The 72,089-nt window shown below is 39.1% G+C and overlaps 2 protein-coding genes and 1 pseudogene across 4 annotated transcripts in view; all 3 read right to left on the bottom strand.

Moving 5' to 3' along the window:
* Positions 1-548: 548 nt before the first annotated feature.
* LOC146449179 (uncharacterized) lies at positions 549-44,161 on the bottom strand (annotated as a pseudogene). Its single transcript, XR_014860717.1, has 18 exons — positions 43,992-44,161; positions 43,250-43,608; positions 39,659-39,823; positions 38,250-38,360; positions 38,040-38,164; positions 37,123-37,219; positions 36,301-36,519; positions 19,979-20,355; positions 19,043-19,210; positions 16,951-17,061; positions 16,656-16,772; positions 15,719-15,809; positions 12,696-13,070; positions 11,980-12,102; positions 11,358-11,480; positions 10,667-10,789; positions 9,210-9,344; positions 549-1,059 (listed from the first exon to the last, which is right to left on the bottom strand). The product of XR_014860717.1 is annotated as an uncharacterized LOC146449179 (transcript).
* LOC146449180 (uncharacterized) lies at positions 28,542-35,468 on the bottom strand. 2 transcript variants are annotated; one of them, XM_085101938.1, is made up of 9 exons: positions 35,007-35,468; positions 34,832-34,906; positions 34,667-34,738; positions 34,485-34,550; positions 34,229-34,285; positions 34,007-34,060; positions 33,870-33,911; positions 29,585-33,508; positions 28,542-29,489 (listed from the first exon to the last, which is right to left on the bottom strand). In XM_085101938.1, exons 1-9 carry the CDS (start codon positions 35,163-35,165, stop codon positions 28,740-28,742), a joined length of 5,199 nt encoding a protein of 1,732 aa, XP_084958064.1. In that variant the 5' UTR covers positions 35,166-35,468; the 3' UTR covers positions 28,542-28,739. The 2 variants fall into 2 exon arrangements, with proteins under 2 accessions (XP_084958064.1, XP_084958065.1); XM_085101939.1 differs by lacking the exons at positions 34,485-34,550; positions 34,667-34,738; positions 34,832-34,906; positions 35,007-35,468 and having other exon boundaries at positions 34,225-34,266.
* A 22,469-nt stretch (positions 44,162-66,630) lies between the features above and the next one.
* LOC146449181 (uromodulin-like) overlaps positions 66,631-72,089 on the bottom strand; it is a gene marked incomplete at its 5' end in the record, with an annotated part of 18,677 nt that continues 13,218 nt past the window's right edge. Inside the window, one exon of the mRNA XM_085101937.1 lies at positions 66,631-67,075. Coding sequence (XP_084958063.1) covers positions 66,714-67,075 — 362 coding nt within the window. The remainder of the gene's footprint in view (positions 67,076-72,089) is intronic.

Here is a 72,089-nt window from a genome sequence, read left to right on the forward strand (position 1 = left end):
AGGTACTAGCATCAGTGATATTTAAGCCTGATGAGATACGTTTCAACTGGCAAACCACTCAAAGCAATGGTATTGTCCTAGTTCATAAAAGGATTAAAACTACAAACGCTGAGAGACAACACTGCGACTATTCCACGTGGGTTTTGGTACATTGTTATACCATGATATTCCGAAAGTGTAAGCGCTTAATAAGCCTCAAGCTCAAGGCACCGGAAACAAAAAATATTCAGTAGGTGTCCTTAGCTGGTTTCATGGTAGTTTCCACTTGAAAACTGGCCTTAAAAGTGCAAATATACCTACAGCGCAAGCAAATTATTTTCAATCAAAATTCCAGTATAAGATTTTCTTGGCTCTCGGCTCTCTTGAAAGTGGAAGCATTATAGTTAAAGTAACTGATTAACATAACGTTTTCATTCTCTTCAATGCAACTAAACTCGAATTTAAGATAAGTGCAATTAGTGTTCACCTTCTAAATATAATAACCAAGAATGTTTTTTTTAAGAATTCCAGACTCGAATAATTTTCCGACAAAAAAAAAATAATTAAATTGAAATGTTAGTGAAATGTTGTTGGACTGACAGTCCCGAGATTAAAAAAACTCAAACGTGCACTTATGGTCTTGATCAGTTAAAAAAAATCATCCATATAAAATAACGTTAACAGTAAGGTTTGCTGAAAATGGAACAGTGTCAGTTCTTCTCTAGTCACTACCACAGAAGCGGAGAGAACAGAGAGGTGAACCTGTAAGGTAATACACGTAGAAAGAACCGCAGTTCCTCACTTGGATGGTAGTTGACCAATAGCAGCAATAACCAACCCAATTAAAACACACCGTTCTGCTAACTTGACCATCAGCAACATTAGGGTGCCCTCCTCTTAACCATCCTGTTGCAGAAGTGCCACACCTATTAATGGGTGGGCATGAAGAAGCCATTCGTTTTCCTGCAGCTCCCTCAAACCGATACCATCCATGAGTCATTCTCCGGTCACAATAACTGTAGTAACTGCTGTAAGTTATCTTTCTGGTACTACTGTTCAGAATGTAATAGCTTTGGCATTCTAAATAGAAACAGTAATAACAGTAACATAGTGATAGTCATAACAAATCAGACTACAACAAGTTTCAATTTGCTTTCTTATCACAAATCCTTATTGCTAGTGGATAATGTTTCTAAGCATTAAAATTATAATAGCTATAATAAACACTACAGCTCGTAATGCATTACGCTGCTAGGGAATATAGGGGCGTAGCTACCATACACACAGATGCGTACGCACCTATACCTGAATTCGTACCAACTGCAGTTCGCTGAATTTAGCAAGACAAATTAAGTTGTCAACCCCGGGTATTAAAACAATAACACATAATTGTACCGTACGCAATGACGCACAAGTCACGGTTGATATAACATCTCCCAGAAATGTCACCGCTTTGTGGGTGCCAGGTACAAAGGGTTTATTTATTCTTTTGAAATTCTAAATATTTATACACATAAGGAGTTTGACAATGGTGAGGTCCTCGTTGATTTTGCAAATGTTAAGAAAAGGCAATTGTGTCTTTGCCTGTAAAACATCTCATAACAATTTTTTCGTTTTCTATTTCTCAGTGCGCGAGCGGGCGGGATTTTGTAAATCATGTAATCTGATCTGTTCCGGAAGGGGAGCGGAATTTTTCGATCTCGTCCACGAACCCGCTACAAATATATGCAAACATTTGCTGAAAACGGCACCTGCTGAAGAATTGTCCTCTCAAGTTAAATATGGAACAAAAATCTCAGAGGAAGGGATGGCATCCTCTTCTCCTCGCCCGAGGCTTAAAATTAAGTCGCAGTATTGTTAACAATTAAGTGTTCAATTGGAGTGATGAGCTGCCATAGTAGCGTGAGTAGTTCGAACACAAAATGTTAAAAAATAAGACAAGGGGCGGGTGAGAGGAAAATATTATCAAAATTCAATCTACTCTACCTACATCATTCTTCCTTACATTTCACTATATCTGTAGATTTGTTTGTACGTTGGCAAATTTTTAGAGAAAGGAACTCACACAACTTTATCTTTGCTTTGAATTTCAAGTAACATTGTTAGTTAGCAGCGACGGCTTCGAATCAATAAGCCAGTGTGACGAAACAACTGTAACTCGATATTCACTTCGCTGATGCCGTGATCCTGGCCAGGCACTTACGCGTTCAGGGCGCTTTTAGAAAAGTACTGCTTGTGGGCTACGACTACTCTGGGACTGTAAAAGAGATCTGAGAGCCCTCCTCAAAAAAAAAAAAAATCGACGTTCAAGTATTAGCGTCAGTTTTTGGTTTTTACAGTAATGCAGATCCTGGAACGTCGATTTTTTGCGAAAAAAAAAATCTATCCATAACCACCATCCCCACAATTAAAAATATAAAATTTGTAACTTTGAGGGTATCAGTGTAGTGAATAGGCCTTATCACAGTTTTCGACGCCATTTTGACGAGCAGGCAAACATGCTTGAAATAACAGTGTTTGTATGGAAATCCGAAGTTAAATAATTTTTATAAAACATCTCTTCTGAAAAATGTATGAATTGGAAACTTTTGGCACTAGGAAAAAGGCTTTAAGAAAACAAATTGGAGGGGGGTAGCTGTGCCAGGAAGCGTCCAGATTACATTTGCCTGTAAAGCGAACCAGCCGTGAACTCAGTTCAGTGCTACTAAAAATAGTTCGCGGGAAAAAAATACAGGGAAATTTATGGAAAGTTCAAAACACGACTGGACGCTTTCCGGCACTGCTACATCCCTCCAATTTTTTTTTCTTAAAATCCTTTTCCTAATGCCAAAAGTTTCCAATTCATGAATCTTTCAGAAGCGGTGTTTTATGAAAGTTATTTGACATCGGATTTCCATACAAACACTGTTATTTCAAGCCTGTTTGCCTACTCGTCAGAATGGCGTCGAAAAGCGTGATAAGGCCTATTCCCCACCGACCAACCCGACCTCCCCCACCCCCATCCCCCCTGGCGATAAGCGTCAATTGTGGTTATTGTTTACTTTTCTAAACCGGTTTTCTCGTTGTTCCTGCCAGTTTCTTTCAATTTCCGAGAAGATAGGAATCTTGCCAGCCTTGGTCTGTCTGGGAAAGTAAAGAATAACCTCAATATTATTGACTCTTATAGCTAGGGGGGAGGGGGGAGGTCGGGTTGGTGGAGATTTCACAACTCAAATATACAGATTTCATATTTTTAGTTGTGAGGATGGTTGTTATGGATGTCTTTTTTTTTTTTTTTTTCGCGAAAAAATCGACGTTCCAGGGCCTGTATAACTGTTAGTTAAAAAACGAAATGACACTAATTAGGGTGCGTTCGATTGGGAAATCCGGATTTAGATTTTCATTCCGCATCAAAGGAACCGACGAATCCACTCTGGACAAGGATTCGTCGGTTCCTTTGATGCGGCGTGAAAATCTAAATCCGGATTTCCCAATCGAACGCGCCCTAATACTTGATTTTTTTTTTTTTTTTTTTTCACGCGAAAAAAAAAAAAAAAAGCTGGCAAGACGGGCTCTCGCATCTCGTTTACAGTCTTTTAGCTTGACAAAGTTTTCATCACCAGGGTAGTCGTAGCTTGGCCCACAAGGAGTACTTTGCACTGTTTACAGGATTCGCGCAGGATTCCATACCGAAATGCCTGGCCAGGATCACCTGCGCGTTACCCACATCAGCGAAGCGAATGTTCAGTGTCACATTGGTTTATTGATTTGAGCCGTCGCTGCTAAAAACCAACACTCAAAACAACACGGAAGGAACAAAGTCACACGTTTTTCTCCATTTTACTGATCGACTGCTTCAGTTAAGAAGATAAAGGAGCTGTAAAGTTTGATTTGCACTACTTTTTCCTGGGACATCGAAATGGTATGCAAATTTGTTGCACATGTTTCGTAGGCTAATTGACCGGAATAAATATATTATTTTAGAGCAGAATAGGAAAGAAATCTGGGATCGAAAAACATTGAATGGCTGTCTTCAGTCAGTCTGATTAGTTTAAATAGGGACCAATATGTGATGTTTGGAAACATTCACGGGCTCCAGATGTCAAGTGTTTGTGAATCGGTTCTGATCTCATAATTCGTGAAGTGAATTGCGAGCCTCAAGTATATTTGCACGCATATTCGATCCTCCTTGAGTGGGAAAGAGTTTGAATCAGAGCTTGAAACTTGGAACAAATAAAGTTCTTTTCTTCGTCTTTCGAGATATGAGATTTAATTTAGAGAAAATCACATACCAGAAATATTTTTTATTTTAATGAAAATAGGCATTAGTTTCAAGGCCATTTTGAGTAGCGTACACAAATCTGCATGCTTTAGAAAGCAGCCAGCGAGTTTGGAATGTTTATCGTATTAATTTTCTCGTGAGATGGTTGGTCTAGGTTTGTGTAAAGTTTCAAGTTCATTGAGTTATTTTACACCGTGAACGGGGCTTCGTCCTTTGACCTAAATTTTCGCGGTTTTCATCGGCCCGTGACCGCACCTAGGCCGCATTTCAAACTCTTGCAATTTTCTCAAAAAATAAAATACCTTGAAACTTTGAAATATGATTTTCGAAAATAGTTAATCCAAGGGTATCTTCAGGCAAAACATAAGAAATTCGACCAAGTGGTCGCTGAAATGCAGTTTTCGATTCTTACAGGCAGCCGCTCTTAAACTACCTAGAGCAATCACCACGTGCATTTTAGAAAACTATACGATAATAATAATAACAACAGATGTTATAAGAACATGTTTGCTCCGATTCCGTCTAATTTTGTTGATCCGCTGTTTTCAAAATTCAAACCAGTGGCAAAGCAATATAATCCAAATATAAATAAATTAGTGGATCCGATGTTTTTTTAATTACTGCGACAAAATGATAAAAAATGAATTAAGAAAAAATGCTTTGACAGGAAAAATGTTTAACAATGGGCCATGTGATCATTATTCAAGTTGATCATGATTATTCTTAATTAAAATTGTACTTTTAATAGGCAAGACTATCCATGGAATTGAAATGCATTCAACTTTATTCAGCCTGGGAGATGGGAGGGGACTGACTTTGAATATTCATAACACTTTTTATATGAAAGCAAACTTCGACCAACGTTGTGACGTTTTCATAAACGTATCTGATTATCCAATGAAAAAATTTGGTTGACATTTTAGATGTTCAAGTGGCATGATTTTTCCATGGCTACAAGACTTTGAGAACCATGTTTATCGACTTTTGGATTTTTTATCTCCTGTCGAAAATAATTTTTCTTTTTTTACCTTTTAATTTTATACTACTTTAACATGTCTCCATTGTGTTTGATGAATCGTTTGATGAAAGGTTTTGGAGAGCTTAGGAAATCCATGATGGTAGTCGTGATAAATGAACGACGTAATTCACACGTTGTATGACATCGTCATCGCATTCTGCGGACACCAAAGGAAACAGTTTTTGGATGTACTTATATCCTCCGTGTTTTATTGCATCGAGCGGAATCGGGAGTTAAGCAATGCACAGGTATGACGCAAGGACGTCACTGGTCACAATATTGATGATAATGAACTTTGTAATAGCACATAATCGCTCTCTCTTCTTATCTGAAGGACTTCAAAAATATTGTCGTAAACACTGAGCGTAAACTAAGAAGAAAAAAATCTTGTTGTGAACAAGTCATGAAAGTGAGTGTTACATTCGTCATTTGCCTTAAGTTATCACAAAATCTAACTAACAGTTCTGGAGTACTACCTGTGTGTTTCATGTTCTTTTCGCTGGGTGGCATCCGTGAGTGTCAGTCACGTATACCTTTGTTGAAAATTAGAGGATGCGTCCAAAAAACAATTAGCAAATTGAGGAAAGTACACGAATTTTTCAGAAGAAGGCTCTCATCCGTTTTGTATGAAATAATGTAAATACAACACAGCAAAGTGTTTTTATCCACTGCACATTTAGATTATTACAAACCATCTTTTTGTTTCGCTAAATTCCAGCCAAATAGGACGGCGGATATACAACGGGCTGGTCTTCCGGGAGAAACTGACGTCCCTCTATCTTCAATCTTCAATCAACACATTCTCGTTACTTGAAGGATATCCGTTGACATTATGTTTTCTTTGCATTTAAAGTGCCCCTAACCCTTCAATTTCTTTTCTTTTGGTAGATTTCTATATCTTTCAAGAACTCATTTTCGAAAAAAATTTTGAGAAATATTGAATCCTTTTATTTTTACGAGCGCTAGAAGTGAAGGCAGTCTTGTCGATATTTTCACCTATCGTTCGCATTAGTCCCCCACTCGGCCAAATATTGAGCGTGACGTAAGAAAAGGACATCGTGCAAAAATATCCGAAGATTCGCGGTAATGTTTCAATTGTAAACAGAGAAAATGGTTGGAAAATGTGTGGTTTTTGGATGCAGCAACTCTCGAAATGTAGAGAAAGGAATCAGCATGCATAAGATTGCTTCTGAATCCTTCTGGTGTCCTTTTCTTACGTCACAGCTAAGAAAGTGTCAAATATCGGACGCTTCTCATTGGCTCGTTCCTAATGAGCCCACGAGACAAAAATTTTTCCAGCGGGACTTAAAGCGCGCAGAAATTTAAAAATTTCAGTAACTTTTAGCGCTCGTAAAATAAAAAGGATTCAATGTTTCTAAAAAAAATTTTCGAAAATGAGTTCTTCACAGATATGGAAATCTACCAAAAGAAAACAAATTGAAGGGTAAGGGGCACTTTAAAATTAGAACCCAAAAATCCGGGAATTGGAAGTATGAAATAGTCCAAGAGGAGAATTCAGACCGCGAGACCACAAAAAAGATTGCCCAACTTGGCTAAATTCTTAAAATGCCAACCTAAAGCCGAACGGCAGCGAGATATAATCTGCCAAGTAAAAATGGTTGATGCATGGTGTAATCCGATTATAGTTTCACCATATTAAATGCGATAGTAGAGATAAACTGTATAAAAACCGACGGGTATACTGCAATGAGAGTATGCAATCAATCGCCAGGAATTCAAATGAAAACGGTGTGGGGGCCAACAGTTGGTGTATCAAGATATTTTGACATAGCTCGGAGCACTTCACAGATATGATGTATACAAATTAGTAAAACCAAACACAACTTGTTCTAAAGAACTATACAACGTGACGGAGATGAGCAATAGATTTTTGTCAGATGAATTTTCGATGGCTGACATCTATGCAACGAAATCATAATGTGATCTTGTGTTATACCACTGACGGATGTTATTTCACTAAAGAATGTCTAGTTTGGAAAAGTCATCTTTCGAAAACAAGAGCTTTCATGTTGCCCACTCGCCTCCAAATCGTGTGCTGGCCGTTTCTTTTTAAAGACTTACGCAATTTGAATATTCCATATATTAATTCCTTCATTTTGAGAGGGAAGTAGGACGGGTAAGATAGACGCTATCCTATTCCAGATACCTACAAGTTTAACAGGTTCGTAATAAATTCTTGATGGACTTTATGAAACTAACAAATTTCGCCAAGTTCCTCTATCCTATTTTCTTTATTACTGTGTGCTACTTCGTATGGTGGAGATATAGCGGGCAGTGGGTCGTTTTTCGTTTAGAAAAACACAAACGGAAGATGAAAGTAAACGTGCCAGACTGAAAAGACCTTCCAATGCATACCAAAGAATTACAAATTATTGATCATTCACCTTTCTTAAAAACATCTGAACGAAACAGCATTTTAGCAGGTGGATGGCAGGAAAACTTGTACGGAACGGGAATAAATCACGAAAAAGACCGGAGAAGAAGAAGAAGAGGATTACTTCTCATGCACCCCACCAATTGGGCTTTTTTTGCAGTGTTCCAGTATGTAAAGACCTTTTTAATGGCCGATTTTTAACTATACACAGTAAAAGGTTTTACGGGAGAGTCGTGCTGGTACGACGCCGACGACGCAAGGTCAGAGCCGGGATAAAATTGTACCCAGGTGGCCTTACGACTTTGATTGAAAGATAAATATATGAAGAACAGATGTGTATTTTGTCTTTTGAGGAATCTAGATAGACCCCCCTCCTCAAAGACAGGCACACCCAACAATCTCACACTTGCAAAACCGTGCTATGAGTTACACGTTTATTAAAGGTTTCACTCAATAGACTCAACTTGTGTGGGCCCTTATGATTGAGAGTTGTGTGTTGAGCCAATGCTTTGGGAATATTTTAAATGTTTTGTACATTGCCTGCACTTCTTTCATTCTTCGAAGCATTTTGCCTCCTAAACAACTAATTAAATTCTCGAAACTATCATTCCACCATTCAGTTCAACCATAATTTACTTGTTCATGTAGTTTGTCCATATTTACACTGGGGATAAAGACTTTTCTTATTTCTGTTTTTTCTTTATCATTATGAATATTATGATCATAATTCGTGGGAACACCGAAACGCTGTCTTAAATATGATTCTACCTGTAATTTAAATCATCAAATTATTATTTTAACCTGCATAATCCTTTCTTTGTTAACTGTCAACAAAAACAAGAGCTTAGAATCAGCACGTTCGGATTAAGTTTATTAGTTATGCAGTCACAGAATATCTGCGTGTTTTAGCTGCCCTTTTTATAATAAATAATTAACAACTATTGACCGAAGTGGAGTTGCTTAGTCGCAGTTATTTATCACTGGCCTCCGACGCTGAGGTGAATAGTTGTATTACTATATACTAAAACAGTGCGATAATATGGCACGAAAGTGCTGAGTTTTATATCATTGATTCTTGTCAACCATTCAATTTTTCGTACGATATATTTGCATTTGTAACCAAAAGCCTTTTCAAAAGTTTCATCCATAAATTTGGGCCTAAAAGGATCAAGCTTTACTTGTAAAAACTGCCAACCAAATTTTGCCGCCTTGTTTGTGTTAGCGGGAACAGCTTCTTCGTTTATTTGTGAAATTTCTTCGTTTGTTACCGTAAGAGACCGCGAAACCATTTTTCTCGTAATATACGCGACGTTCACGAGCTTTTTGGAGGTGAATAGCACGTTCCAGTAGCCAAACAGAGCGCATCGATGCACTATCCACTGTTTTAGTTTATAGTAATATATAATATCTCTGGTAGTACAGGAGAAACTCAATGCATAATGAAAACGGGTAACGGGACCTCTCATCTCCACGTTGCTCTTGAACTTCGTGTGTGGGTTTGTTTTTTTGCAGAATTCAAGTATATCAATCAATTATATCAGATCTTTGTGACTCACCTGACGCAGAGTGACTGCAGTTTTTCCCATTCCCTACCAAAGGATGGTTGCACGAACAATTGTAAGATCCCAAGGTATTCGTACATGAACTAAAATTGTGGCAGTCGTGAAAGCCGCTAGCACACTCGTCGATATCTGCGGAAAAAATAATTAAATCAAGACGCTCATTACTGACATATAATCAAGTGCCTTTTGGGCAGCGTTTACACGATGCCGGTCGAGACCGTTACCGAAACCGGGTCGCCGGTTGAAATTTCACTTCTGCGCGAAGATTCAAAATGGGGAACCTCGCATGGAGTACAGCACTGGTTTAAAATAAGTTATGGTAGCGGGTACTTTCAACAGGAGTTCTACTTCGTTGTCAGTCTATGCGTCCATGTGAATTGTGCGCTAATTTTCGCCACGTTGACCACAAGTCACCAAAGCGTGATATAAGAGTTTGTATGGCGTTAACATGAAATCAAAAATAGACAACAATATTCTCACAAAACCCCAAAAAACATAATTAAATCTGAAAAAGCTTACCCGGTGTGTGTTTTGCTGTGTTTGCAAGGCTTCTCGGTGCTTCCAAACGCTGTTTTGAGCGGTTTATCTCTCAGCGGCTGGTCCACGTGCACCACTGTATTATGTTAAGGAAAAGTTGGAAACTTGAAGTCGAGTTTGAATGTAATTTGACCCGTCATTTGAGGTTTTCGAAGTGCTCTCCTCAAATGACGGGTCAAATTACATTCAAATTGGACTTCAAGTTTCCAGCCTTTCATTAACATAATACAGTGATGCACGTGGACCAGCCGCTGAGAGATAAATTGCTCAAAACGGCGTTTGGAAGCACTGAAAAGCCCTGAAAACACAGCAAAACACACAGGGTAAGCTATTTCAGACTTGATTATATTTTGTGTGGGAACTGATTGTTGTCTAACTTTCGATTTCATGTTAACGCCATACAAACTCTTATATCACGCTTTGGCGACTTGCGAGTTGACAAAAAGAAAAAGACGGCGTAATTATCGAGCCCAGATCCCCTTCCTCAATAATGAGTGCCTGGGAACGAGATCGGGATAACGTAAGCACTTGAAAACAGTGAGATTGGCACCGTGTAAACGCTTTGAAACCGTATTGTTTTCCATGCGATTTTAAGGGCAGGAAACCGTGAAGATTTGAAACCGCGTTCATGTAAACTCTGCCTTACTTTAGCCTTTGTTATAGTTTAGTCATCTTACTTTTGAGGAAACACGTGAATAACAGTATATGTAGCAAAGAAAGAAATAAAGTAGTTAATAAACAATTCAATGTAGCTTTCTGAAATTTGCTCCCAGATTAGCTTATAACCGCCACCAAGGCTCTGGTTAAGTGTTTACGGGCCTGCTTACAGGCCATTTTGTCTTGAAGTTTTCGTTTAGCGAGAGATTAAGAAAGGTTGGATTATGGAAATGCAAACAATACTACTCCCTACTTACCGGTACAAGTTTTTCCGTCGCCCAAATATCCAGAATTAGATGCACAGGTGTGCGATCCATAGGTGTTATTGCACACGGCGTTGACATTACAGCTGTGAGAGTTGGTAGAACACTCATCGATATCTAAGATGAGAAAGAAATGTAATGGGAAAAATTCTTAATGATTATACTTAATCTATATTGAATTTGCGCTCTCGTTTAATTGTTCTAAAATTCGTCTGCTTGTTTTGCACTATTACATTTTTGTTATTCTGTCACTGTTGCTGCTTTTATTGTCGCTGTCGCTGTTTCTGCTGCTGTTGTTGTTTGGGCAATAAAACACCTATTTAATGTATGAAAAGTTCGCGTAATTTTTGGATGACCCTGTTAACTTCAAAATTACTTGTCCCCGAAAACATTTGTCACTATGCACAATTTTATGCAGCATATTTTATTCTGCTCTTTGGACAATTTAAACGAAGCACCTGAAAAATAAATAAAATAAAATACGCGTGCAAACCTGATATACAAACCATCTTTTCTTCAATTTCTTGTGCACTATGAAGCGAGGATACTTTGAGTTGCCTTAATTTAAGAGGCTCCTGCTTAAGTACATATTCCTCACGCTATTTTTACACCCATGAACGGAGGTTCAATTATAAAATGAAATGAAATACCCAAAATGAGTAAAGCGCAGATTAAAGTAGCTTACCAGTGCAAATCTTTCCATCGCCTGAATATCCAGCTTTACATGCACATGTGTACGATCCGTCGGTATTACTGCACGAAGCATTAACACCACAGTTGTAAGAGTTGATGACACATTCATCTATATCTATGAAAGTGTAATGAGAGAAAACGTTGCATATGAAAACTGTCGTAAGCTGCACCAGACAAGTTCTTTAATTTCTATATGGAAAAGTCTCTAAAGGCCTGTTTTTTTTCTCGCCTCTTTTTGTTCTTGCTGTTGATTCACTCAATTGGATTATTAACATATAAAAAAACTCAGAATTTCTAGTGGTCCATGTCACTTGCACACAAAATGATCTGGAATAACATTAGTCTACGTGTACGACTCAATGTTAGAATTGTGTGCTATAAAATATGACTGATACAACTTCCACGCTTTCACTGCACATCTTTTTGTTTATATGATCATCCTCTTGATCGCCATCAAAACTCGGTTATAATTATTTTAAACCTTGTCCTCGTTATTTTACTGACGTATTTGTCATCTTCTCGGTGAAAACATTTTCACCATTCTAGTTCCATGTGGATGTGAACGACCATATAAGATTTTACAATTTTCTGTGCCATCATTATCAATTTATTACCATTGCAAATCTTGCCATTTCCTGTATAGCCGGATTTACAACCACAGGTATACGAGCCCTTGGTGTTTTGACAAGCAGCATTGGGGTCACAATCAAAGGAGTTTGTAGCACATTCGTCTAGGTCTGGAAAGATATAACAAAAGACAACAACATTAACCTCCATGCAGACAGGTGGGGGTAGAATCTGCCTCGGCCTACTTTCAGGGTTTATAACTTTCTTTTTTTTATTTTGTGCAAACGAAACAAAACTTCATGACCTTTTCTGTTCTAGCAATTCACAGGGAAATATATGGAATGGAAGGCCAGAGTTCACTGAATGTTTGGTTTTGTGAACAGAGTTGATAACGTAATTTGATACTAACGTCTACTGTTAGTCCTTTGTCAGAGCGGATAAAGGCATTGTGGGTTGTATGCTGCTTATATTGCGTGAGCGGTTGGGCTACGCTATAAAGTCAATGAACAAAATTAAAAAAATATGTGACATCTGATATGATCCGCGACGTCAATTATTCGCCGATAAATGGCTGATTTCTCCTTCTTAACGTTAACTCCTTTAATGCAAATCATTAACACTCTGAGAAATGCTCATTTGAGGCAATTATTCGTTCCCAGATGGATGTTTTGTTTTACCTATCTAAAGTTTTAAATGACGCTAACAAATATGTCTCCACGATGCTACTTAGAAGAAAGGCCTAATAAAGTCGTTCTCCCTGTACCTGTAAAACAAGTAAAGTTGTTGCAATTATTGCATGGTACATCATTCCAAGTATAACCATGCTTTGCACCCAAAGTGTGCACACAGTCTTCATTTCTCCAGTTATTTGGTTGTCTCGGCGCCCAGAACCTAAAGCTGCTCACTTCTTTGTTGGTCCAAACAAACGATCCATCAACACTTCTGTCATTCAAACCAATCCAACTTCGTTCGCCGTTATTGCGATGCTGGATGTAGACATTTTCCTCTTGATTGTGAACGGTCACTAGATCTGAGTGCATTGTTGAACAGTTTGATTCAGCGGCCAGCCATGAGGCGCATGTGCGGCTTGTGAAGTAGCAGTAACCACCAAAGTAACTCCAGCCTGGTCGGCATATGTCTGTATGAACAGAGGACATAAAAAAATATATATATATATATTTAGTGGTAATTTTTCCTTAGGAATTTTTTTTTTGTTACCAGGCAACCAATTCTGTTATGATTCAGCCGTGTTAGTTATTAATTACGTTGGCTAGTCATTAATAATTTGAAATAGTGTGATTTTAAAGTTTTAGACAAACAACCAAACTCGTCCTCCTCGGTTAATGCATAGCTTATGACGTACTCTCTAAGGGAGTGGTTGTATTATGTGTTATGGCACTGCTGGGATGCGGGTCCGGGGAGTGCAAATGCAGGGACTATAACGGTATCCGAAGAGGTAACAAAAATGTGCGTCATCTTAAATGGTGCTCAAAACTGAACTTAATATAAAAAAAAACCTCTGCAAATTAGAAATCCTGCACATTCAACGTGCAGAATGTTATCTGCTTAATTACTTTGCTGCTTTTTGATGAGTTTCCGGCAGACATTAAAAACACAGATGGCATTGAAAGAAATGTGATGGTATATTTCCAGCCTGGTAAATGAATGAATGGCCATGGCCTTAGCTCCCACGAGTCTCCTGTAGCTCAGTGGTAGAGCATCCGAACTAGTAATCGCAAGAGAGGATGAAGGTAAGAGAGGTAATCCCCCATATAGGTCCTACTCCCATCGTAATCCCTCTGAAGTTATTTTTAGATCTCCTGCGAGATCCAGTGTCCCAAGAGGGTTAGGTGATAGCCAATCATATATCCTGAATTTTACCCGCGTTGACAGCTGAGCCGATTCCCACGCAATGCTACGCGTCTTTCGCGAATTGATCTAAAAACAAAATGGCGGAACATGCATACAGGAAGCGGCGCCTGCATATGTTTTGTGGACGAATGCGTGTTTAAAGTGGCTGTATTTGGACAACGCAGATTGGAAAAGAATCGCTCCGCATGATTTGTTTGATAGCCCAGCTGTGCAGAAATTATGCAAGAATATTACAATACAATTAGCTGGCGAAAATTTAAGCCGTGATTGAACAGGCAAATACAAACATCTAAACCTAGGTACGAATTTTGACATTTTTATCGCAGTGAGTATAAAATCCCTTAGCTTCAGTCAGTCAAATCTACCTTCTTTTTACTTTCTAATCACGTATGTAGTTAAGAGATTCGTCGGAAGAAACGCGAGAAACAAATCTTTTTTCATGCAAGAGTGTTACATTTAGCTGTCGAAACATTGAAAGCCGCGATGGAACAGACGAGTAGAAACATCACAACCTCCGGCACGAATATTGATATTTTTATCTCAGTGAGTTCAAAATCCGATTGGTCATTGAAATCTACATTCCATTAGCTTTCTAATTGTACGTGTAGTTAAGAGATTCGTTGGAACATACGCGAGAAACAAATCTTTTTTCATGCAAGAGTGTTACATTTTAATAGCTGTCGAAACAGTGAAAGCCGCGATTGCACAGACGAGTATAAGCATCACAACCTCGGCACGAATTTTGATATTTTTATCGCAGTGAGTACAAAATTTCTTCAGTCATTGAAATTTACGTTCTATTTTCTTTTTAATCACGTATGTAGTTAGGAGATTCGTTGGAGGAAACGCGAGAAACAAATCTTTTTTTCATGCAAGAGTGTTACATTTAGCTGTCAAAACATTGAAACCCGCGATTGAACAGACGAGTATAAACATCACAACCTTGGCACGAATTTTGATATTTTTATCTCACTGAGGGCAAATCCCTTTGGTCATTGAAATCTACATTCCATTAGCTCTCTAATCACGCATGTAGCCAAGAGATTTTTTAAAAGAAAGGCGAGAAACAAATCTTGGCTTTATTTTTGCAAGAGTGTTACATTATATTTGAATTAAGGCCGCGATTGAACAGACGAGCATAAACATCACAACCGCGGCACGAAAAATTTTGATATTTTTGTCACAGTGAGTTTAAAGTCTATTCAAACATTCAAATCTACATTCTATTAGCTTTCAAATCACGTTTATTACTAAGAGATTCGTTGCAAGTAACGCGAGAAACAATTTCTTTTATGAAAGTGTATGATTGTGATTAGCCGTTGTAGAATTAACAACGGTGAAAGACACGTAACGCGCGAGGTAACATTATCCGCGAAAAATTCGATACCCTCTAAAAATAACTTCAGAGGGATCATGATGGGGATAGGGCCTATATGGGGGATTACCTCTCTTACCTTCATCCTCTCTTGGTAATCGGAAGGTCTTAGGTTCGACTCCTGATAGGAGCACTCGGATTTCTTTTTTCCGAGTATGCCTGCGTCACTTTCTAGAATAATCATCATTCTCACAGATGGCATTGTTGGTTAAAAGTTGTTGTCTCGGCCTTTATTACAATATATATCGTGGTGATGGAAACAAGTAGTTACCAAATTTAACCAAAATAGTTCTAATAAAGAAACATCTACGGAAAACCTTGAAAAAATCAGAGAACACCCTAACAGAATTCCACCTCCACCCCGCCACTCTATACCGTCCTAAAACAAGAGTATTAAAATATACATATTTACATTGGTTTGCCCAATTTGGTTATAAATCCAATCTTAAGGTTTCACTTATTTATTAATCTGTATATTTGTACATTGCTCGTTTCCATTGATTTTTTTCTGTGAACAAAAAGTTTTTTTGTACTCTTACCTGACAGGACAGTGTATGATATAGAGAGCGGGTCATACTTTGACACATACAATTCCTTTACACATACTCGAGCTCCTGTGGTGTTGATATACTGTAAAATAAGACAAACTCATATGAAATGTTCTATGCTTTTCTTGTTTGCTTCATAAACTTTGCCTCGCCTTTTTTATCACAACCTTGAACCTGCGTAATTTGTGCGACTAAAACTTAGAGATTTATGATCGTTCGTAATTGAGCGAATTAAAGAAAATTGTCTAAAATATAATTGGTGCTACGGATGCAGTTTAAACAAACCAGAAAAACAAATAACGTTATTTAGAGAGGTAAACCCGAGCTCTTTGAATGGTACATTATTTAGATAGTTGACTCACAGATTGCTATACTGTTTTTCAACACAGAGTTACTTTTGTATTTCAAAAAGTGTCTCATTGAGTTTATGACCTCGATCGAATCTTTATCCAACACGCCGCGTGAGCATTCTTGCGCTGTTAACAAATTGATAATTAAATTTTATAGCAATGGCAATTCTACTTGATTGTCCATTGGTGTCCGGAAGCGGCAACATATACCGCTGCAAAAGCTTGAAATGTTGATTATCATTAAAACCTAGAAAACTCACGTTACATTGTAAAATGTGTTCATGAATCATAAACCTCCATGGTAAATTCTCCCCATTTTTAAATGGATTTCTAACAGCTACAATCGTGGGCAAATCTCGTTAAGGAATCTGAACGCGGCCCACCAAAAACAATAATTTACTATTCCTCCCCTCGAATTTCTACAAGTTACTTCTTCCTCGCTTGGAAGGGTACGTTTTACTACTAATAATTAATATTTGTATGGCGCAAATTAACATGGGCATATTGTCCACGATTGTAGTGATATCTCTCACAGGTGAGGTGAACATATCTAGTATAGATTGAAGCGGCTGACCTACCTCCACCCAAACTGTTATGGAATTGTGCATAGGATCTTGATTTCCACCACTTGAGGAATGGTTTCATGAAACAAAAACGCTCGGAGCATTTTGATATACTTTAGTGAAGTGTATGTCCTATGAAAAAGTCGTAGTGGTTAGAACAGGATTACATTAACTCTCAAACTAATTAATATAATTCGCTTTGAAATTGGCGATCCTGCGGATTTCAAGGATATATACGTCCAAAAAGAAAACATACCCTTTTCTCTCCAGCAAAACATTGCAGTTTAAACTAAAAAAGAATTGCACTGACCTTGCAGAAGGCATTATTGAAATCAGCAGGAGGAGGCTGAGAGTTTGCAAAATAAACTGAACTGTGTTCCGAGAAGAGAGGCTTGTGAAGAGAGGAAAAAGCCAACCAGCTCTAGAGAAAATAAGTGAGATAAAATCTTATGAAATGTAGGTAACACTATCATGTCACTGGGCGCGTGACATTACCATATACAATGGCAGTTAAAGTGAAGGCTGACCTAATGTTAGACTTAAGAGAAGTAGACCATAGCTGATTAGGTTTTCAAAATGGTGTTTGTACAAATGGGAGAATTCAAGAAAGCTTAATATGTTTACGCCACATCACGTAGATATAATATTTTCTATTTAAGGTGGCTGGTACCAGTTTTCAGCTTTTTGACAGTTTATGACTTTGATAGAATAGGACAAAAAGATAAACCAAGGCCATTGTAACACTTTAAATTATAGGGTTGAATTACTTGATTTATAGTTGACCAAAATTAAGGGTTATTTCGGCACTGGCGGTTCCCATGGCAAAGTTTTAAAAGGATTATTCAGACCTACTGTTTAGCTTGCGGCACTAATAACTAAAAAAAAATTAAATTTGTGACCCCCTGATTTTTTTTAGTAATAGCTTTTGGCATTTGAAAAGGAAAATACACAATGATTTTAAAAAAATTCTACGGAACGGATTTTTTGTAAATTGGAAAAAAAGACAATTTTACGCCGTGAAAATTTCCTTCCGTAGAATTTTTTAATTTTTTTCTGATGTTTCCTCTCAATAATAATATCATATTGAAACAATAAAAAGAGGGGGACACCGGACTTGTTTTTATGTAAAAGCCTTCGTGAGTTTAGTAATTCTCACGCGCGTCTTCGCGCTTTCAAAATCTGGATACTATAAGATCAACAGTTGCTCATGATCAGTTCTGACTACCACTGACTGTTGCGTGCAGCTACTCTTTGGAGAATTTCGGAGTCAGTTGATCTGCCGTTTTCAGTTTTTTACTGCTCAGAAGATTACTTAGTGGCCGTTACAGCCTCCTGGACTCACCTTGAAGGATTTCCTCACAACGTCTGGCTAGATTAGCCATTTTTTTTTTTTTTTTGCCAAATCAGGCATCAAGCGAAAGTTTGAAATGGACCAAACTGCTTGCAGAACACGTGTCAGTGGGTGTTTCAGAATATTGAGATTACAAGACTTCTAAATTGTGCAATGCAGAGCTTCTATATTTGACATTTTCTCGGGCATTTGTCCTTATCTTTTGCGGTTGTTTTCGTCGAAGTGTATAACGATGGCAGCCAACATTCTCTTCGTCCGCGTGACTCGCGGGGTTCTCGTTGATAAAGTTGTCAGTGGATTAGGCAGGATGGCAAGCAGTGTCAGTTACAAATGTTATGTAAAGTTTGTGAAGGTCGTCGTAAGAGTGGCCGTTGAGCACAAAAAATACAAACTATAGAATGTCGCCAAGACGATCAAGCGAGATAATTTGTGGTAGTATGTCGGTTCTCCATTTTATAAAAATTTTGCGAGTCCTTGAAGCTCCGTCACGATCGATCACAGTTCTGCCTTTCAAACTTAACATTGAACACCAGAAACAATTTGTCTTGAACATAAGGAATTAACTGAGGTCGTACTAGTAGATACAGTCTCGGATATACGCGAAATTCGTTTAAAACAGGATAAAAGTAACCTAGCAAGAAAAAAGCCACGCGCCGCCATATTTGTTTTGATTTTTAGTCTCTCTTTCTCGCGTGTCTTTCGCGCGTGACGCACGATAGTCAGACCTGCTCCCCGCGCGAGGAACCTGGTACCAGCTACCTTAAAATGATGCATGGAAAATTTTGAAAAGTCCACATAAAGTAATTAACTGATAATTCAGTTTGTGTACATTTTTGGACGCGTTTCAGCTTATTAAAGTGTTAATATTGTGTTCTTGAAAGGGGTTTTCCAGGTAATCTTATGAAAACTCAATAAAAAAGACCTTTGACTGAAACCAATTTTCTTCTTACCCTCTGTGCAGCCGGTAAGGATGTCGTATGTGGCACATATGAATTGGGTTATATCAAAACATAAAAGCAGGGCAAAACAACAGAAATTTGTATGTGCTTACCACGTAAATATCTTCATGAGAGCCTGCGTAATTTTGCAGTTCCCTCAGACATATTTTCAGTGAAGATTGGGAGAGGTCCTCCAACCAAACACTGGCAGCATCCGTTTTCAGTCTAGCATGGTGGTGTGCCGCGGAAACAAAAACTGAAGGTTTCTTTGAAAACTTACCCTGTAGATTAGAGGAAATAAAAAAAAGGTAGAAAAATAATTATGCGGCTTAGTTGTACCGATGCTACCTTAGCGCAAAAGACGTCTATAGATTTAAGTGCATCGTATGAATATAAAAAAATGAATGTAATTCCGAGTAAAAGCATTGTGTCAATGATACGGACAACAAATGCAAGGAAACGTTGGTGAACATAATTGTTATATTTCGATTTGATACTATATCACCTGCAGACTAAGGTAACAACAAGTAGCTGTGATTTAAGTACTGAAAGATGGTAAATTAGCAATTTAAAACATGCAAATGAAAATACAAAACAAGACGTTAATGTCAGGAGAATAGGCATAGTTCTCTGCTAGCTTTTAAACCATTGTTAAAATATGGTGCTGAAAGCTTGATATGGTAGGCTTCATGGTATAGTAGTAAATTCCAATTATTCAGAAATCAACATTAGCCCATCCAAGATGGTTGCCACCGGAAATCATGAAAAAATTAACACGATCAATTAACGTTGTGGACCTAAAAGCAAACATCTTTGGGCGAACTATCTATCTTCCAAGTGTCACTGTCGTAACTTTAATAAGGCGGGCGAGGAATCCGCCCAGACCCTCCCTCCGCCTCTGAAAACAAAGAAAAGGCAAGTCTAGATATGGTTAAATGCGCACTTCTGTACCGAGGAAAAAACTTGAAAACAGCGACCTCCCACCCCTACCCCCTTACTTTGGCAAGGAAAACAAAAACTAAAAGAAACGAAACAAACAATTCACTTACCGAGGGAAAATTCACAGTCTCACAAGTTGTCCCAGTCCACCACTGTGATATGCGCACCTCTCCACTGACACCACCAACTGGAGCTCCCTGATAACCCATCCAGTCAACGGTTACGTTAGCACTAGATTTGCGTTCGTTGAAACCGGCTGCCATCACACAGGCAGTGAATTGATGGTAATTTACGTGTTCAACCCAAGAAACTGTGGCATCATGGACAAAGGACTTGTCACTGGTGTCAATGTGATTGACAGTAATCTGCACATCAATGGGTTTGTCAGGATAGAAAATGTAAGGTTGGAAACGGATTACTTCACAATGGGAGTACCCCAGTGATGGAATGTGTGGCATGTGACGACGACCGCGTTGAAATGGAAATCCTGATATGATGATGCAAAACGTGAATCAACATAAGTGACTAAAAACAAAATGTTGTTATAGTACAAAAATATATATAAGACCAAATGACTGGAGTAGTAGGTTATGTTGGAAATTAACCTGGTTAGTGGATCCCCTTGGATCCCCTTGGATCCCCTTGGATCCCCTTAATTAATATTCCTAAGCGTCGAGTCCATGACGTCATCTATTGTTATAACCTAGGGAAAAAATGCGTTCCTCCATACTAATCAAGTGTCGAGGTTTACTAATGAGCGTCACTCTTGCACAAAGGAAACAATAGACATGCCCAGGCTTGCCCGCTCTATTCCCACCCTGATTGGATAGTCAAGACTCTATTGTTAGAGTTAATAAAAACAGCGCAAAATTTGAAAGCGTTATCATTCAACTAGAGTAAAGATTATTTTATCGCTGCTATATTTCGCAAGGATGGTTCCAAACGTTCAAGTCGAATCGACCCCTAAACCTCTCCTGACAGTAGACGAAGTGGAACAAATTCAAAGGCAGAAGGTAGCAAGTCTTGTTGGTCATGTGTTCCAGCTAACGTATGCCGCCTTGCTAGACGCAATGATTCAAGAAGAAAAAATAAATCGCTGTAACGGTTGCGCTATTCACCACCCAAGTCAAAGACAGCACTCCTGCCTGATGATGGATAGCGAAGATGCTTGGTTTTATTTCCGAGATGATGTGGTCGAAAACATTGATCTGAATCTCGTCCTAAAAACCGCCGAGAGTGTATGCAGTGCGCTTGGTTTTAAGCTGGGAAAGTCGTGGGAAACATACGTGACCGAGCTGCCCAAGTTCCCTTGGACCAGCATCTATCTTACTTCGTTGGAACTCGAAGGATTCGGTGAAATCGTTCAACCGAAACAGCTGCAGGATCGCATTCTGTATGCCATTTACTACGGTCCCAGTGGATTGAAATGGAAAGATTGCAGTGGTATGGAAATGGACAGCCAAGTTGAAGCACAATGCCCTGAAACCATTGTCAGAAAACAAGAAGAACCAATGAACATTGATTTCGTAATTAACGAAATGCAAAACAAGCTGTTTGTTTAAAACAATAAAGTGTGTTTATGAATTGCTTTTAAGTCAGTGTGTGCTTGACTCTATTGTAGTTAACATGACTCTAGAGGGTTCTTCGCTTCGAATCCAATTTGATCGCTACCGTTTATTAGCAAAACATATAAATATTCTTCCAAGTGAAATAGGTTTACTTAGAGAGGAATTTTGTAATCTACCGGGCTCTATGCTTAATAAGTTAAAGGCTCTCCATTCAGAAGTCTTTTCCGACGTTAATTGGGGAAGGTTGCTTATGTTTTTAAGTTTTACGGAACAAGTGGGTTTGACCGAGGAAGAATGGGAACGACTGTTTGATTTTCTCCTTCCCATTCTTATCCAGATAGAAGAGAATAACTATATAAGTGAACCTCGCTATAGGAACAGTCATTAGAGGTTCAACCTTCGCAGTAGTCACTAGTAATGGGTTGCTGGTCATCTTCACCCTCTCTGGTATTAGAGCGCATTTTCAACCGTATTCGTTGCGTATTGGCCTGTTGCGGGGGTCAAGTGATTGTTCAAAACTCCGAGTTTTGCGATGGAGAAAACACTGGCCAGCGTATATCTCGACCCAAGTCAACCCGCAAGTTTCGGTGGTTTAGATGCTGTGTACCGAGCGGTAAAGGAAAAAGGAAAGAATAAGATTTCTCGGAAACAAGTTCAAGATTGGTTGAGTCAGCAAGATGTTTACACGCTTCATAAACCTGCGCGAAGACACTACAAGAGAAGTCGCGTCATTGTTCCAGGTATTGATGCACAATTTCAAGCAGATCTGGTCGATGTTCAAAATTTAAGCAGATACAACAAGGGATATAAATACCTACTGACGTGTATAGACATCTTTAGCAAGTACGCTTGGGTGGTGCCTTTAAAGACAAAACAAGGCCAAGAACTAGTCAAAGCTTTTCAGATGATTTTATCTACTGGTCGTAAGCCAAACAAGCTTCAAACGGATCAGGGTACTGAATTTCTAAACCGGCTGTTTCAAAACTTTCTTCGCGAGAAGAACATTGACTTTTTTACTGTCAATTCTGGGCTAAAAGCGTCAGTGGTGGAGCGTTTCAACCGTACATTTAAGAACAAGATGTACAAGTACTTCACAGCTAAAAACACTCTTACTTACATCGATGTGTTACCTAAGTTGGTAAAGTCTTACAATAACACCTACCATCGTAGCATCAAGATGAAACCTAGTCAGGTGACTAAAGCCAATGAAGCAAAAGTGTGGGATACTTTGTACGGCAATGATGTTGACAAGCGTGTGCGATTTAAACTTCAAGTGGGAGATCGCGTTAGGATCAGCAAAGTGAAGCGAATGTTTGAAAAGTCTTACCTCCCTAATTTTACAGAGGAGATTTTTACGGTCTACAAACGAATGGTGCGGCAAGTACCCGTTTATAAACTAAAAGACGACGCAGGTGAAATCTTGGATGGAACATTTTACGAAAAGGAATTACAAAAAGTCCTTAAGAACGATGATGTCTACCGAGTTGAAAAAGTTTTGCGTAAGCGAAAACGCAAAGGAATGATAGAATACTTTGTGAAATGGAAAGGGTACCCAGACAAGTTTAACAGCTGGGTTAATGAAAGTGATATCTCGAAATTGTAATGTAAAGGCTTTTTGTTTGATGAATAAAAGAAAAACTGAAAATGTATGTTTGGTTGTTGCGTGATCTCTTTTAAATTAAGAATACCCCAAGTAGAAAATTCATTTCAACCCAAGACACGATGGAGGGAACACAGTTTTATCTCCATCTTCCTAGCAATAGTAGTCTCGATAAATTTCCAAAGAATACCTTATCCGAGTATAGAGTAGGTTTGTCTCAAACCATCATTTTATCGGGTGACTGGGAAGTGGCTTTAACCGACATTCATTATCCACACAGCTGGAATAACGTTCAAGGCGATTTCCGGAATAGATTTTATCTCCGAAATCCAAAACTACATGGTTTGTGGGAGGTACTAATGATTCCATCGGGACATTATTCGTCTATCACCGGTGTTATAGCTAAGATGAACGAAGTGGTCGGTCAGGATGAACGCTTCAAAGACGATGTGCGATTTTCCGTCGATACTTTGAATGAAAAGTGACCGTTTACTTACAAAACGGCGCCGAAATATATTTTTCTGACATCGGGCATATGCTCGGGTTTTCTTCCAATACTCCAATTTCAAGCACTTCCATCGCCGAGAGAGAAGCCGATTTGGAACAAGGGTTTCACGATCTTTATGTTTACAGTGATATTGTTCAAGCACAACTCGTCGGAGATGCACTGGTACCTTTGCTTCGAATTGTCCCAGTGCAAGGTAATGACGGTCAACGCGTCAGTAGGTCGTTTGAGCGACCGCACTACTTACCTGTCAGCAGAAGAGAGTTTGAAACGATCGAAGTCAATATAAAGCGCGACACAGGAGAATCGGTGCCATTTGAGCTTGGGAAAGTGTTGCTTACACTTCATTTTCGTCAGAGCAGAACAGCGAACTTTTAAACGCGATGAAGAAACTTTACTCTCCAAATCATAAATTGTACGAAGAATACTATATAAACCAAGCTAAGCAAAAAGGAGGAAATCTACCGGCTTTTCATGGATCCAGATTTCAGCAAGGATATGGCTTAGGTTCCATATTCAAAGGGCTGTTTCGCTGGGCAATGCCTCATTTACAACAAGGTGCTAAAATGCTCGGCAAAAAGGCATTACAAACAGGAGTCCAAGTGGCTCAAGATGTTCTGAATGGAGATCATGTGAAAACCGCAGTCAGCAAACGGGCAAAACAAGCTCTCGGTGACATGACTTCCCAGAATTCATCGCAGTCAGGGAGGGGTCGGAAAGCTACAAAAAGGAAAGCGCCAAGAACAAAAATCAGTTCACCTCCAGGCAAGAGAGCGAAAACATCTCCGCAGCAAAAGAAGAAACCCGAAGAGAAGTATTCACTCTTAAAGTAAAATGGCCTTTGTTCACCACGAGTCAAAAGAGTGTACTAAATCAGAACTGGATTTGTTTAGCATCCCTTCAACACAAACGTCTATCAGCAAAGGTCAATGGATTGAGTATCACCCTCTCAGCAACATCACCGACACTGGTCCTATCGAATTTAACGTATCCGGAAGCGGAGAAGAATATCTGGATTTGGCACGAACACAACTGTATGTGAAGGCTAAGATCACCAAACCAAACGGTGCCAATTTGGATCCAAACACAGAAGTAGGACCTGTGAACCTCTTTTTGCATTCCCTGTTTTCTCAAGTGGACGTATCCCTAAACGAACGACTGATCTCCCCCTCCACCAACACTTACCCATACCGCGCTATGCTTGAAACGCTGCTGAGTTATGGAGAAGAAGCCAAGACAAGTCAATTGTCAATGTCATTGTTTTACAAAGATACCCCAGGCAAGATGGATTCCGTAAATCCAGTGGCTGACGATGCTGATGCAAACCTAGGGTTGAAAGCTCGCTATGCTTTTACAAAGAGCAGCAACACGGTGGATATGATGGGTCCCATACACAGCGATCTTTTCTTCCAAGAACGGTTATTACTGAATGGAGTTAATCTAAGAATCAGGCTCAACAGAACCAAGAATGCTTTCTGTCTGGTTTCGTCTGCTGTTAATCCTCAGTTTAAGGTGATTATTACACAGGCCATCCTATATGTAAGGAAAGTGAAGGTAGCACCCGCCATCAGTCTAGGACATGCGGCCGCATTGAAACAAGCAACCGCCAAGTATCCGATTCGTCGAATTGAGTGCAAAGTCCTATCTATTCCTAGAGGGTTCCCTACTTTCACCCCGGATAACATCTTTTTGGGTCAAATTCCTAAACGTATAGTGTTGGGATTAGTGGATACAGAAGCTTACAACGGGAGTTACGCTACCAATCCCTTCGACTTCAAGCACCACAACTTAACCCAAGTAGGAGTGTACGTTGATGGCGAGCAAATCCCTCGTAAACCTCTGTTTCTGACATTTGACGAGGCTGGTGGTCAGAATTTCATAGCCGGCTTTCAGAGCCTTTTCTCCGGTATTGGAAAGCTTTCCCAGGATACAGGCAATCAGGTGACAAGAAGCGATTACGGTCAGGGCTACACCTTATTTGCATTTGATTTGACACCAGATCACTGTCCGGGAGAACATTTTGAGCTTATAAAACAAGGTAACCTGCGAGTAGAACTTCATTTTGCTCAGCCGCTCGCCAATACAGTAAACCTCATCATCTACGCGGAATTTCAAAACGTGATTGAAATCGACGCAAACCGAAACGTTCTGTACGATTACACAAACTAGCTAACATGGACACCGTTCAGCTGACGCTCATTTTGAGAAAAGATAAATATACCAGAGGTGTGTTTCAAGGAGTCTACCCTTCAGACAAACTACCGACCAGTGTTTCATCTTACCCAGCCCTGTTCATTGCCAATGTAGATACCAGTGACAAGCCTGGATCGCACTGGATTGCATTTTATTTCACCAAGGACCGAGAGGGAGAATATTTTGACTCTTACGGATTGCTTCCAAGCAGTTATTCAAGAAGATTTACAAACTTTTTGGACAATAATTCTAACAGCTGGATTTTTAATACTGTGATATTGCAAAGCGTAAACTCGAAAGTTTGCGGTCATTACTGTTTGTATTTTGCCTTATTTCGCTCTAGACATGTTAACATGAGCACGATTGTACATCGTTTTTCAAGTAATAAAAATCGAAATGATTTTCTTGTAAAACGGTTCATTGAGAAACATTTCCCTCTAAGTCGTCCGAAATATCGCACTGATGTAAAGAAACAAAGAGCAATAGCACAACGCAATAAACACACCATGTAATTTCTTTTCAACGTATTTTATTGAGTGATCAAAATAAAGATTACAATTTGAAAGATAAAATTCAAGTGTTCTTTTTTTATTGTCTATAGTCGCAACCAGCGCACAGCCTGGGGGCGCGGACTCTCAACTCTTCGCCTTTTCTTTATCGTGGGAGATACCGTCACAGGTGGGGTAGGCAGCCAACGGGAAGGACTCTCAGGGGTCTCTTCTCTCACTCTTGCCTTAAACTCTCGAATAGCACTCTGCCTCTGGGGATTACGCACTAGATTTTCTGGTACATTCATTCGCGCCAGTCCCCTCGCAAACACCGACCACCCTACTGGTGAGAATCCTTTACGGTGACGCAGCATATCGTTGACTAAATCCACCACGTGAGAGCCGTTTTTTATCGGTTTGTTTTCGTACAACAATTCGCCTTTATCGTTCCAGTCCAACACATCTCGATTTTCTTTAATTTTGTCCAACAATTGACGCGCTCCGTTCTTGTAAATTTTGGGTACACTTTTCATCACTTCTTGTTCCACGGCTGTTGTAATCTGAGATTTTTCAGGGGAAGGTATCTCTACCTGTTTCTCACTTTCCTCTGGTTTGGGGGTTTCTGTGGGTTTGACGGTTGTCAGCTTGACGTGAAGAGGTTGCCCTTTTCGCTGATCATAATAAGTCAAATAGCGCTGCAACACTTGATTATAAAGCTTCGCCTTTGCTTCATCATCTAATTCCTTGCTAGATAAAATATCGCTCATTTCATTGTCTAAGGTTCTCAGAGTTTGTGTCAAGGGTGGTGTTAAAATCTGCTGCCGTTGTTGTAATCGTTCCAGTGTATTCTCAGGCACGAGAACCATACGCCGAGTATGATTCATTTTAGGTAAGGATTGAACTCAGTACACGAAGCACGGGCGGTAACAATACACTGAAAAAATTTCCTCCGTGTTGAACCAAAAGTTTCTTTTTCTTATGGAGCGGTGTACTTTTTTCGGCTAAAGCGATCAGAGATTTCTTGTGAGTTAAAAGCTTTTTCTTGGTTGGTTTACTGACAGGCACTGTTCCTTTGAGAACGTTAAAAACACACTCACAAATGGTTCTCACTAAAGCGTCGTCGGCTGCTTTCAAAATGGCTTTACGTTGAACTGGAGTACACTTTACCAGGAGCTTCAGAAAGTCGTGGTTCTTTCTCAGTCGCTGGGCCATGCTCAACTGAAGAAATTTCATGTGGTTCACTCCTTTTATCCCTTTCTGACATAGGCGCATTGCGTCTCCCCAGGGAAGATGTTACTGCGCAACCGGAAGTCGCTTGGTGTTTCCGGTTTAAGATCACATAATAAATAACAATAAGGCCGTTTCGTTGCGTCTTGAAACGCCTCTTGCATGTGTTTGACATGGCCAGGAAACATTTGCTTCGCCAAATGATTGACTTGACTGCTATCTCTCGGAGACTTGAACAGTACCAAGTAATGACAATTCAAACTCATATCTCTCAGCTCTTTTCCACGGTGAAAAATGTTTTGCAAAATAAAGATAACACTGAGGTTTCGATGATGACAGCCTTTAGTAAACAAACTGGTTATTCTCTGGTCGTTACTCAATTCGTGCATCAAATCGTCAATAACCACTAAATTCCGAATAGAGGGATTAATCATGGATTCTAAATTATCAGATACTCCTTCCACGAACGTAATGTTTGCAATAGTTTTAAGCATTTCATCATAAGCGGGCTGCCAAATGCCATAACACCAGATGATATTTTCAGGAGCACCTTCAATCATGTCTTCGCCCGATTCTAGTAAACGTTTAACAAACTGACTTTTTCCACAACAAGTCGGTCCTGCAACAAGCGCGGGGAAAGGATGTTTCCATCTCGGGTCCATGATCACAACTGATTAACTGATTTGTGCGTACTCTCATTTATAGAAAAAATTGTTTTGGGTTCACCCTCTTTGTCACACACACGAATCGCATTGGTATTTTGTAATTTTGCAAATTGAAGCCAATATTTTCGTTCTATTTCCGATAACTCGTGGACTTGAGTTAAATGATTTGCTAATCGAACTAAAAATTTAGAATGACATCCCGGTATGGGGCAATGTTTACATTTTAGTTTCTTCATGCTGACAGGACGAATGTTAGATACCAACTGAGTAAAACTATTTGCGACACGAAATTTATTGTTGATTTTCAAGGGCAGATCGGGCAGAAAGGGCAGAAAGGGCATCTTTTTAGCCCTGTGTTTTTTCCCCTGGGCGCGCGTGGAGATCTCGCGTGTAAGTCGTGCGCGTCGAGTCAGGAAACAAGCCACGATTAAATTCAACCAATGATTTATTTACAAACTAATTTCCTATGTACAAACATCCGTGAAACGCTACGCAAAAATACTATTTACAACTAGAGGCGATCTTATATAAATATTTCGGAAAACTATTTTGAGAGTAATATAAATTCAAACTTGAGAAAACGAAAATTATTTACAAAATCAATTTTTTTTACAAACTTGAAAACTTAAATATCGAGTGGAGTAGTGCTAACTCCATCTGCGAGAATTTTACGTTTCGGGTAAAAATACGAAAATGCATCTCTGACCTGGGTATAAGTGTACATAGTATTATTTACCACACGAAAACCTCGATTCACCCCAGCACTATTTTGTTTTGTAAGTAAGACATTAAGGTATTTATCTTTGTTAATGTCATTACATTTCTTATTGACACCCTTACAACTAAACTTATCTTTGGCCCCAAAACAGTAGTAGGTTTTGGAACATAAACCCACGATTCCTTGTCCCTCCCACTCAACTTTAAAAAGACCTGGCTTTCTCTTATCATAGGCCTTATGCTCCGCAGTGTCGGTACGGGGAAACCAGTTACATTTATCAGCTTCGAACTCTGCTTTCAATCCTGGTTTGATCAAAGACTCTACGCTATCCCCTGAAATGGCAATATACGCTGAATCCGTATCCATTTCACACATTTGGAAATCTGCACGATCGAGATACTTGTCTAAAAAATCATAATAAAATTGTAACATGCGTAACTTGGCATATTGATAAACGAAAAAACCGACTTGAATGGGTAGATTTAACTTAATTGTCTTCTTACAGGACTCTACTTCATAAGTATCTTCAGTGATGTTTTCTAGTTTACGAAAAAGGTGGGTGTTCACTTTTCGGCTGGCCTCAGCGTCACTGCAATACTCCACGTTTCTGTGTTTCAGTTGGTTGGTGATCGTCTTACCATAGCCTGAATTCCCAACCTGAGAGATAAACAAAGATATAAGTTTTTCCTATACGTGAAAATGTATATTGTTCCCACCCCTTTATGAATGAAAGAATGAAACAAAAAACTTACCAATTTCATCGTATCTGCAATGATGGCCTTCCTAGGATCGGCATCCCCAGCTCTCCTCGCGTCTGACACCGCATCCCCAAACGGTTTAAAGCAGGGCTCAGGGGTGAATTCAACCACTTGGTAGACTTTCGTGACCTCTAAACCATGTTCCAGATACCACTTGAGGAGGGGTGTGGCCAGCAGGATCTTTTCTCCTTTCATGCTCCCAATCAAACTGCGACGGGGTTGAGCCATGATGTTGTGCTCCTCGGCGTACGCTTTCATAAATTCACCAATATCATCGCGGCTGATTTCTGTGTTCTTGAAGATCGGGCACATTTCACTAAACTTTTCCTTTAAGTGATCTGGTACACGAATATCTACTTCCACGCACCCGAACAAACGCTCATTTCGCACCTCGCTCAATATTCGCTCGGGACTCATGATCTTGACTTGGTCCAAGGTTCTTCTCACTTCGGTGGCAATGAATCGCCGTAGTTCTCGGTTGGTTCTCTTCATTTCTCTCCACTGACATTCATACATTTCCACCACGTTGTACCCTTTGCTGCGTATATACTCCGTGTTGGCTCTCGTTTCTTCTCTGATCTCAGCCATAGGTTTCTTGCGTTTCTCGTTAAACTCTTTTCCGCGGTTGAGAGCGCAGTCATGACCGTGCCAATAACACCCCTGAAACTGGTACACAGTTTGTGACTCAACATTGAAACCGTCGACGGGAAGTTTACGATCCCCAATGCGCTTCTCTGTATTGTTTAACTGATGTCGGATGTGAATTCCCTCTTTGTGCGCCACCCATTCCAACCATTCAATAGCCATGCGTACAGAACTTTTCGGTTTGAACTCATTGTCCGCCAGGCGTCTCGTATAACTTCCCGTGGGCATATCTTGCATGAGCGCCCAGAGGTACAAAGCGTTCGCGTCATACCCCACGATCTTCTCACACAGCTTAGCAGCCTCGCCTTCCTCTGCTTCTCTGATCTTTGTTTTGTCGGCTTCATGATATCGGTGGAAAATAATACTTGGGCCACCTGTGTTGTTGTCTTTGATCAGATGGTAGAGATCACTGTTCGCTTGATCGAAGAGACTGAAGTAAGTTTGAGGTGAAAGATAAGAGAAGAGGTACTTGAGGGTTAAACCAGGGACAGAAATGCCATCTTTAAACATATCGATCTTTCTCTCCTGCCAGAACTGACTCATTTTCTCTGCAGCCTCGAGGAAAGGAACGACATCCAAATTATTGTACCAGATCAAGAACTCTTGAAAGGTGGACATTTCATTGTCTTCCCATACTTGCTGGCAGTACTCATATTCTTCTTCTGTAATGTTTTGGTTCTTCAGACTTGAGTAGAAAGCTTCATGGGGAGGTAGTGATGTTTCTTCTAGCTTGTCCAGTCCATCGACCCACTCGTACGGGAAGAAACCTTTAGTTTGCTCGCACTCGTACGCTTTCAGGAACTGATCATAGCTAAAGCCCGGCGCGACATAGTTCGAAATGTCCAGAAATTTTAAGGAGTTTGTCTTGAGACACATATGGTTGCTGTTTCTTTTGACAGTGAACTTGATGGGTTGAGACTCAATGAGGTAGGGAAATACAAATTCTTTCACAGCGTTGAGATCGTACTTGCCAGAGTTGAAGCCTAGCACGGGCAGTTCTTGTAAGTATGCGTTCAGTTTTTCAGCTAGCTCTGTTAAGACTTTGTTGTCGCTAGTCTGCTCTTGACCAAACAACACATCTTCGTACTGGGCTAGCTCATCTCGCTGTTGTCTCCTCTCTTGTCTCCTCTCAGTATCCAACTCAACGTTCAGTCTTCTGTAAAAGGAAGGGTCGTTTTCTGTTACCTCATCATTGAGAAACGCGCGATCTTCCTCATTCTCCGGTTCGATTTCTTCCTCGTCGTCATCGTCATCACTTGCCATCAAATCGATATCTCTTTCGTTGTCACTTAATTCTTCATCATTATCTTCCCCTTCTTCACTTTCAGCTTGCTGACTACCCTCCTGGATATCAACAAGTATTTGCGCTAATCGGTCTTCTGTTGAGTCATCGCGGTTAGGTACTTGCTTCAGTGCTTCAAACACAGGTGCAAACTGTTCACGGAGAATAGAAGAACTTTTCAGGCTTATCTTGGTGAGGTACTGCATAAATTCTGTAATAAACACGTTTGGATCACCGCTAGTCACGAAACATTTCGGTGCTTGGTAACCAGGCACATTACTGCACACACTCACACTGAGGGGAACATGGGCCGATTGCCAGTTCAATTTTTCTGTGTTCTTCAGTTCTTGCGCTTTTTCCTTGTCAAAAAAGCACTCAAAATCAAACGTGGCGCGGTAAGGAAAATAGCGGGCTTCTTCTGGGACAAGAATTCCTTCGTCTTCGAGCTCCTCAAAGATGGTTTTGGGTACATGGTACGCTCCGCCAGGATACTTGAGGTGGACTTTACCGTCACAGGTTTTCTCATGACGCTGACATTTCCACATATCTTTCCAGTACTTGCCACATCTTGAACAGCAGAAGGACTTTGAGTACCGGGCGAGATCTTTAATATACGAGAAATGGTTCTCATAGAGGTTGAGGTACAGAGTACAAGCGTAATGACGGTGAGAGCGGCGAACCAATGTGGCGGTGATGTCGGACTTGTCTTCAGTTTCTTCCTGTTCTTCACCGTGGGTCTGTGTGGGGGCGAGACTGTATACTTGAATGTTCACCTCGTATACTTTCTCTAACTGGTCTAGTTCAGACAACTTCACCCCATGGAACTTTTTCTTTGAGAGGCCAGCGTCTCGGTACTGTTGGTAATAGTGTTTCGTATCCCGCTCCAAATTCTTGGTGTGACAGCCATTATGAAGTGCTAGGCAGCGGAAAAAACACAGATTGTCTTCGTAGGGTTTGCCCGACTGTGCATTGGTTTCTAGCGCGTCAATTCCTCGGTTTTCGGTGATATAACCGGGAAGATATTTTCCTCGTCCGATGGGATGATCGCGGATTTTCGTGATGAACCAAGTGATGTTTGTCACAAGATCCACGACCCATTTACTGTTAGGTCGCTGCTGGCGTATCCACTCCAAGTAATCGATTTCCGCTATCTGCTGATATAGGCGATCTAAATCGTCTGGACTTGAAATCAGGAACGGCTGCTCCAACACTAAGTTGTTATTGGCAGACGGGTGGTGATACTGGAGAGCGCCAGTTTCTGTATTACGGAGGATAAAACCAAAAGCGAAATTCACTTTAAAGACGGTCGTCTGATCTGCAAAGATGCGGTTCAGCTGTTCGCGGAGGCTTGAAGGACTGATCGTCGACAAGCGAAAATTATACCAGTCTTGTAAACGGTTTTGGCGGCTAAATCGGGTCCGGATTTGCGGCCAGTGCTGTCGGTACATTTGGGCGACGTTTTCCTCACTACTAGGAACAAGGTTTGAAGGAATCAGCGGTGGATCTTCTTGCCAGCTAGTCCCAACAGCAGCAGCAGCAGCAGTTGACGCTTGAGGAGTGGATTGAGGAGTGGTTGATGGTTCTGAAGCGGTACTTGCTTGGTCCGACCTCTTAGATTTTTTCGTGGCTGGTGCATCTGTGGTTTTAGATGCGGAACGTTTACGGGTTGTAGCGGTGGTGGTGGGTTGTTGATGCGCGGTGCGAATATGAGCATTGTAAGGTGCGAGGTTGTGGAAGGTTTCGCTGCAGGTGTTACAGGTGAACGTGCGTTCGGCGGCGCGCTTGTCGTGGGCTTTCAGGTGGCGATTGAGGTGCGACTTTTGGGTGAAGCGCTTGTAGCAGCGCGGACACTCGTGGGGTTTCTCACCAGTGTGAATTAGTTTGTGTTTCTTCAGATCCTTTGGGCGAGTGAAGGTCTTGCCACAAGTCTCACAGCGATGTTCCTTGCGGGGTTTCTTTGCCGGTGGCTGTCCATCACCGGTTTGAATACCCTACAATTAGTTGTTTTCTAGTCTTAGCAAAGCTTAACTATCCTCACGATTATTATATAAACGTCACTTGAGTGGAAAACTGTCACTGAGTGCGAAAAGCAGCTTTGTTTTTGTTTATCGCTAACAATAATCAAGGAAGAATTACTAGTGTTTCTACTTTTTTAGGATATAGACTAGCTTGTTCAACTAAGCTGTAAAACTCAAACTTTGTTTTGATTTTCAAGTTTTGATTGTGCGATCAACCGCAAAAGAGAATTCAACGAGTGATCAGTGAATAGGAGTTGTTCTTTTAATCAGCTGATATAAAATCGACTTTACGATCTCAGAAAACGTTTGTAGTATAAGAAAATAGGTCACTCACGGTTTCCATAGAGTTCTCCATCGGAATGTCTTCGAAATTCCACTGAAAATAAGTACAGAAATAGACATAAGTTGGTTGAACAAATTGGAATGTGTTTGATGCGTGAAACGATTGAATCATGAAATCTCAAAACTTACCTCGTTAAATAAATTATCCACAGTCTCCGGTGATAACTGCGAATTATGATTACTCTAAAACGAAAGAAAACAGTTGACGTTAACGAAATTGCAAAACAAATAGCACCAAATAAATTGAGTCGCACTAGCTATTGTTAAGAACACCTGAAGCGTTTAAGGCACTGTTCTTTAAAAGACTACAATAATTTACTCGTAAGATAAAGCAAATTAAACACGACTTACATTTTCCTGTGCCAAGCGTTCTGTTTCCTCAACACTTTGGAGTTGGCTGTCCGTAAACTGTAAAGCAAAATATAATTTAATTACAACCCAGTTTCTTCACACATCGCTTTTATTTCATTGTGTCTGTAAACGAAGTTAACAAGGGCTTCATGCAAATGTAAGTCAAAGTAACCCGCATAATTAAAATTGCTTAACAGTGCGTAAAACAGTCTGTTATCGTGCTAGAAAAAAGTTTGTAAAAAAAAAAAAAACTTACCGAATCGAGGAAGTCAAATTCATTTTCCACACTGTCAATTTCAGGCAGTGCCTCGTTGTTTGATGCCTGCATTGAAAGATAAAGTTGTGTTTAAAAGAGAGAACTAAAACACTTGTTGGACATTCAAAACTTCATCCAACGGTTTATAAATCAATTACATAAAACGCTTTAACAATACTTACAGGTGTTTCGCGCTGAGAATATTCGGCCAACATTTCGTCAAATGCGCTGATAGTTTCCTCATTGGATTCGGTCTACGGCGAGTAAGAGAAAGTTATAAAGATTAGTAAGTTAGGGTCAGTGAAAAGTATTAACACAAAACACATACTAATACTCATTGAACTTACCGTATCAGCTGCTACGCGATTTTGAAAGCAAGTGGACGCATGAATCGACTCCTCTGACTCGTGGTTCTCACCAAGCTATTAAAATGAAATGAAACATCAAAGATTAGAGAAGAAACAGTATTGTAATGGATTGAATCAATGAAGGCAATAACGACCAATGCAATATAAAACTTACTTCGATATCTTGGAGTGTCAATTCTGTCAATCGCGCAAACGCCAACGGAACAAAATTCTCTGGGATTTGGACGGCTTCAGTCAACATCTCCCAGTCGCGGACAGTTAAACAAGCGCTCAAGGCAGCTTGAAGATCAACAACGTTTGTGAAAAAAGCCATTTTCAACGGTACTGACGTTTTAAAAATCGAAAAAAAGTTTTCCCAGCAAAGCGATTGCAAGAGTGACGCTACCAAGAGAAAGCGCGCTTTTATTCAAACTGGCCATACAAATCTTAAGACCCAATCAGGGTGGGAATAGAGCGGGCAAGCCTGGGCATGTCTATTGTTTCCTTTGTGCAAGAGTGACGCTCATTAGTAAACCTCGACACTTCATTAGTATGGAGGAACGCATTTTTTCCCTAGGTTATAACAATAGATGACGTCATGAACTCGACGCTTAGGAATATTAATTAAGGGGATCCAAGGGGATCCAAGGGGATCCAAGGGGATCCACTAACCAGGTTAATTTCCAACATAACCTACTACTGACTGGAAATAACAAAAAATGAAGTGTGAGACATAAAAGGATGTAATTGCGAGTTGCCATGTAAACACAAGTGGAACTTTGAAAAGCTTCATTGGAGGAAAAAAAATGCCTTTTTTTACTTTAAATTAAAAGAAAAAGTAATTTACCAAGATTTATAATGTTTTGCCAAACGCGTGCTTTGTACGCATGTCCACAATGAACTCTTCAGATCCGGCCTTTACGCCTGTTTTCTATTTTGTTTGTTTGTATGTTTTCTATTTTTTTTTTGTTTGTTTTTTTCGCCATGACGCCCTTCTTTGCGTCTTAATTCCGATCCAGCCAAATCGTTAAATTTAGTTTCTGAATTTATAGAGAATAGGCCATTTTACAGTTATGTGCGGCGGTGACCTTGTTTTGATACAAACCTCATTGCTTTCATATGTAGATCATGGATCATGCTGTTCTTTTGCTTACTAGTTTGCGTTTACATATGAATTCTTAAGTTTCTGGTAGTTTGAATATTTTAGCCATTAATTTAATTTGGACTTAATTCAAGACAGCCTTTAGAGGAAATCCAGAGCTGTGAATCTGTCGAAGTATAACATCTTTCCTCTCAATCATGAAACACGTTTTCGTAATATTAGTGCCCCGATCTGCATCTCTTAAAAGAGTATAATGCTGCAGACATTGTTACAATTGCCTATTGTTGGTTTGTATAATGTTCATGCCGGAAGTTTTCAGAAACGTATTTAGAATTCAACCTATATGTAACTAATCAACTAATCATACCTTCACAGCTGCCAGGATGTTGTACTGTAAAATTCAGTTGCAGCAAACACACCTCCTGTTCAAACAGGCACTTGTTGTCATAAGTCGTGCCATTTGAGGAGCAGATTGGTTCTTGAAATGAGGGACAGTTCTCAACACTGACACACCGCGCATCGGAAGGCCCAAAAGCCTTACAAAGACAGTGGTAATCGCACGTGACGTCTAAACATGGATCCAAGTCTAGAAATATGTGCAAAGGAAGGAATGTTAGTCTTCGAGTACGTAAAACATCCGGTTGAAGGCAATAGGAGAGCTTGTAGACTTGAAATTGAGTTCAGGTAGGATGAGTATATCTGGCTTGGTATTATGGCAGTTATCAAAACCGGAAACGCTCAAAGGAAAAATACATTCTTCTCGATCCCCTCTGAGTCAACATGGAGACGTGTGCAAGCGTATTAGTATTAGCGTCATATCTGCCATGAATGTACCTGGAATGGTAGACAAGAGGGATTGGGAAAAATATTTCAATATATGACATTCCCAGGGTATCATGATCTGACCTAGAAGCCAGGCTATCCGCTGTCAATCACAAAGTACTTTCCCACCACTTTCTCCAGAAGACAACTAACCTATTTGGGTACACGGGCGTGGGTCGGACAACTGGTAGTATATCATTCGTGAATAGATATTTGTATCGTTTGAAAAAAAGAAAACGTCAATGAGATTTTGTCGAAAGACTTAGTCCTTATTTTTAGGTAAAGAAGAATCCAGAGAATCAATTGTCGGCATGGACAATATACATAAAATGTTGCTTGGTCTTTAGTAACAACTGATTTTTCGTACCTCCAATAACCACGTAATCAACTTGGATGACGTCTTTATTGTTGACATCATTGTTATAGTGTTTCACGCAAATTTCTGTTTCCATTGTGGATGTGTGCTAAAATTGAACAGAATTGTTTCATTTTTGGGGTTAGAGATAGCAGTGATATAAATTGTAATGAGCTTTTTTTGTGCTATTCAGAAACCGCCATATTTTGGGACTTTTCCCATACAATTAACTTGCATTTAACAAAATTTAAATATCCCTGGTATTTGATTTCTCCGTAGCAATCATAACATAAGGATTTATAGGCTGATGGGGCAGGTATCCCACTCGCGCTGACTTTGCACGTTTATCACTGTCCATTGCGGGCTTCAAAGGTACTATATGGTACTTGGTACTATATATCTTCCAACTCTCTTAGTTATGTGGCTGATCGAGATGGAGCTAAAAGACTTCGGTCTTGGCAGCCTACGTCAATGCTAGAGTTGCATCTTTTTTTTTTCCACTTTAAAGTTCACATTTTTATATATTGGTTGAGTTCTTTGCTTTTTGAGACCATTTTGATTGATTTTCAAGCCTGCCGACCAAAACCTGCTTGCTAAGAGATCCAAGGAAGACCTTGTTCGAAAATTGGTTTTACAATAAGGGAAAATTCCATCTCCCGTTCTAGGCAGGAGAAGCCGAAAATTTGTGGATGAGCTATATTTTTCGAACATACTTCAAACCCAGACCCTATACTACTTGAGTAAGTTAAGTGTCTAGTAAGGGTGGATCTCTTCTCATAGTGTCACAACATCTAGCATAAAACAACAACAACATCCAGTGTTGTGATAAAATTTGAAGCAAGTAGAAATTAGATAAATGAACTTGTTTTTATTCTCAGGAGATAATGTAAAACTTTGCTTACTTAACATAGCAAAGTTAAAGAAAGTACCTCAACCCAGCTGGCAATTGCGTCACATCCAGATCCAGCAGACAGAGACGCGAATTGTTATAACTGCGTTTAGGCGTCACCACTACCACGGGAGGAACAAAGAATGGATCTGTAAAGTTGATTTTCTATAAGAGAAATAAATAAATAAATATGCGTAAACGTATAGGACTATGATGAAAGTTAGTAATTTTGCTTATTTACTTTCCTTACCTGACAGAAAGCATAGTTATCTCTGTGAGATGGTGAGGTAATGTTTGCAAACAACAGACTGTTCGTCAGGGTAAAATTGTCCAGATTGAGGTTAGTAAATGCACACCAGTTCTGCAAGAAAGCAAAATAAATGAATGCTCAAGTCAACCTTTTCTTTAATCAAATATAACCCTCTTATTTCAGTTTTTAAGATCTTTTGGGTATTTGACTAGACTGTCTGACAGGCTACTACTCCAGTTTAGACATGCTACATTGGTGTTTCTTTTCAGCTCTGCTGTTGTTTGTACTTTCCTATTCCCCTTTTACCTTTCTCCTCTTAGCCTACGCCTTTTTTATCTGGATTAATGCATTAATTCCAAAACTGTCTCTTAATTTATGTTTTCAAAATGGGACAATGGACTGAAATGGCCTGGGATTTAAGCCATTAATCTTAAGTGCCGCCTTTCTGGATTCACTATCTCATTTGGATTTTTCAGGTTTTCCAGCACATCATCAATACATCCAAGAATTGACCTAACAATAAATAAAACCATGGGCTATAGTAAACATGGGTTTCGACTAAATAAAGATAACATTTTATCTCAAATAAAGTTGAATTACTCACAATAAAGTATTCTTTTGTCTTTACTGGTCTTCTCTCCTCATTATTTCTTTTAGAATAGTCCTAACAACGCGCCATTACGATTCAGAACTACATCGCAAGCATTCGTTGAGTCTTGGTAACCGAGCGTCCAAATCAAATCTAAGGCGCGGGTGCTAAGCGCGCGAGTGTTAACTCATAAGGGTTAACGCTTGCGCGCTTAGCGCCCGCGCCTGGGATTGGAGTACGACGCGCGGTTACCAAGACTTAACGAACGCTTGCAGGATATTTTTGAATTAAACGCAGGGTTTTAGAGCTATTCTACTTGACATAAATGGAGAGCAACGATCAGAAAATACAAAAGACTGCTTCACTATGAGTAATTCAACTTTATTTGAGATAAAATGTAATCTTTATTTAGTCGAAACCCTGTTTCCTATAGCCCTTGATAAAGCTAACAAAATGTAAAAGGAGAAAAGTTCCATAAACGCAATGTTTCATAATCAAAGCACAAAGACATTTTAGAGGAAGAAGCCACATCGTTGTCAAAATCGTTCTTCGATTTATTTCTAAGAGAATCACTTCGCAATAAAGGTTTTAAAACCAAAGTGTCCTTAGATTAATTTAAAGAAAAGTCACAAAGTGTGCTTATTGCTACGTTCACTCCAATAGGCACGAATGTCAAAGTTAAGTTCGGACACTTTCTATTCCCGTCCAACTCACCCTTGAAAAGGGCGAGTTTATTTCTTTATAAGATAAAGAATTACGCTACAGAAGACAAAGGCAATAACTTAAAAAACAATAATAATAATAAAAAGTAATTACTCACAATTTTTATGTTTTGGTGTAGCCCATCAAAAAGCTTGGTTTCGCGGACACAAAGATTGAAACTGTCCACGCTCGGATGTTGGATCCACAGCGCCATGGCATCCTGGGGTCTTTTGGCTAACTTGTGAGAAGGGGTTACTAGAACAGTTGGTGGAGTCATAAAACGCTAAAAAATCAAATAGAAAACAAGATGAAATTAAAAATAATCTAACAGTACTTGGTATCACCATTTAACAATATATAAGTTCAAAAAGTAACTCACTCACTCTCTAACTCACTAACTCACTCACTCACTCACTCACACACTCACTCACTCACTCCCTCACTCACTCACTCACTCACTCACTCACCCACCCACTCACTCACTCACTCACTCACCCACCCACTCACTCACTCACTCACTCACTCACTCACCCACCCACTCACTCACTCACTCACTCACTCACTCACTCACTCACTCACTCACTCACTCAATAACATTAGAAATGAACTGCACTCTCTCGTTTCAACATGCTATGTTTTTTTCAAAAACCTAAATGATGAGGATAAGATACGGTATTAACTTACCTTAGAAAATAAAACCACTTCAAACATAGTAGGTAAATACACCTATTTAATGTTTCAGAAGAAAAAAGACATCCTAAATTCAAAATATAATTAAATATAAAAATTTTATACCAAAATGAGGACAATGGAGCCATAACATATCTTTGATAGACAGACAAACATACTTAGGGATATATAAATGACTTGATCTGGTCGTTATATCTCACGCATTCGTATTAGTAAAAAAGTTTACAAAGTTCTTATTAATCCTCAACTTCAACTTTCAAGTTTATTTGGTGCTTGCATAAATATACATGTGCAATTTATCGGCGCCACAGGTAACAAAGCTAATCTAGGCGAGCCAGTATGACAAAAAGAAAGAATGACTTTTACTGCTAAGTATGAAGGCAGACTGAGCTATAATATCAAAGATACAAGAATAAGGAAAGGTTTTTGAGAGGGCTAATAACAACAATAATATAACGGTCGTCCTCTAATTCCGATACGACCACAATTACAATTAAGAATAAACTTTTTTATGCTCTTGTGAAACTTATACTATTATATGAATGCGAAGCAAAAGCACTGTTGAACAAGTCCATAATGAGTTCTGCAAAGCGACAATAAATACACCATGGTACACATAAAACATATCCTGTAGGGCAGAACTTGGACGGAACCCCTTAACTATAGACATAAAGGCTTCAACTTTTAGTTACTGACAAAGCCTACTACATAAAACAAACAATCCTCTCTTAAATAAAGCTTCTTGTTACGCAAGATTTTTTGATGTATTAAATAGTGATACTTAATACGAATGCCCACCACAAGCAATTTAGTGAAGCGACAAAATATCAAGAAGTAAATATACCAAACACGAGGAAGAGTGTTTCATCAGATATCCAAACACTGAGAAGTAGCTTGAAAAAACGAGGCGCAGCCGAGTTTTTTTAAACGACTTCGATGTGTTTAGATATCTGATGAAACACACTTTCGAGTGTTTGATATGGCTTCTCAAATGATCAATAATTCTTGGAGAAATTCAAGGCTAAAGTTGGCAAAATGTTATGGTAATTAGGATCACATATCCAAACCACGGTCACGGTAGTGATTTTCTTTGTTTTCTCTTGATGAACTATTAATGAGTTTGAGAATACTCGTTCCTTCCTTAAGACGCAACTAAGAAAAAAACTATTTTCAAAATTGTCCAAAGACTCGCAGTAACAGTTCTGAAGACTCTAGATAAAAATTTACGGACAGAAAATTAAAAACGACTACCAACTAGAAGACTGTCTCAAGATCATCAGAAGCCCAGCACACAGAATAAGTATTACGAAATTGCGACTAAGGGTTCATTCATTGAGTATACAAACTGGGAAATAAGAAAATAAAGGGGCATTAACCTCGGTAGAAAAAAGAACCTGCTTAACATGCAAATTTCATAGAGGACAAACGGCTTTCTTGTTGTGTTTCCAAGAGCATGATAAAATTAGACATGAACTCCATTCTCTCATTTCCAAAAATAACCCTGTTATCGCCAACTTAAGTGATGAAGACAAATTAGTTACCCTAGACAAGGAAAATACTAAAACAGTAGCTAAATATACTAGTTTAATGTTCCAGAAGAGTAAAAAGCATGTAAATAATAAATTGTTTCACTGTTTTCATATCAATTATTCTATCTTGTAATCTGCTTGTTTTAGTTAAGTCGTTATTCTAGTTAACATCGAAACCTTTATTGTAACTAGACCAATATCTCTCTTTAGAGAGTAAGACGCAATGAAGATACCTTATCACTATCACCATCGCTCACTCACTCACCAACTCTCTCTGTCTGTCTCTCTCTCTCTCTCTCTCTCTCTCTCTCTCTCTCTCTCTCTCTCTCTCTCTCTCTCTCTCTCTCTCTCTCTCTCTCTCTCTCTCTCTCTCTCTCTCTCTCTCTCTCTCTCTCTCTCTCTCTCTCTCTCTCTCTCTCTCTCTCTCTCTCTCTCTCTCTCTCTCTCTCTCTCTCTCTCTCTCTCTCTCACTCACTCACTCTCTCAAACATTTGCCATCTCACCTCCCACTCACCTACCCACCCACCCACTCAGCAACTCACTCACGCACGCATTATTCACTCAATCACTCACTCACTCACTCACTCACTCACTCACCCACTGACTCACTCATTCACCCATCCACCCACTCACCAACTCACTCAGTCACAAACTCACTCACTCACAGACTCACTCAAACCCTCAATCACACACTCACTCAATCACTCATTGACACATTCACCCACTCACCAACTGACTCACGCACGCACGCATTATTCACTTACTCAGTCACCCACTAATCCAATCAACCACTCACGCACCCACCTAACCACTCACTCGCTCATTCATTCACTCACTCAATCACTCACTCACTCACTCACTCACTCACTCACTCACTCACTCACTCACTCACTCACTCACTCACTCAAAACCCTAACGTTTCATTGATTTTGTGCCAGCATTGTCTGAAAAGTAGATTAGTAGCTCATGAACTTTTGGACCTCTGTCTGGGTGCTTATGGTTTAGAACAGTGAGAAAAACCAAAAACTATGATTTAGAACTTCTTGCATGAACCCCTCGATAAAACAACTGGAATTGTTAACTAAGTTGATACCGAGCCTAAGCTTCTTTAATTTTTTAAGCATCAGTTAAACAAAATATCGATAACTGAGAGGACAAATAAATTTGATTAAAAAAGTCTTGACTGCTCACTTTGAAATTGACGTCCTGTAAGCGAGAAATTATTTTGGAAAATAAGGTTGGAAATACTGTCCGTCAAACTTTTGGCAAGGAAAGGTAATTGTCTTAATTGACCGACGGTTTCTTTTTCTAAAACTTCTTAAGTTAAAAACTGAAGCGAAAGGCCGTTACTTTTAAGAACCTCTTTTAAAATTTGAACTCTGATTACAAATGAAGCTAGCAGGAAGAGGTCTTTCTACTTTTTTTTTTTTTTTTTTTGCTAAACGAAATTTCATGAAATAAATACTAACATAAATACTAATTATGCTAACCTGTGGGAAGTCAATCCTTTTGCATTGTGTCCCAGTAGTCCAAGAATCCAAGTCGGCAGTTCCTGTTTGAGCCCCAGAAGGAACGGATTGGACAGCAATCCAATTCACCTCTGCTGTTCCATTAGAACCTTCACCGTATTCAGAAACACAAGTGGTGAATTGATTTTGATCTTCTGATTCAACCCAAATAGCTGCACCGTTACCACGAGTTAGGCTTCTTTCCACCGAATGACCAAATGAGGCAAACACTTTCACTTTCTTTCCGCCATTGAAAGGTGGAGAAAACGATATTTTCTTGCAAGCGAACAGTCCTGGACTGGATGTTGCTACGTTTTCTTTTCCGGCCTTAAAACTGGCGGCTATGAAAGGAGACAATAGACAAATACTGACTAGGACTGAAGACTTTTTTGTCGTCAGTAAATTAATCCACAAAACTATTTTGCTTGACTGTATAGTCCATCCATGAGCACTCAACCAAGAATTGCTGTTCAAATTAACTCAAAACGCCAAGAAAGCTATGCAGGTGACTTTTAATTTTAAAAAGTGCAATATTTGCTTTCAAAAAAGGTTTAAAGACCTGAAACTATCTTTGAAAATACTATTTTATCTGTTAAATTCCACAGCGATCTACTTCCGCCCCACCCTCGAATCTTTGTTACTCTTTTAGCTTTAATTAAGAGACAAAATTACGAAAAATACCAGGAAAATGTTAAAATTAAAGCAAATCGATTTTTTAAGTTACCTTCGTTGCCTCGGGTTAGCAGCACAACTGTAAATAACACAAAGCACAGGTGCAGGGGGAGATGGCGCTTGTCAGACATCTTGCCTCAGCTGAAGAAAAACCTTTGTGCGGCAATGTTAAATGCAACACGTTTTCGTGATCATCATATTTATCTGGCTCCATTTAAAGTGTTTTTCTAATAGAAATCCTTTATGTATCGGTTAAGATGTATCCCTTACACGTCAGATTTAAAAGGCTCCTTTCAGTTTAATATATTTTTTTTAATGCCTCTTTAACCCCCAGACATTCACGGGGGATGACGTATTTCCCCACCTTCCCCTCCAACATCGGAATTATTGGTTCATTTTTATTTTTATTTTTCATTATTTAATTTTATTATTTGAAGGAAATTATTAACTGCACTTAGCTTACCGAAATTCCAGCAATTAATCATTTTAGAACAATCATCCTTTGGCCAAAAATTATTGTTTTGCAATTTATTTACATAATAGTTAAGTTATTACTTTCAGTGGAAATAAATAAACCGTAAAGGAAACTATAATTTAATAAAAGAAAAGAATGGAATTAGATAAATCATTTTTGGGGAGAATGACTTTCGGCTAGAGGAATTATATAGCTAGATGGAAAATAAATACATGGCCCAACAGTGAACAACTGCTAAGCATAACTTAAATCGAACGAACATCTGGACATCCACTCTGGGCGTTCATATCCAATGAAAGTCATTGTGTGAAATTTCTAATGATTCATGTTAGATGAGACTGAGGGCTTTATATGTTTTGTAATATTGCAACCGTATATTAGAATACTTATCGATAAGTATTAAAAGCCAAATAATTCACTTTTGTTCATTGAAAGACTTCCTATTCTTCCGGCATTTTTAAAAATCAGAATCAGAGATCTCCAATTTTTCCTAGATTAACCCCCTTCCCCTCCCATCCCTCTTCTCTATTGTGATAAAAAGCGTCCATGCTTTCGCAAGATTGCGTGCTGGTCCAAGTGTTAAGCCGTTTAATCTGTAATTTGTTGACTTTTTGTGGTCGTTTGTTCTTTGTCATTTGATTAATTGCAATTTTTTGTGCTTAAAATAGGTGAAAGTAGAGTATGGTTGTGTCCTCTCTGTGGAACATTGTTCTATTATTATGACGCTTAATCTAACCTTCTCCCATATGTTACACCTACCAACCAGTAAGAAATTGTATTTGCGAGCGATCGTCGCTAGGGTTTTTTTGTTTGGCACGGAAAAAAACGGTTCCTTGGTTATCCGAACCCCCTTGAAGGACGAAATCAGTTTTGATTAAACGTAACTGTGAGTGTGAGAAAACTTGATCGGCAAGTGACAACTTTGACCTGTATTTTTCAAAGAAAAAGTAAAAGGGTTATGTAAGTGGATATTAAAAGAAAGTAGACGCTCTTTTAGAAACTCCCTTATCTTATGTTTAAATTGAGGACAACTGCTTTTTTTCTGGAGTTGTGACCCGCCGATCAAGCTCCGCGCAATCGGTTGTGCAAAACACGTCACGTGGTACCCAATGGGACTTTGGCTATCAGACGATAACCGGTCGTCCGATTTGATAACAGTCGCCACAAAAGTTTCGACTATAAAAACATAGAAACAATTGGTAAACTAGTTAGCGTACTGGGTTATTGGCTGCAATCAAGCAGAGGCCGTCACTGGCTGTTTTGCCTTTTCCACAGTAAAGTAACGATTCAGTGGAGTAGGTCCTCTCGGGATTGCAGGCATATCCGGCGGGAGATAATGCCCTTAGCTGAACGATTAACCTCAAAGTTTTACAGTTGTCATCGGAGGTTTTCGTCTCTGTTCAATGTTATTTTTTCGGACAATCTTTCAGCCTTGGACATTTTCCTCAGATAGCCCGGTCTCCTGATTGCGTTTGTTGGTTTATTCATGTATACAGTTTTCCCTCAGTTTGTTTGTAAAACCATTGCTGTTTCGCAACTTTACAGGCCGACCCAAAAGCCATGCAGTGAGCGGATGAGTGCATTCCTTCAAGAAACGCTTGTTAATCCCGTTCTGGGAGAATTTAACCGTTAAAATTAAGAGTTATGCAAAGACATTAGACATTTTGCACACGTCGGCGTAAGAATCTTTAATGTGTTATTATTAGTAGAGCACCTACTTTTTTATGTCGATTTCATTTTCATGCATGATGACTGAAACGAACGGGGCGATAGCCTATGAGAGAAGGCTATGGCGTCAGCTCTGACAGGCCAGCGGCGTGGTAGGGGGACCCCTGGGAATGTCCTCCTGAATATGAAATCGAAATGGCCTCCTTTTTAACCTGACTTCTAAAATTCAGTTCCCTTAAACTCCAGTCTTATGTTTCTATATTTTCCACATTGAGAATCAGAGGTCCTGCTTCTTTATACAAACAGTTTCCTCTAGATAACCTCCTTCCCTCCCTCCCCTCCCTTGAATTGTGTCATAATGGGAAAAAAAGCTTACGTGTTCGACCGAGGGTCAAGCTGCTTAACTTTTATTTATTTATTGCTTTTCTTTCTGGTGGGATGTTCTTTGTCATTTACGTAATTATAATTAACTTCAGGTCGTTTCCGGTCTTGAAATATGTAGAAACAGAATATGATTGTGTCTTCTCAGTTGATGGCTTTAAATGAACATTGTCCCAATTATGACGCTAACTCTAACCTTCAACGATATGTTAAGGTTTCCAAGAATTGTGAACTTAATCGTCGCAAGGGTTTTGTTGGACACGAAATAAACGATCGCTTGGTAATGTTTTAGATGTTTAAACCCCCCATGAACGGACGAAAGGGAAAGTAAAATAATTTTTGATAAAACGCAGCTGTGAAAACATTTGATCAGCAAGTGACGACCTCTTCCATTCTCTTCTTAAAAAAAAAAAAAGCACTGAAAAAAGACCACATAAGCGAATATTACAAGAAAGTAGAAGCTGTTTGGACAACTCTACTATTGTTATGTTTAAAACAAGAAAAAGTGGAGATATAACCCACTGATTAATTACGCGCGTTGTCATTGGACAAAACACGTCACATGATACAGTATGGGACTTTGGTAAACAGACGGTTAATAACAGTCGTCCGATTTGATAACAGTGGCCCAAACTTTTTTTTATCGAGGAAACAAAGAAACAACAATGAAACAAGATAGCTTGGATGTGTTTAGCTGCAATCACACAGAGGCCATCACTAGCTGTTTTGTCTTTTCCTAAGTAAAGCAATGATTCTGTAAGGGAAGCCCTTTCGGGATTGCTGGTATATCCAGCAGGACATAATGCCCTCGGCTTAAAGATTATCATCAAAGTTTAGCAGTTGCCCTCGGAGGTTTGCTTCTCTGCCAACTGGTTATTTTTCAGACAATCTTCAGCCTTGGTGATTTTCCTGCGACATACCAGTCTCCTGAAGGGGTTTATTTAAAAATTCATTACACACAGCTTTCTCGAAGTTTGTTTGTAAAACCATTTCTGCTTCGCAAATTTGCAGGTCGACCTGAAGGCCATGCAGTTAGTGAATGAGTTTATTCTTTCGCGAGACCCTTATAAATCTCATTTTGGAATAATTTAACCGCGAAAAATATGAGAATGGAAAGTTTTGCTCGACTTTTAATTTATGATGGCGGAAACGAACAAGGCAATAGCCTGCGAGAGACGGCAATGGTATAAGCTTTCACAGGCTAGTGGAGGGGTAGGTGGATTCATTGGAATTGTTTGTTCTCTGGAAAAAAGAATAATAAAAAGCTTCCGTGCTCGATCAAGTGCTAAGGCGTTTAATCCCTTGATCTAATCCTTTTAATCCTTCCTAAAATTCAGTTCCTTTTAGTTTGCACTGACACGGGGAACAGCAGAGCAACTGGCTTCTTTCAAGAGGTACCGCAAGTATCTGGGATATTGAACAAAGGCAACACTAACAACTACAAGTTCTTTCTACAAGTTCCAATTTATTTCATGTTCAACGCATCCTTTTTGTAATCTAACTCACAGGAGGTTTCTTAAACCTATTACATCAAGCTAAACTAGGCTACAACCTACCCCTTAAGTTTGAATCCTATGCAACGAAGCCGTGGAGAACTATTGCATGTGACTCAGCAAAAGTTAAGTAATAATTTAGGAGGCTTTGCTTAGTTCCATTGGTACAGGGGAAGAAAAGATAACTAGCAAGGAAAAGGGGCACCGAGATTTGGAAGCCGTGAAAACTCAGTGAAGGGACTTGTTACGCCACAAAATGTAATAACTGACACAAAATGTAATAGTAACGCAAAATGTAATACCTTTTGACGCAAAATGTAATAGTAACGCAAAATGTAATAACTTTTGACGCAAAATGTAATACCAGAAAGTAACGCAAAATGTAATAACGCAAAATGTAACAGTATTTTCAGTCGGTCTTTACAGTATGTTGGGAGGGGAGGAAAACAGCATCTGCGATGCTGCATTTTACCCGGAGGTTGACTTTGATTATTTTTCTGCAGTTATTTGATTTCTGCTGATTCAAATTGCATCAAAAAAGAAGTACGCGATGATTGACCATTTTAAAAGTAATTTCCCACGCTCAATAAAGCCGCGGTAAATTTTACCGTTGTAACATACGGTTACACGTGAATTGTTTATTATGTTAAATTAGTCGCCCTTACGGCTTCATTCGAGCTACAATAGCTGTAGGGGAAATAATCGCAGGCGATAGGCAAGATTTAATGTTATCAAGGATGGCGGAACATTTTCCAAGTTGTGGTGGTGGCGGGGGGGGGGGGGGGGGAGGGAGGGAGTGACTTGTAACATGAATTGAGGAAGCTGAAGAAATTCTTCTTCTCTTCCCTGTAACTTCCATCTTAACGTGAAATCTGATATATCAACAATAGCGCGAAGCAAAAGAGACTTGTTTAAATTAACATTTTTTTTTTGCGGCTTCGTGTTGGTTTCAAATGAAATATCGTGATTGGCTTTCTTGCCTTGGGTATCGAAAAACCCTATTTATTTACCACGTTAAATGTTATGGGAGCTTTTTTATTCTTTTTGACATATCAATGGATATTCTCCATGGCTATCTCTAAAACAGGGAACGGGGAACGGATGAATGGGGAATGGGGAACTGGGAACGGGGAATCTCTAAAATAGGGAATCTCTAAACGGGGGAATCTCTAAACGGGGCAATCTCTAAAAGGGGGAATCTCTAAAATAGGGAATCTCTAAAAGGGGGAATCTCTAAAACAGGGAATCTCTAAAAGGGGGAATCTCTAAAATGAGGAATCTCTAAAAGGGGGAATCTCAAAAAGGGGGAATCTCTAAATGGGAGAATCTATCAACAAACTGGATAAATCTATGAACTTTTCAGAAGTGGAGTTTTTGCTGAGAGACCTTTCGCATTTACAGCATTTGCCAACAACCAATTATATTATTGACAGTCGTTGTCATAATTACTAGATATATAAGATAAAAATAAATTGTTGTCGTCGCTTGCCGCCATATCTTCGTGGGGAGGTCTAAAAAATTTATGCCAATCTATGCCAAGGGGCCACATACAGCGAGAGAAATCGAATTTTCTGCAGCATCTTACTGCAAAACGGTAAAGATGAAAGCGCAATTGAATCTCTGAATAAGCCGTAGACTCAAAATGACTGGAACTGGAACCGGGGCATCTGTAACACGCGTCGACCATCATTAACTTGACTAGACAGACGTCTGGACGCCTGCAAAAAGCTTATCTAGTGATCAGTTCAAAAATGCAAATTGTGAAATTCGCGTTGTTTGTGTTAATCCATCAGCCTTAATGGCCTTACAATGATGTTTAACAAAATAACCCTTTCTTTAATATGTGTAAAACTAACCAATTTGCTATTATGCCTTTCGAAAGTTGCAACAAACGTCATCAATGTTTTTCAAGAAAAAAAAAAGGTTTCACCGGTCAAGGAAAAATTCACCTTATCTATGATGTTATCACCCACGTACCAGAGGTATGTCGGGACATGTCTGACGTAGGCCGGAAACCACCCAAATGCTAAATGTTTGTCATGTTTAGAAAGTTGAAACTAAATACCACGTTACTTTACTGTCTGGACAAATATCATTGCTATTATATGTCCTGCTAAGGTCGACCATGAAAACTCTCCTGTGTTCCGCGTTTCTTCTTGTAACTATTGCAAACAATGTGCTTGATATACATGCTATATCTTCACTTGACGACGAGACATACAGCACTTTTCTTGAGCTACTGAAAGGAGAATTTAACGTCCCATTGCAACAAAGTATCACGAAGCAGAAATCTGCTATCATACGCTTTTGGCGCAACCGTGGCCATTTATCTCTTCAAAGAGGCAACGTATGCTTTGATGGTAAGCCAGTTTTACGGAAGTCAACTGTATCGAAAGTAGTAGTGAAAGCTTTCAAAGAAACTAAAGGATCTGGTGTGAGAAAACTCTACCACCATTTAAAAGACGTATGCAGTGGCGTGGGTGAAAGAGATGTAAGATGTGTGCTTGGAAAGTCTCGTCTGCATCAACGGCTAAACGTACGATTTCAAAACAAAGCTATTCTAAAGCCAATACTAGCTAGAACTGTCCAATCCCGTCATCAAGTGGACTTAGTAAGTATGGAAAGTACTCCTGTAAAGAGAAGGGGAAGAGCCTTTAAATATGTGCTGTCATTACTGAATGTGTTTAGCCGGTACCACTGGCTTGTTCCACTGGAAGGAAAAAGAAGCAGCTCGATCGCAAAGGCAATGTCTACAATTTACAAAGAGCATGGTCCTCCCCGTGTCCTTCAACATGATCAGGGACGGGAATTCGACGGTGCTGTTAAAAAATTGTGCAATAAACTCGGTATTAAAATAATTAAAGGGCGTCCATACCACCCACAATCACAGGGAAAAATCGAACGGTCCCACAGATCGTTTAAGAAGAAGGTGATGTATGACTTATTGTCTATGAGCAAGACTGGGGTTAACTGGGTAAAATGCTTACCGGATTATGCAAGAACTTTGAATTGTGAACCAAAGGAGGAGTTATCTTGGAAGTCCCCCTTTGAAGTGTATTACGGACGGAAACCCTTCAGAAAAAATTATATATCAGGGGCTTCTACAGCACAAGAATGGAACGTTGACGAAGAAGAGTACGAACGATTGACGTCGTCGGTTCCTAGAGACTACAACTCCCATGAATTACAAATAACGAGAATTCGGAAGGCCGCCGCATTGGCCAGTAAGAGATGCGAGAGTCGGATGATTGAAAAAGGACTGAGGAACAATCCTCCGTCAGTTTATAACATTGGGGAAAAGGTTCTTATTCGTTACCCGACGGCGAAGAAGTTATGTAGTAAGAGATGTGTCTTACCAGCTAGAGTACTTAAAAGGAATTTGCGCACTTGCAAGTACAAAGTAAAATTTACATATCCGGCCAAGTCTTCAAATACCTTAAGAAAATGGATTTCCGTCAATGATATAACAAGCACGACAATGAATAAAGAACATGAAAAGAAAAAACTTGCCCGCCAAAGCAGCAAGAAGAAACACAGAAAAAAATACTTTATTCCTTTCTCAAATGAAAGAAAGAAATTCACCGACATGCAGTCTAAGATTCATTTCTTAATTAGCTTTGACCCACCCAAAGACGGCAACTGTCAGTTTTCTGCAGTATGCCATGAACTTATGAAAATGGGCATATTCCGGTCAGCAGAAACATTAAGAAAAGAGATAGTGTTGTTTCTAGAATCAAATCCAAACTCTGCAGATGGTACTCCATTACAATTTTTCTCTGGGGTACCATGGACGCAGTATCTACAGTCAATGGCACGTAATGGAACTTATGGCGACCATATAACCCTGCAAGCCATAGCTAATCTATTTAAAGTACAGCTTGTAATCTACTCCACACTCGGTACTTTGGCTACCCAGACAATTACCCCTGTGAATGGGTGTCCAATTGCCACTTTTTATTTAGGCCATTTTGCTGAAGGAGCTGGGGAGCATTACGTGTGTTTGGTGGACGATAGACAAGAGACAAGTGCTGCAAACGAGCTAAATGTTTCCCACTCTCTCATGGACGAAGCAGAGGTCCCGCATGGCAATAGAGAAACTGAGAAAGAAGACGATGATGATGAAGAAACCAGTGATAAAAATTGCGAAACGCAAGCGCACGAAAAGGTAGACGAAGCTGAAAGTGTTCCTTACCTTAATCCGGATGTTTTAGAAAAAGTTATTAAAGCAACATTGAAGACATCTCCACAAATGCGTCAGACTCTAAGGGCTGTTTCAAGATTTTTTCAGCGAGTGGTGGACAGTGTTCCCCTTCCCCAGATTTACATTCCAGGGTTAGAAGACTGTTCCGATATAAGCCACGTCAGCTTGCGGAGGATTATAAAAATGAAAGGAAAGAACAGTGGTGCAGTAATTGCATTAAGGCAACTTATTAACTCTAGTAACTGGGCAAACGCCTGGATAAGCCTTGTTGCTTGCGGCTTAGGATGGTTTGCAGTATCAAAAATTGACTGGAAAAAAAATTAATCTGTCTTCCTTGCCGGTTCAGCCAGTTGCACTGGTAGTTAAAATTTAAGTTTAAGAAGCTAAAGGTTCAGTTATAGTTCAGCTATGTGTATGACTGAGGGTTTTCAGATTGTGGACGATTGGCGGGATCAAAGACAATACTGACAAATTTCTATAACTAAAGAGTTGAAGTTTCTGTTAAAAGCATTTTAATTGTTGTTTGACATGTAAAGAACTTTTTTGTTACTGTTTGTTGCTCCGTTGGTTTGAAAACAACAATGTCTGGTGATTCGCAATAAAACTATCTTCGTTTAGTTCAGTTTCAAAACAGACTTGTCACTTGGATAATCCTTTGATCCTCAGTGAAGCTCGGCAGAAATCAAATATCTGCAGACAAATAATCAAAGTCAACCTCCAGGTAAAATGCAACATCGCAGATGCTGTGTTCCTGCCCTCCCAACATACTGTAAAGACCGACTGAAAATACTGTTACATTTTGCGTTATTACATTTTGCGTTACTTCCTGGTATTACATTTTGTGTCAAAAGTTATTACATTTTGCGTTAACAAAGTTATTACATTTTGCGTCAAAAGTTATTACATTTTGCGTTACTATTACATTTTGCGTCAAAAGTTATTACATTTTGCGTTACTATTACATTTTGTGTCAGTTATTACATTTTGTGGCGTAACAGGGACTGATCTAATTAAAAGTAATTTTTATTTTAATTAGCATGAGTTGTAAGTCTCCTAACCGGAAACAGAAAACAATCAGAAGAACAGATATAACAGGTGGAAGCGTTTCCCGCGCAAACTTAGAATGAAGGAACTAAATAAATTGAGCCACGAAAATTTATTATTGGCTTCGCGTGCCTAAATCTTAAAATAAAGTATGACTTAACTAAAATATTTAACGTCACAAGTTCACACTAATATCCCAGTATTTTTCACATCAAAGATTCTGCTTCCTCATACAAACAGTTTCCCTTAGATTACGTACCCCCTTGCCTCGTTTCCCTCCCCTCCCATGCACCGTAACGGAAAAAAGCTTTCGTGCTCGACCAAGTGTTAAGCCGTTTAATCCTTTGTTTATTGATTTTTTTTTCTGGTCGTATGTCCTTTTCCATTTGATTAATTTCATGCCGATTCCGCTCTTAAAATAGGTGAAAGTAGAATATGGTTGTACCTTCTCGGTTGATGGCTTTAAATGAACATTGTTCCAATCAGGACACTCACTCTAGCCTTCACTGATATGTTAAGGTTTCCAAGAATTGCGAACTTGATCGTCGCTAGAGTGTTTTTGGACAAGAAATAAACAATGGCTTTGTAATGTTTTTTTTTAACCCCCTTGAAGGACAAAAGGGAAAGTAAAATTCATATTTTATATTTTTGATAAAACGCAGCTGTGGAAACATTTGATCAGCAAGTGACGACCTCTTCCATTCTCTTTCTAAAAAAGAGCAAAACGGCCACGCAACTGAATATTACAAGAAAGCATACAGAGGCTGTTTGGACAACTATACTATTGTTATGTTTATAACAAGGAAAAGTGGAGATATAACCCACTGATTAATTACGCGCGTTGTCATTGGACAAACACGTCACATGATACAGTATGGGACTTTGGTAATCAGACAGTTAATAACAGTCGTCTGATTTGATAACAGTGGCCCAAACTTTTTCACCCGGAAACCAAAGAAACGACAGGAAACTAATTAGCTTGTATTTATTTTGCTGCAATCACAAAGAGGAGGCCATCACTAGCTGTTTTGTCTTTTCCAAAGTAAAGTAATGAATCTGTAAAGGAAGCCCTTACAAGTGGCATTGCTTTCATATCCGGCATGAGATAATGCCCTCGCATTAAAGAGTATCCTCAAAGTTTCCCAGTTGGCTCGGAGGTTTTTTACTCGGTCAATCTTTTAGCCTTGCATGGACATTTTCCTCTGATATACCAGTTCCCAGATGGGCTTTGTTGACTTATTCCTCATAGAGAGCTTTCTCTCAGTTTGTTTGTAAAACCATTACTGTTTCGCAACTGTACAGGTCGACCCGAAGGCCATGCAGTAAGCGGATGAGTGCATTCCTTCAAGAAAACCTTATTAATCTCTTTTTGGGGAGAATTTAACTGCAAAAATTAAGAGATTGCAAACATTTTAGCTCTAAACTAAACATACAGAATACACTGTGCACACGTTGACGTACGAAGATGAAAAATACGTTATTGTTAGTAGAGCGCCTGTTGTTTAATGCTGATATATAAAATCGCGTATAATTTGATACGCTTCTCGTTATGTTCTTGTTCCTTTTTTTATAAAGCCATGCCCATCAACTCAGCTTTTTTAACTGGTAACAGCAGTGGGGGGATTCCATGGAATTTCTATGCCCCCCCCCCCCCCCCCCCTGACTGATAGGAAGTTCTAAATGGCTCCCCTTTTCAACTGACCTGGCTTCTAAAATTCAGTTCGCTTTCAATACAGTCCAGACCTGGTTAGTGTTTAAGAATCATAACCGCTTTCAAATGTTCAGACCAAAATTTTACGATCCATATCATTTCTCATGAAGAAAATTCGCAAACCCATCGCTTGTCTGAGGGATTGCTACCCTCCCTTCCCCTCCTTCAAATCCTTTTAAGGGGGCGAAATAGCGTACTCAGTAATAGCCCAATAATTATTGACATATCTAGAGAGAGTTTGTAATCTTCTAGTTACTATAACAATAATAGTAAACGTTTAAACTAAATTGAAACTTGCAACAAACTAAATGTAGCCCAAAATTAACACTGTTGTAAATCACGGTTCTTTGAAATAATTTCAATAATTTCATCCAGATTGTCTGCCCTGCAGTATAATTTTGAAATCCACTTTAAGTTCTGATCGGGTCACGACTAATTCCGCCGTTTTGACAAATTTTCTTGTTTAACCATATTATCGGCAGTGCAGCAAGACTGAATGTCTAGTTTCTATGTGAATCGCCTATCCACTCTTCTTTGTCAGAGGTTTCACAACTAAGAGTAAACCATCTCTTAGAATATATACTTTACTGCTGTTCCCAATATGCACAAGTTCGCGTTTTTGCGGGGTATGGCATGACCCAAGTGAGGACTTATCTTAAGTGGGCTTTGGCCGTCGGACGACACATTTATCTTCGGTACTTTGATAAATGAACAAAATGCAGTTATAATACTCTATACAGAGAAATGAAATTTTGAAATAAGTAATAATAATACAGACGCGAACCAATTTTTAATACATAGTCTGTCGGCTTCTTTCAATCAACGGCTGGATGTTTGAAGGTGGCTGATTGTTACTTCTGCTGATTTTTTTTTTTTTTTTTTTCTATTTTAAGCTCTGGTTAGCGAGCACGTGAAACTTAAACCAATTTCTTTACGGCATAGATTAGATAATGTGCATTCTTCAAATGGCAATAAATGTATTTTATTGTTATATTAATAATTTCGTGCCGGAAATAACACAAGCATATTTGACTGTTTCTTTTTCATCTTAAGCCACCCATTATGTGTTGGCCATTTTCAGGTCCTGAAAATTCAGTTTCCTGTCTGACAGAATATCAATCTTGAACATGTTACGCGTCTGTAAGTGAACGAGTCGCTTATAATTTAGACGGGCAATTCGTCTAATTTTATAAGCCCCATTATCCGTCTATATAGATGGATTTGAGGACAAACTATCCTTCTAAGAGTGCGGGCTCTTCAACAACCAAGTGCCGTCGTGTTATCACTTTTTTTAGAGGGATAATTTTTGGACGAATTAATTCTCCTGAGCCATTGCGGAGAGAAAAAGTAGTCGCTTATTCTGTGTCATAGTGAAAAAAGAGCCTGCATGCACGACCAAGCGTCAATCCGCTTAATTTTTATTTAGTAGTGATTTATTTTCTTTTTGGTGGAATGTCGTTCTTTGTCATTTACGTAGTTGATTGCAGGACGTTTCCAGTCTCAAAATATGCAGAAGCAGAATATGATTGTGTCTTCTCAGTTGATGGCGCTCACCATCAAGGTTTTCAATTGAAGGACGAAAGGGAAAGTAAAATCATTTTTGATAAAACGCAGCTGTGAAAACATTTGATCAGCAAGTGACGAACCTCTTCCATTCTCGTTCTAAAAACAAAGAACAAAAAAAGCAAAAAGGCCGAGTGAGTAAACATTACAAGAAAGTACGTAGAAGCTGTTTGGACAACTCTACTTGTTTCTTTCAAGAGGTACCGCAAGTATCTGGGATCTTGAACAAAGGCAACACCAATTTCATGCTCCCTCTACAAGTTTCAATTCGTTTTATGTTCAACGCATCCTTTTTTTAAGCTAACTAACAGGAGGTTTCCCGCGCAAAATTAGAATAAAGGAACTAAATGAACTGAGTCACGAAAATTTATTATTGGCTTCGCGCGCCTAAATCTTAAAATAAAGTATGACTTAACTAAAATATTTAACGTCACAAGTTCACACTGATATCCCAGTATTTTTTACATCAAAGATCCTGCTTCCTCATACAAACAGTTTCCCTTAGATTACCCCATTCCCCTCCTTTCCATCCCCTCCCTGATATACCGTAACGGCAAATTAAAAAGCTTTCGTGCTCGACCAAGTGTTAAGCCGTTTAATCCTTTATTTATTGAGTTTCTGTCTGGTCGCATGTTCTTTGTCATTTGATTATTTCATGTCGATTCCTCTCTTAAAATAGGTGAAAGTAGAATATGGTTGTATATTCTCAGTTGGTGATGGTTTTAAATGAACACTGTTCCAGTCATGACGTTCACTATCATGACCTTCACCGATATGTTAAGGTTTCCAAAAATTGTGAACTTGATTGTCGCTAGAGTGTTTTTGGACACAGAATAGACGATGGCTTGGTAATGTTTTGGTTGTGTTTTCTCGGCCAACTGTTTATTTTTAAGTGTTGGGCAATTTCCTCTGATATACCAGTCCCGTGAGAGGGATTATTGACAAATTAATTACACACAGCTTTCTCGAAGTTTGTTTTTAAAACCATTACTGCTTCGAAAATTGGCATGTCGACCCGAAGGCCATGCAGTGAGCGGATGAGCGCATTCTTTCAAGAGTCCCTTATAAATCTCGTTTTGGGAAGAATTTAACTGCGAAAATTAATTGAATGCAAAGGTGTTAGCTCTAATTTTCATGCACGAATGCGGAAACGAACCAGGCGATAGCCTACGAGAGAAGGCAGTGGCGTCAGCTCTCGCAGGGTAGTGGCGGGGTAGGGGGATTCATTTGAATTGATATGTCCTCCCGAGGGAAAAAATAAAAAAATAAAAACACGCTTGCGTGCTCGACCAAGTGCTAAGCCGTTTAATCCTCTGTTTATTCATTTTGGTTCTGGTCGCATGTTCTTTCTCATTTAATTAATTTCATGTAAAGAGAGGATCGATCCTCTCTTGTTTCATGTGGATTTTGGTCTTAAAATAGCTGAAAGTAGAATGCAGTTGCGTCTTCTCAATTAACGGCGTTAAATGAACATGTTTGCAATTATGACGCTCACTCTAACCTTCACCGATATGTTAAAGTATCAAAGCGTTGTGAATTTGTATTTACAAGCGGACGTCTCTAGAGTGTTTTTTTAGAGACTAGACGATTGGTTGTCAAGCAACCCCTGAATGATAGAAAGGAAACTAAAATCATTTTTGTTCAAATGCAGCTGGAAGAACATTCAATCAGCTAGCGACGACTTTGGCTAGTCTTTTTCATAAGAAAGTGAAACAGCCATGTAAACGAATATTAGAGGAAAGTATAAACTGTTTTAAATTTTTACCCTATGTTAGGTTTATAGCAAGGAAAACTTAAAATTTTGTCTGGTGTTTCAAACCGCCAATTAGTTTACGCGCGCTCGCAGTGGACAAAACATGTCACGTGTTACGAAATCGGACATTGGTTACGAGACGATCATGACAGTCGTCTGATTTGATATATAGCGGCCGCCTGATATTTTGGAAGAGAGAAACAAAGAAACAACGTAACAGTTTTAGGTACTAAACGGCTGTAATTGAATAGCAGTCTAATGAAATCTTGTAAACCAGAATAAGCTTTAATTTATTAGGTTGCACTGGCTGTTTTGTCTTCTGTACGCTAAAGCACGTGTGTTGCAGTGTGATAAAATAAATAATCCTCTTTCCGGCTTGCTGGTTTATGGGATGATGATTTCGCCGGGTTAAATATTGTCCTTAAAGTTTCAATGCCACCCTGGAAGCTTCGCTTCTCGGCCAACTGTTCTTTTTTGTGACAATCTTTCACCCTTGGTCTTTATTCTACGATATCAGTACCAGCTGCCTGAAAGGGTTTATTAACTAATTCATCAAATACAACTTTCTCTCAGTTACTTTGTAAACAATCGCTGTTTTCACTACTTCGCAGGTAGCCTGCGCAGCAAGCAATTCTGTTTGGGCGTTTTTCGCTGTTTGACCGCGCGGAAATTGCGCGCATTTAAAATACGGAAAGCAGAAAACTTCACGGAAACGCTTGCTTAGCATGTTACTTCGCAGGTCAACCCGAATGACATGCATAGAGCAGATGAGTGCATTCTTTCAGAAACCTTTATCAATCTTGTTTTGGGAGAATTTACCTACGAAAATTAAGAGGATACAAATTTATTAACACATTGTGCACACGTCGGCGTAAGGATCTTCAATGTGTTATTATTAGTAGAGCACCTACTGTTTTTATGTCGATTACATTTTCATGCATGATGACTGAAACGAACGGGGCGATAGCCTATGAGAGAATGTAATGGCGTCAGCTCTGACAGGCCAGCGGCGGGGTAGGGGGATTCCTGGGAATGTCCTCCTTGTTTTAAATACCAAATTTAAGAGGATACAAATATATTAGCTCTAACTTAAATTGACAGTATGCATTGTGATACGCTGGCGTAGGATGAAGATCGTAAAGGCGTTATTATTAGTAGAGCGCGTTTTGCTTTTAATTATGCGTATTTATAAAATCCACCCGTTTATCTGGTTACTCTCTTGTCTATATTTTTATAAATCAGCATTGTTCAACAGCCTAATGCTTCGCGTTTCCTGTTGTTGCAACATCGTTTGTTAGCATAGCGGACGGTTTTCATGCATGTCATGACGGAAACGAGAGGAAAGATAACTTACGAGAGAAGGGCCGAGGGTGGATGGGGTGGGGGTGGTTGGTGGGGGGGAGATATTCATTTGAATTGCTATGCACCCTGAATTTGAAATCATACATGGCCCACCTTTAAACCAGACTTCTAAAAATCAGTTCCACTTTAGGTCAGATTTAATCAGTCATTAAATTTCATACTCGTTGTGGACTTTCAAACCAATTCTTTTTTAGATCTGCACAGTCTTCGTAGCAGGCGTAATTGGGGAGGGAGATGAGGCGGGGGGGTAGGGGAGCGAGAAAAGTGAAAGAACAGAGCGGACTGTAGAGAGGGGGAAGGGAACGCCTAGGAGAAAGGCCCCCTTCGATTGATTTCTCCGTTCACTGCCGAACGCATATTTCTGATTGGTAAATTTCCGACAGAAATTATTGTCTATTGACAATTGAAGCAATTTCTGACAGAATAATATGGCGTGCGACGAGTACATCAAGTTATCGAAGGCTTTTAAAAGCTTATCTTTACTTGTTTGTCAGGTTCAAACCGGAGCTAGAGATGGGAGTAAGAACTTTTTTAAAGGGAAAGGATGTGCTGGCGGTTTTGCCGACCGGTTATGGCAAGAGCCTCATCTGTTAAATGTTCGTTCGCGCCTGAGGGCTATGAACTGGGTGGTCAGGCAGCCATTCTCATGATTTCCACGTTGATCAACATCATCAAGGATCGAATAAGTGAAATGAAACCACTAGGATATTCAGCAATCCTGATCGCCTCCATAGTGTGGAATACTGGAATGCGCCTAACGCATGATTAGCTGCGGCTTTCAAATTCTTCAGCGCCAAATTTGTAATTAGGAATTTCGTCTATTCCTCGAACGATTTTCTAACAGCGGCTTTAACAGTAAGATACAAATTCACTACATTAATCAGAGTTTCTGGTTTCTCAAAAATGTCTTCCACATTACAGTAGCTATTTAGAATATCGTCATCTTGTTTACACACTGTTTCTTGCTCTGGTCAGAGCATAATTTTGATTCTACTGGTTCATACCTTCTGTGGCAGAAAACCAGTTGCTTAGCAAACTGGTAAAATCTTTCTGCATTTCTCAGATTATAACTACATATTATGCAGACGAAATTTGGATTTTTGTTAATGGAAGCCCGATTGTGCTACACAATTCGGCCAAAATAGTACTGGCTCTTTCCTCCCTCGTTGTCACGAAATTAAATTTTGAAACAACAGCGTTCTTCCCACAGACTCAAATTTCATGCCTCAAAATTTACAGTTCTTGTTTCGATTATCTTTCTTGTAGGGTTTCTCCCGCTCTTACAAATTTTTGTTGGCATTACCGAGATTACGTTTTTCACACTTTTCTTATCATTTTCTGGTCGCTGGTTTCTGAATTTACAGTTAGTGAAGGATAAGAAATTGGATTAACTGAAATCGATGGGCAGAAATCAACTAAAGGGGGTCTTTACGGCAGGCGTTCCCTCTCCCAGTTCTCCCAAAAAGTATTTTAATCGCACAAAAACCCAAAGAAAATTTCATGCAAAAATCCATTATTATTATTATTATTATTATTATTATTATTATTATTATTATTATTATTATTATTATTATTATTATTATTATTATTATTATTATGACACTACGACGTCTTTTAATTTTGAAAAATTTTATCTTAAATGATCATATTGTTAGTTTCGCGACCTCCATGTTTATTAAGTAATATTAAATGGAGAGTTGAAATGTTGGTCACCATAGATGATTTTTATATGACGTCATTTTGCTAAACCTACAAGAATCATTTTTCGTTTTTCGTCTAGACTGCGAGCATTCTCCTTTTTGCTCGAAAATCGGCGGGAAGAACAAAAAAAAAACAACAACAACAACAAACAAACAAACAAACAAAACAAAACAAAACAAAAAAACTGAGCGAGCACGACTTATTCGAGATCTCCGGTGCCCACTTCGCCACTCGTCCCTCAAATATCGTGTCGCTTAGCTTATCCCCGTCGCGTTTATCCCCGCGGATTTTCGAACAAAAGACAGATTGCTCGCAGTATATTTTTTGTTCTTTTCTAAACCTCAGTGGGATTACCAAATTTATATCTTAAACAAGTAAATTTTTGTACTTGCTGTAAAACGGTGTTCTCGTGGAAATGGTGTGCTAAGCTTCAAGGCTTATGGTTTGTGGAACACAATGCTGTTAGACCAAATGTGTTTGAGACGAGTTCGTAGTCAAATTCGGCTTGGGTTTAAACAAAGTAAGCGGCAGTAATAAACATTCAATTAAGTTATCCCAGGCAATGAAATTATAGAGAGCAGGGTCGGGCAGCGCACAAATTGAAAGAAGGATTAAAAGCAAGGGAAGACCCGCCTACTTTCAGACTCTTTTCATGTCCTTCCTTTTCATTGCTCTCCGCAATGGCCACTTCACGTGATAACTTCTCTGGAAGAATAATTCGTATGAAAAATTATCCGTCCGAGTATGTTCTCAGCACTTGTTTGTTGAGGATTCCATACCTCTGGTAGAATAGTCTGTCTTCAAATCCATGTGAATAGACACAGATAATGGGGTTGATAAAATCAGGCGAATTACCCGTCTAAATTACAAGCTGACCCTTTCAGTTACAGACGCGTAACACGTCGTAGATGGATATCTCAAACTAGAAATTTTTTAGGACCTAAAAATGCATGGCCAACATATGGTGGGTGAAGTTTGGATGAGAATTATTAATTAATGTTCTGTACGTAAAATCAACATTTTTTGTCATCGCAATAGAGGTGGTCTATTTTTTCTTCAGTTTAGAAGGAGTTAAAAAAAAAAACCCTTGTGAGTGTGTATGAATTTGATAATAAAGGACTTTTTTAATTAATTAAGTGTGTTGTTCTACATTTTGACTTTTACCATTTTGTGTAAATCTACGCTACCCATAGCAGAAGCTGTTTCAATGGTGTCTAAGTAAATACAGTCGAACCTGTATATAACGGCCACCCTCGGGACTTGAGTAACTGGCCGCTTAATACAGGTGGGCCGCTTAATACAGGATCACTAAAAATACTCACTGAGCGTGGTCTAATGTTGATTTTAATGTCGTATCATGCAAAAACACTTCATGCAAGGAAACAATAGGACAATCAACACTCTTTCAAGTGATCAATGCTTTAAACAAAGTTCAGTGCCAACTTGTAACTTAACGGTATAATATACGTAATATTGTGTAAAAGTACTATACAATAAATTGTCCTCTACTCTCCTACGGTATACAGTGCTCTATTCCTATGACTTACAGTTCACAATGAAATATCCGTCATTTCATAGTTGTTACGCTCAATGTTCAATGTCACATGGCTGAAGAACAAGTTAATTAAAGAGGAATTTCTTGCTAAAGAGTGAAGCATATTCAAAACAAACTTTTTATTAGCGTTCGTGATATGGTACTGTACTTCAGCACATTGAGGACATCTGAAAAGCGTTAACTATATTAAACGGCCGAGTATCAGCTTACAATAGCTTTGTACATGTTATTTCTTTATAGTGATACAGGATCGCATTTTAAACACAATATAATACTGCATAACATAACATATGGCTTAGTTTCCATTCAAGGGTGGCCGCTTAATACAGGTAAAAATAACAAAGAAAGACAAACCGTAGGACTGCTACAGGGTGGCCGCGGCCGCTTAATAGAGGTGACCACCTAATACAGGTAACAAATACAGCGTGTGTATGAGGAAACAATCGGGACTTTAAAAACTGGCCGCTTAATAGAGGGTGGCCGCTTAATACTGGGCCGTTATATACAGGTTCGACTGTAAACCCTTTTAGGGGGCTGGTTTATTGAGGATAATAATTGCTGCAAAAGAAAACATTTTTTCCGAAGAGGGCTCAAAATGCCTTTAAAGAAACGCTTGAAGGAATAGTTTGTAGACCAAAGTAATGAATATTGCTTTTATTCTGTAGTCACCTTTTCTCTACACCCTATTTTGTCAATCTAGTAGGGCATGGTCGAATGTTGAATCTTCCTTGACTACCGCGACTTGGCCATCTTGATTTCGATCTCAAAAAAAAAAACTAGCGAGTGATGTCGTACCCATTTTTCCACTCCTACAGAGTTTTAAATCCTGGTAACAAAGATATATGAAAATGATTGAAAAAACAAAATCGGAAAGGGTTGAACTAACTTCTCAAATTATGATCAAAAATTGTTCTTGTCAAATGGGAAAGGCACAGAGTAATAGCCTCAATTGTAAAACTGTTATCAGTTTGCCTGGAATATCCAGGTGGTGCTCGATGTAATTTCCTATAGCTGTAAACGATGCCAGGTGACTTTTCAATCAGACTATAGCTTAAAATGATTTATACTCAAAGGTAGATTATGTTTCAAATAAAGCGACGTAGGCAATAACAGAATTGAGGAAGGGGGATTGTGTCCCGAATCTCGTTTCACAATATCCTGTATCTCATTATCCCTCCCACCCAACACCCATTCCTATAATCCCTAATGGGCCCTCTTATTTTATTTTATTTTATTTTTTGCTAACCAATGATGCTTCTTTTATTTGTAGCGGGTGTAGAGTTTACGGTGGATTTCTTTAATAACTTAATTTAAAGCCATGGGTACTTTTATATATAAAAGTGAAAGGAATGCTCGTCGGAAGATTGAAAAGAACCCATAAAAGTACAAAAGATTAATTACGTTTGCCGTTGTACTTAGTTAAGTTTACCCTTAAAAAGCAATAAAAGAAAACTAATCGTATTCGTCCAATATTTTGCACTAGTCTGGGATTTATAAATCAATCACATAGATCGCTCACACTTCTTTTACCCAAAGGGGGAGTCCTCTGGGTGCAAGAATAAGCAACCAACTCCATAAGAGATGAAAGTACCCACCCAGGGGTTATTGGTCTTTTTTTTTCTAAAATGTTTGCTTTTACGTCTTAGCAATCCTTAACTTTGATAAGTTATCTTGTCTATAATTAAAAGTATTTTCATTTTCTAGGTTTGCATCTCGCAACTCGCAACTCCACAACTCGCATTATTCGCATGCCCAAATAGTAATATTAGCACTTTGGCCATAGTTTTTCCAAGATGATTTTATTTTTTGGTTCAATTCATTGCAGTAAGGCATATATTTTGTTATATACCTAGTTGCTAAGCAGTAACAGCTTTAAGTACTGAACATACACTTAAGGTAATGAATAAATGATATCATCACTTAAGGAGAAGTTAACACTATAGTTAAGCTTACTTTAATATACTGGTAAATCAGAAAATGCTCGTCTTAATAGGATCGCTGTTTATGGCTTCTGGTTGAAATACAATTCTTGATCCCTGCTACTGGCAATCTGATGCTTCTATGTTTTGTACCATATCGTCACATTTAAATCACATAAAATTACCCATGGTATCTGTTAACATGTTTTGCCTGGTTGGTTTAGGTCACGAGAATGTGTTGTTTTGTAAAGATTATTGTTGCGCTGTCGCTTTATAAGTGAGCTGGACAGTCAGCGACACACCTGTTGACCGGATTCTATCTGATTGTTCCCATACACTCCACAATATAATTGTTTGGCTTAATTCAGTTATACGTACACTATTGTTTTATTTCATTTACTCCCTCTAAGTCGTTTTTTTTAATGCTGCTGTAGCTGGGAGGGTAATTTAACATCCACCCTACGCTCTCCCCCTCCATAACTTCTCACGTGTAAGAGCTATACCAGTGAGAGTGAAAAGATACATATTACACTCAAAAATGTCAGAGGTCCGCAGCAAGAAGTGATGAGGTCAAATGCTTCAGAAATCTCGCAACTATTCTAAAATGGCGGCCAACTTGGGAACGCCATCTTGACTTATATGATTCCGCAAACCTCAGTAAACCACCAAATTCAGCCAAAAAAAAAAAAAAAAACAAAATGCAAAGGAAAACACGAAAATGCTATAAGAATATAAAATTAACTGTAACAAAGATACAGTTAAAGCTACCTAAAAAAAAATTGTTTTTCAGATAAATTTCTGAACAAGTCAAGAATTTTCGCGCTGCTTACGCCACTATCACCTCCATCACCCGCTACTGCTACTGTTAAGCCTGGTTCTCATGTGCCGCCGAACTACCTGCGACACAGTCGCCGGTACTGTCTGGGGTACTGATCCGACATATGAGAACTGATACGCCGTCAGCAACGACAACAATCGCATGCATTTGACGCCGGCAAGCCTGCGAAGTTGACTTGAGTTCAACTTCGCAGTCAGGTCGGTGGTTCTTCTGGAACACTGGCGAGAAAAACGTTTTATGTGAACGGAACAAGCGATCGTCGGCGATGCACCAGAAGCAACAGTATAGCCCACAATTTATAACGTGCAAGATAAAAATCATGTACCAAACAAGATGATGAACTCGAAAAGACAAATTAACCATTCTGTTTACCTGAAGAAATATTCCCTGTCGTGTAACCTCAACGAAGCAAACAAAGTATGATACTGTCCGCGCTCCTTTCTCTAAACTTCCGCCTCGGTTTTTCTCTTTTTTCTTCAGCTTTCTTCGTATGTATCTCCTTACAAGCAACAAAATTAGCAAAAACTGGTAACTAATCACCAGAGTTTTATTCATGTTTATTAAAGGAATGTTAAAAGAGCACCAAACGATACCGTTTTAGCACTTTTTTTATTTAATTCGCCGGGGGCACGTCCCAATTACGTCTACGCAACCATTGCGATGCACCTCGGTCGAAAAAACCACATCAACCGGCGACTACAACGCAGGTCATCGCTGGTAAGTCGACTGCATATGAGAACCAGCCTTTACTACTAGTATTAATGCTGTTTCTGCTGCTGCTATTTCCTCGACTAATATACGTCAACAATAACAACAACAACATAAATTACACTTCTAGTTTGCCGTCAAACAATAGGGAACTTAAGAAGCAACGACGGCAACCACAACATATAACTTCATTTTATAAATTGCTTCTTCGCGATTATTTCAGTTTGTTTGACTTGAAAAAAGAGGGGCAAGCTAGCTAGTTAAGAGTAAATATGGAAAAGGCATTATCGTATACTCACGTTGTCCACAAAACGTGGAATTTCACTGTAGGAAATCTATCAATATCTCCATCATATTATAAGAAATATTTTCTGGTTTACTATATATGTAAAGAATAGGGGTTTAGTCAGTGCCACAATACCGGTAATGGCAGCCATTCATGCTGATTAGGTAGTAGACATAATAGGAACCACAGTTTCTCACTTTGATGGAAGAAAATGAATGATAGCAACAGTTTCCATTATAGCTGAAGCACACACGTCTTGTGACCTCACCGTCAGCAACCGATGGATGTCCATTGGTCAGCCAGCCGGGTGCGTGAGTGCCACACCTCCAATCAGGAGTACATGAAGTAGGCATTCTTGTGCCAGCAGCTCCTTCAAATCGATACCATCTCGGAGTAATTGAACTGTCGCAATAACCAAGATAAGTGGTGTAGGTTATCTTCCTATCAGGACTGTTCAAACTTTGATAGTTTTGGCATTCTGAGGAACAGAAGGAGGTCAGAGCGTTAAAACAAGAGGGCATATTTAAAAGTAAATGCCTAATTTCTTTTTACCAGGAATTTATCATTATGAGAATCATATAGCTAAAAAGGATGAGCATGCTCAGTACAATTTATGCAAAACGCACAGTTCCATCGTCGTTTTGTGGCGTTGAATACTCACAAAACCGTTCACCTTGCTGAACGTATGGTCACTCACAAGCATTAAACAAAATCGTGTCTAACGAAAATTAAGGAAATGGACCTGTGACATTTTTTTTTTACCTTTTATGCGACGGTTTGATGCAGGTCATTTTCTTGGCGCCTCAAACGACAAACATCGCATTGGTGATAATGTCACTTAAGGAGGCTTGTAAGGATTTTTTCATTGTTGTAGTGTTTGTGAAATGATAAAAGATTACAAAAAATTGCTTCTGATCATGTGGACAAACTATAAACAGCTTTGTAATTCAGTTGTTGGTATCTAGTAGATCTTGTGTTAGTTCAAAAAAGGCATTTTTCACAAAGAAAAATTTCTACTAGATACATTTCTCCTAAACATTTTTATTTGAGGACGCATACTAGGTCACCGCACACAATTTCGAGACAAAAACAAATGTTTCCTGCGGCTTTTATTTCCGGTTTGCGTGATTTTACTCTGAATTTTCACTTCCGGTGTTTTGCGCGCGCTAATTTGGTAGAATTTTTGATTCATTCAGCTGACGCGTACACCTTAGTTATGGCGTGGATGGGTTACGCACGCGCACGAGGCTAGAAACTCTTTCGCGCCTCCTTAACGTATTTTTTTCATATTTTCCTTTAGGTCTCCTCGCCATTGTTGAATCTATTTCTATTTTTTTCTTGTTTTCATTATATTTGTGGTGTGGCAAAGTAAATAAATAAATAAGTAAATAAATCACAAGAAAGTAAGGTCAAGGAATACAGTATGGAAGAGAAAAGAGGGGCTTTGCTTTGGATATAGACATTGCATTGACACCTGCATGAAATGAAACATATGCATGACCTGTGATCGGACAAAACAAGTGTGACATTTGGCAATTCAAGTAACGGCGCAAACTACGCATCTAAAATCTCATCCAAATCCGGTCTTTTAGCGCTAAAATTTAGCTTTCTACAACAGAATAAGCTTAATCAGAGCAAGACAGCGTTCTAAATTGATTTTTCATTTTCATACTAGATTCATGCTCCATGTGAATAGCGGCGACCAAACATCTGGAAATTGTTTATGACACTTTCGAGCGTAAATCCCACGCAAAATGCCACTGCAGGAGTAATCGATCACTGGCCTATCATCGCTACAGTTATAAGGGCGAAAAATAATCGAATTCATTTCCCAACTCACGCTTGAAGGGCAAATCGTTGTCAAGCTTGTTCTTGTTTGCCATTTTACTTTAAGTCCCGGATGTTGAAATCAACGTTTGAACGAGTCAGGTTCCAAACCTCAAGCGAGCAGCTCGGCTCGCTCGATAAGCTCGATTAGGCCCGTTGTGAGGCTGATAAAACATTCTACCCATATCAATAAAAGTCTAAAATTGCAGTCCAGAATAGATTACTTCGTCATTTCGAAACGACTAATCAACTTCGTAAAGAAAACAGAAATCCATACTTCAATTTCGCCTGATCACAAGAATATCCTGGATTTGATCAAGGGATTTGGGGCAGTATATGTAAAAAGAAGACCAAACAACCAAAAAAAAAAAAACAACAACAACAACAACAACAACAACAAAAATTGGCTTCACCCACGTGCAGCCTGTGGTTCCTTGTTTTTTTCCATTTGGTTATCGTCATCCGACCGCGGTTGAAAAATTGAACAATTTGAATCCGAAGAAAATGTCCGTTTTTTGTTATGAATATTATACCTAAGATCCAAGGTATAAACGTTATACCACTGAAAATTCTCTGGTTGCCAAATTATTGTACGATAACAACCGGTTTTATGTTTTCCATTTTTTCTTTCAAAAACGTTTTGCAATTTAATATCGATCCCATATATTCATTCTTACACCTTGAGGGAAGTAGGACAAATAAAATAGACCTTACCCTATTCCAAATACATCCAAGCGTCACAGATTTCGAAAAGAATTCTTAATCGGACTTGGTGAAAAAAACAGCAGGTTAAACAATGTTCGCCATATTCCTCTATCCTATTTCCTTGATTACTTTATACCATTGGTATGGTAGAGATATTGAGGGTAGTGGGTATCTTTTTGTTCGGAGAAACACAAACACAAGATGAACGTAAAAGCGCCAGACCGAAAAGACCTTCAAGTCCATACCAAATAATTAAATCGTTGATCATTTACTCTTCCTAAAGAAATCTGAACTAAATAGCATTTAAGCAAGTGGATGGCAGGTTTACTTGTACGGAACGGGAGCAAATCATGAAAAAATGACCGGGAAGAATAAATCTACTTCTTCTGCGCCCTACCAAGTGGGTAGTTTGGCAGTGTTCCTGTTTGTGAAGACCTCTTAATTATATACAGCAAAAGTTTTATCGGCAGGGTCGTGCTGGTACGACGCATGAACGACGCAAGGCCAGAACCGGGCTAAAATTTTACCCAGGTGGCCTTACGTCTGATTGAGAGATAGAAATACCAATAACAGATGTGTATTTTGTCTTTTGAGGAACCTAGATAGCCCCCCTTCCTCAAAGACAAACACAGTCACCAAAACAATCGCACACTTACAAAACCGTGTTATGAGTTAATGTTTATTAAAGGTTTAAAATGTCCAATCGAGATATTTTAAACTACACTTTGCCTAACCGGAGTCCACTGTGTTACACGATGTGGCTAACCTCAAGTAAGTGGAGGTTATTATTTTTCTTTTTTCTGTGCGTGTTTGTTTATTTGTTCATGGGCAATAGGAAACATGGGTTTCGACTAAATAAATATTTCATTTATCTCAAAAGTAGTTGAATTACTCGCAATAAAGTAGTCTTTAGTCTAGCTGGTCGTCTCTTCCCATTGATTTCTTGTAGAATAGCCCTGATGAACAAGTAACAACGCGCCGTTTGACTCAAAAAAAATTTAACCTGCAAAACAAATTAGTCAGCATTTGTTACGGTCTTGGTAACCGTGCGTCCTATTGGCCGCTAAGCGCGCGAGTGTTAACTCATAATCCCCGCTGGGTAGGAACCAAACTCGATCAATCGTGCGAAATTCGTAGGAAGAAACTATGCCCATCTCCATAAACCGAAGCAAAGGGGGTCTAAAAAGCCTCTAGAAGTCTGGTAACGAACAGGTGTCGGACAATGTTCGGGAGAGAGAAAACTGAAACCAAGAGTTGCTACGAGTTCCAAATAGTGGTTAGTTGGAAGCTGTTTCACCGAAATATTTTGTTGTTTGTTTTGAATACCTTGCCATGGAACCACAAATTTAAGTTCATTCAAGGTCTGGAAAAAAATAACATCGTTTAAAATACGTTTACTCCAGTTGAGCGTTTGAAAGACGTTTTCTAAAGTGTTCTATTTGTTTTGCTGTGTATATTATAGCAATTGTTTCCATAAATATCTATATCTCTTTAAGCTTATAAGAAGTGTAGGTAATTTAACTGCCGTAACAGAATTGCTACAAATTTCATACGATGTTGAAGCCATCCGAAGAAACTGGCCGAGTTGGCGCTCGTTCAAGCTGGGAAGACCGGACTGCAATACTCCAAGTAATGTTTGTAAAAATCCGGAATAAAATGTTATTAATGCAACTTTTTGTTTCGTTAATCTACTTCTTGACCTTCTTCTGTTTATTTGACTTAGAAAAATTGTCATTGATTTCAATATACAGTTGGGCTAACAGCAACCCAATAAACTAAGAATACTTCAAATCCCAAATATTTTACTCATATATTTCAAAATTGTTTTCGACTCCTTCCATGTGGGGAGAGTAATCTTTTTGTCACATTTTGCAACTAGCAAGGGGTGGAAGAAGTTTGCAGTGCTCTTACCGCGTGCAGACGAATTTGAAAAACAATGTCTATTGTATTTTCGGTACAGGGGTTGGCCAATAGATCTAATCACCTAGCAACGGTTAAATGGTTTCCCACCCAGTCACTTTTAGCGTTAACGTTCGCGCGCCTAGCGGCCGCGCCTGGGGTTTCAATAACACGGTACGGTTACCAAGAATTAACAAATGCATGCTGGCAATAGAATGTTAGGGCTAAATTCTACAAGAAATAAATGGGGAGAAACGACCAGAAAAGACTAAAGGCTACTTCATTGTGAGTTATTCAACTCCATTTGAAATAAATGTAGTCTTTATTTAGTCGAAACCCATGTTTCCTACTGCCCTGATGATTAGTTTGCTTGTTGATTGTTTTTCAGTGCTTACAGTAATGGATAGCATAAAACCACTCTAAACACCAATGTTCTCCGTTTTGATCCTAGAGATTAAAAAAAAAAACGCAATGGCCGGAGCAAATTTAACATGATTTTTATTTATCTTAAATTACAGCGGTTACCAATAACACGCGACCTATCGCCTTCAAGAGACTCCGATAAAGTTGCGTTTTGGTGGACGTCAATCAAAGAAAAGCCGTTGAAATTATTTTGATTTCTGACAACAATTCAATTCGTTTGGACGAGAAAGAATGAAATCCCTCAAACTTTCTCAGAAGAATGGCCTATATAAGTGACTCAAATAAATATAACTATTAGCTCAGTCCGATTCGTATTTTAGCTGTAGTGCGACCATCTTGGTTTTACCGCTCCCAGAGGGCTTTCAGCGGCCATTTTAGGCCACACTTTTAAGAATTTGCCTTACAAAGAAAGGGTTACAAATCCGAAAAAAATCTCACTATTCGAGACAAGCAAATGTTTTATGTTGTGTTGAGAAGCTTTTTTGGGAATTTGATCGAAATCTGATTTTTTTTACAATTTTTTTAAAAATTTCTTCCCTATTGAACTACTTTTCAAGTGCCCAAAAAATGGCCGAGTTTAAAGGAAAATATCGCTAAAGATACATTAGTTGGCATCCTAAAACAGCATCCCGGTTAAA

The sequence above is a fragment of the Pavona decussata genome, unplaced genomic scaffold (assembly GCF_977016875.1).
Source record: "Pavona decussata unplaced genomic scaffold, jaPavDecu1.1 SCAFFOLD_609, whole genome shotgun sequence".
NCBI classification, from domain to species: domain Eukaryota; kingdom Metazoa; phylum Cnidaria; class Anthozoa; order Scleractinia; family Agariciidae; genus Pavona; species Pavona decussata.

Excerpts from the sequence above, each read along its gene's own strand:
- LOC146449180 (XM_085101938.1), bottom strand. The coding sequence starts at position 35,165 with ATGGCTTTTTTCACAAACGTTGTTGATCTTCAAGCTGCCTTGAGCGCT. Across the intron at positions 34,739-34,831 it reads ATCGCGTAGCAGCTGATACG|ACCGAATCCAATGAGGAAAC; the intron begins GTAAGTTCAATG and ends TACTCGCCGTAG. Across the intron at positions 34,061-34,228 it reads AACGCTTGGCACAGGAAAAT|AGTAATCATAATTCGCAGTT; the intron begins GTAAGTCGTGTT and ends CTTTCGTTTTAG.